The sequence below is a fragment of the Crinia signifera genome, chromosome 11, assembly GCF_055691185.1.
Source record: "Crinia signifera chromosome 11, ASM5569118v1, whole genome shotgun sequence".
Classification (NCBI taxonomy): domain Eukaryota; kingdom Metazoa; phylum Chordata; class Amphibia; order Anura; family Myobatrachidae; genus Crinia; species Crinia signifera.
The window spans coordinates 101,256,648-101,328,736 of NC_139227.1; the positions used below are offsets into that span (position 1 = coordinate 101,256,648).

The 72,089-nt window shown below is 47.0% G+C and overlaps 3 protein-coding genes across 5 annotated transcripts; 2 read left to right on the forward strand and 1 right to left on the reverse strand.

Annotated features, from left to right (window-relative positions):
- Positions 1-9,653: 9,653 nt before the first annotated feature.
- LOC146045251 (uncharacterized) lies at positions 9,654-48,605 on the reverse strand. 3 transcript variants are annotated; one of them, XM_083163983.1, is made up of 8 exons: positions 47,825-48,603; positions 34,402-34,761; positions 32,541-32,870; positions 30,614-30,712; positions 26,466-26,909; positions 23,116-23,490; positions 19,055-19,346; positions 9,654-12,815 (listed from the first exon to the last, which is right to left on the reverse strand). In XM_083163983.1, the coding sequence occupies exons 1-8, from the start codon at positions 47,916-47,918 to the stop codon at positions 12,809-12,811; spliced, it is 2,001 nt and encodes a 666-aa protein (XP_083020109.1). In that variant the 5' UTR covers positions 47,919-48,603; the 3' UTR covers positions 9,654-12,808. The 3 variants fall into 3 exon arrangements, with proteins under 3 accessions (XP_083020109.1, XP_083020111.1, XP_083020110.1); XM_083163985.1 differs by lacking the exon at positions 19,055-19,346 and having other exon boundaries at positions 47,825-48,605; XM_083163984.1 differs by lacking the exon at positions 30,614-30,712.
- Positions 48,606-54,127: 5,522 nt separating this feature from the next.
- NDUFB7 (NADH:ubiquinone oxidoreductase subunit B7) lies at positions 54,128-58,347 on the forward strand. Its single transcript, XM_083163987.1, has 3 exons — positions 54,128-54,335; positions 57,569-57,737; positions 58,214-58,347. The coding sequence occupies exons 1-3, from the start codon at positions 54,236-54,238 to the stop codon at positions 58,290-58,292; spliced, it is 348 nt and encodes a 115-aa protein (XP_083020113.1). The 5' UTR covers positions 54,128-54,235; the 3' UTR covers positions 58,293-58,347.
- Positions 58,348-65,989: 7,642 nt separating this feature from the next.
- Positions 65,990-71,367, forward strand: SVIP (small VCP interacting protein). The gene is made up of 4 exons (XM_083165238.1): positions 65,990-66,158; positions 67,909-67,959; positions 68,952-69,071; positions 70,975-71,367. Exons 1-4 carry the CDS (start codon positions 66,096-66,098, stop codon positions 70,987-70,989), a joined length of 249 nt encoding a protein of 82 aa, XP_083021364.1. The 5' UTR covers positions 65,990-66,095; the 3' UTR covers positions 70,990-71,367.
- The last annotated feature ends 722 nt before the right edge of the window (positions 71,368-72,089 follow it).

Sequence of the window (72,089 nt, forward strand, 5' to 3'; positions counted from 1 at the left end):
GCACTGTCTGTGGGCTCACTGGGCTGGTTCTCTGTCACATACCTCCCAACATGACCCTCTCCAGGAGGGACACAATGCTCTGTTTCTAGACTTCCCCTTAATGTATGATTGCCATCACCTGTTTTAAACAGGTTAATTTCTCAGAAAGGTGTTCAGCACAGATGAAGGCAATCACACATTAAGAGGAAAGTCCAGGAACAGAGCGTTATAGACACAGACACCCACTTTGAGTGACAGATGTAGCCAAATATATAGGAGATTCTAAGCGGCACCTATGTAGATATTGTAGAAGTTGTAGTGATGGAGAGAATTTAGATTGCTGCTTAGGACAGGATGTGTCGACCTTTTGACCTGGATGTAATCCATAAGACAGGTATAAATATAGGAAGTGAGCCACTCTTCAGTATACTGCCTGAGGAAGGGACACTTGGTCCCGATACGCATTGCAGCAGCCTGGAGTGTATCACTATGGCCCTTATTCTGATTGACGCGGACTTTACCGCATACTTTCGGATCGCGTCTTTACGGCGTCTGCGCATGCGTGGAGAACGCTACGCGCATGTGCCACGCCTTGACTCGGTACCAGTTCGGCCAAATCCCGTCCAAAACTGTTCACCGCTATCAGTCGGGAAATATGGGCGTATTATGGGCGTCATGCGGAATGTCACATGGGCGTAGTTTAAAAGTGGGCAAAACGGGGCGGAAACATGGGCGGACACGGGGGAGTACACTTATGTTGGGGGGCGTACATTCGGATACCACTCCGAATGCACGCGATCAAAAGGGGAAGAAATGTGCGGTGTCCACAAGTGTACTATTGCTTTGCGGACACCACTCGTTCATGCGGTAGGCGAACGTACGCCTAATGACTACAAGCATTAACACCTGAACCCAATAGAATCTACTCCTTTACTCATTACTCAGTAATAGGCCGCTTGTCAGTGCTTTAATTGAAACCATTGCTGCTTCAAGGAAACCGTACTAATCCCCCACATATGCTGTACTTGTCACACACTTTAAAACTGCTAACAATGGACATGACTGAATATTAATACTAGCAATACAGAAGATATATAATAGTGGGTTGTTTGGCGTAAATACTCCGCTTACGTGCGGTAGCACCGCTTGGCTCCCGGTCGGATGCGGTATTTCCGAGCATACTCTGTAATACTCTGTAATACCGTGCAGAATCTGAGTGTTTCTCCCGCACACGCATGGTTTGTATGTCGTCCGTAAACACGCCCTGTTCTTAAAGAGTGAGTCCGTCCGAATGCGGAGGACACGTGGGCGTTTCTACGGACGATGGCCGCATGCGGCAAATCACCGTGGCGTGCGGACCGCTCCGTAAGAATGCGGGAATATCCGCACCGATCAGAATAAGGGCCTATATAAGGAGTCTGACCAGACCTGGATCTTTTGGGGCACCTGAGACCTATGGTTTTTCCGGAGAACAAGTAGATCGTGAGAATTAACATCATCTATTCTACAGGCGCAGAAAAATCCAGTTTCTGGTAAACCTCCAATTTTAATGTTTCTCATATAGCAACAGGGTTGCTTTGTGTATATATATACAGTTTTATGGTTGTGTGAAATTTTTTATGTATTAATAAAATTTTGTGACAATATCACACTATATTATATATCTTATCTTTCATATACCTCCATCATATCAAAAATTGGAGAGCCCCCTGGGAGGCGAAGAAACTCCACACAAGGAGAGTATTATTTTCTTTTATTCACTTATCACCTTATTTTCACCTCACGGTGTCTTTTGGAACAGGTCCAGCGCAAAAAATCACTTACCTTTTATATTTTAATGTAGTGTAGCATATAGTGGCGTGTAGTGCAACGTGTAGGGGCTTGTGGTTTAGTGATGTAGTGCAGCATATAGGGGCATATAGCATAGTAATGTAGTGTAATGATGATCTGCAATGTATGTATTTGGGGAACACATGGGGCATGTGGGGAAGACGCAGCTGGGGGGGGGGGCATGTGATGGATGCTTAGGACATTTGGGGTACACAGAAGGCAATATCCTCCAGTAGTATCCCCTTTTGTTGTATGTTTTAGAATGTGATCTCTGACTTCCACTTTAGCTCCACCTACATTTTCTACAGCTCCGCCTACCTATGCGCCATTTTGTCAGTCCCGGACCCCACAATTTGTGATTGTAGCCCTGCATACACTGCTGCATCGGGAGAGGGGTTTGACCTCAGACTCAGGTCTGATGCGTACGGGACCGCACATCAGACCCAAGGGGACATCAAAGGCATCTGCTTTGGGACAACTTCTGTGCCTGATCCGTCGGCCCAAATCACTTTAGCGTATGGGGGTCTTTACATTCTAGGGAGACAGACTGGAGTGACACAGAAGGGGTAGTAGTGAGCATAAGCAGAAGGTTAGGATGAGAAATGGTTAGATTTAATGAAGTAGTGGGGTCTTAAGAGCTTGTTAAAAGTTTTGCAATTCTGCAACCACTTCCCTTTAACACGTGTGTGTGTGTGTGTGTGTGTGTGTGTGTGTGTGTGTGTGTGTGTGTGTGTGTGTGTGTGTGTGTGCGCGCTGGTTTAGGGGCAGGTATACTGTATATGTTATTGATTTTTTTTTTTTAATTTTTTACTGTCAGTAAGTTTACTGACTCTTGGCAACCATGAGCAGGAGCCATTGGACTCTTTGCTTCTTCTGGACATGTTGTAGACCAGCGTATGACTTTCCCCTTAAATTGGGAATCCTCATATCCTGCTACAGTCTGACTGTGTCCATCAGCTTTCCTGCTATCCCTGGGTACATTGCGCTGAGACTTTAGCGCTACAGCAACTGGACGGCCGTATGTACCTACCGGAGGCTTGTTGGGGGCTGCACCCACACTTGGTGACCCGCAGCATTTCTGTACTGTAGGTTGGTGCTAACCATCATCTCCTACATGGAGACCAATCTTCTGAGAACCCCGTAACATGCGATGGTATTTTCCTAATGACAAGCGATGTGTTGTGTATGACGTTTGAGCATTGTGCCGGTTGGCTTTGTTCTCTGTAGTATTACAGGTCTTAATGAGTGTTATTGCTATTATTGTAAACACACAAGTTGTTTTTCCTGCGTTTTCTGCCTCTTCTTGGCTTTTTGAAGCTCTTATTAGACTTACATGAGATGTGCAGGCCTGTCTCCGCTGGGTAAAAGGCGTCACGATGTACAGAGGATCCATTATCTATAACAGTAATTTTATGCATTTCAGGAGAATTCGTATTTTGCATTTGAATTCAGTTCCATCCGTTCCATTTACCCTTTGAATAATGGCAAATAATCAGATACAGTTACTATAGTAATATGTGCATCCTGTTTGGCAGCCTATTCTCCTGAGAACTAGACGTTACCAGTAACTTCTCTGCACTTCACATCTCATCCCATAATCTCTCTGCTCCGAACAACACGGAAAATCAGGTTTTTTTTTTGTAATTTGAAGGCACTTTTCTTGCAGTTTATCTTGTTGCTATGGTTGTGCATCATCTTCTTCTCTTTCTGCAGGCTCATCCTCTAGGAGAAAGGTTTGAGAAGGCTTTATGCATGACCGGAACTTGGTCTTCTACTGCCGAAACTTTTCGAGCAAATGGGGTGGACATAACTAATTTATGGAATATATAGGGCTGCAGGCATTAATACGCACCCCCCCCCCCCCCTGTATCTGTCTTACATAGAGTTCAATAAGAAATACATTGAACGTGTATTACGTTCCCCCAATGTAGAAGCCGCTTTACTTCCTGGACCACCAATTCCCTCATGGCTTAACATTTCCCTCATGGTCCACTGATTTCCTCATATCCCAACGATTCCCTTTTTGTCCACCAAATACCTCATTACTTCTGCTGGGAGGACCGTTACTCTTACAGGTATTCCATAAATGCTAATTTCCAGGAGGAAGAGTGTGGGCAACAGTGCCACCTGCCGGAAATAGGAAATTGGTAGAAGAGGAGAAACGTTTCTGGCACTCCATCTGTGAAGAAATAAATAAGAAATCCTAGAATAATTTTGGGTGACACCAAAATGTCGTGACTGGTGGCGCACTGTAACGTAATGTGCAGCACCCAGCTCCTGTCCACCTGTAAGATACGGCAGTGCACAAAGAGTGGTCTCTGGGGGCAGCCCGCATCACTGTATATCCCCCCCCAGGGGGGCCAAATAGGGGGTTCGCACACCACCTACCCACAAGGCCATACCGCTTGTTCATCTGCACCAGGTATCTTGGAAAGTAGGGCCGCCACTAGCCTATGGTCATTATATTGCTGTAGGATGGACCCTTCATCAACCAGACATAGCCCAGAGGGAATTGCAAGGTACCGGAAGTTGTGGTCTCCCTTTTGGTTCAGTGAAAGAGCCCCAGAGCATTGCGCTTCCTCCTCCATGTCTGGCAGTTGGTATCGCAGGGGTTTAGTTACTAAGCAGCCACTGCTTCACAGAGTGTTTAAGCACAACATGTAAAAGGGTGTATTGGCTTATACACACCGAGAAGAGGCATCATTTGCAAGCCATCGCTTAGTAACTAAATTCCACACACTGAGGAACAGTCCTTTCACATATGCTGCCATAGAATACGAGAACCCTGGTAGAACAGAGATTTTACATTTTGATTCATTGATGCATAGGACCTCTGTCCAGTCCTCAGTAGCCAATGGCAGTGCCTCATGGCCCAGGAATGGTTATGGTTGATAGGTCTACAGTGTATAGATATATATTCAATGGGTCTACTCCAAAAGGTCAAGAAGAGTCAAAAGGTCGACTGGGTCAAAAGGTCAACATGAAAAAGTTAGGCACATAACAAGGTCGACATGAGTTTTTCATAATTTTATTTTTTTACCTATTTTTACCTATTCTTTTAATCACCCATATTTTTGTTATCTGGACGGGTCCAAGAGCCCAGTGCTGGTTGCTGAAATACGTGACCCTATTCATTTTGTCCCCTACCAGCACCGGCTCAAAGAGCTCAGGGTTGATTATGCTCGTGGTGGGACCCCAAACCATTTATTTATTTAATTTTCTTATTTGTACACAGAGAAGCATCGCACGGATCTGACTAACCCATACATAGCTTCAGGCTCGTCTGTATTTGGCAGCCAAATACGAATGACTTCGACATCGAAAAATAAGAATCCTGAGAACTCGACCGCTTAGTAAATTTGCTGTGTTCTCAGGCCTTATTTTTGGGTCGATCTCTTCCCATCCCGTTCATGCGGAGGATCGGCCATGACCAGCCATCCTAGTAAATTTCCCCCTATGAATACATAGACCAAAAAATTTAAACTTTAAATATTCCGTGCTGGATTGGGGGGCAGATGAGGACGACAGACGCTCTTATACTGGCTATTTAGTCAAATTAGCAGGCACTTCGATAAGTTGGTAGAACATTCTTGCCTATGCTCCCGGAACGGCCGAGAGGTTCCTGAAAATCTGGGAGCACTCCTAGTGAGTATCTCACTTTGCCTGCTAGCTCTCCGAAAAAATGGCTTACCTCACAAGCATTAAGTATAATTCTTAAGAAATGTGGACTGAAATGTGACAATTAATGATGTTTTGCTATTGTCATTGCTTGATGCTTTTATTTATTTTGTTATCGGAAGTTATGAGTGAGTATTTATAACTTGTAACAAGAGACATGTCTAAACGAGGAGGTGGGTTGACATTTAGTTAAATCATTAAACGCTGTAACCAGTCTCTTTACTGACTGTTATTGTTAGTGGCTCATCAGCCACAATAACATTTTTTACCTGAATCACCATACTTAAAGGTCAGGCTGATTAGACTGCAGGTTCAACTTGTTTACTTGGCTCTATAAAAGGTCTTCATGTGCTCAAGTCTGTCACTGTGTCATTGGAGTATCACAGTGCCGTAAGGTTGCACAGTACTTAGCCAAGGAGAGATTGATACCTTATCATATTTATAGCTGTTTATCTTCTATCACCTGTATCATATCTGGTTATGGTATAAAACATAGACTGACTCGTGATAGACAGTCATATGGTCAACCACTAATGGGCGACAGTCACAAGGTCGACAGGGTAAAAATGTCGACATGGTCTAAATCGCGACAGGTAAAAGATCAACATGGTTAAAAGGTTGACATGAGTTTTTAATGGTTTTAGAGCGCCTATGTCGACATAGGTATCGCGTCCCCTCGCATGGCGCGCTGCGCTCGCCATGCTTCGGGCACGGTGCCTCGCTGCGCTCGGGACATTATTTTATTCTCCATCCATGCCCTAGTGGATGGTAGGGCATGAAATACCGACTGTCGGCACATGTCGGCTGAAAATTTTGTAAAAAAAAATGCATGTCTACCTTTTTCACGTCGTCCTTTTCCACGTCGACCTTTAGACCCCGTAGACCTATTTTGTGTTGACCTTTAAACACTGTCGACCTTTTGACTGTCTACCTTTTGACCCTGTCAACCTTTTGACTGTCGACCATTAGTGGTCAACCATATGACTGTCTATCATGAGTCAGTCTATGATCAGTCTGGATCCCATCATATCCTTGCTCACATCTGCTACGCACCTACCAATGTTTAGGTACCTGTCAATAGATATAATATACATACAGATAGTGGTAGATGCTCAATTAGTTCAGTAACATTTCCCAGGTGCATGAGGGAGGGGTTAATACTGGGTAAGTAAAACAAGACATTTTTTCCCTCAGCACATTGAGTAATGTTAGTAACCAATCTTGAACACTACATGATAATAGAATTCCGAGATATTGGTTACATAAACCTGAGCAGGTGTATGACATGCCCTCAAGCCGCGTCAAGGCTTCTCTGTATATTGGGGGTCCCTAGCGCTATATCTAGGTGCAGGGTGCGGCACCCCAAAAACTATCATAAGCTGGGAAGCCCAGTGCGGCATGCCAGTGAGATACTAAGTGTTAATAATTAGTGATAAGAAGCCGAAGCTATATATAGAGAGATAAATGAAATGTAATTAAAATAGGAGAGAGATAGTGTTAGTGAGGGAAAAGTGTTAATAGAATGTAAGGGCATGCCGCACTAAAGCCACCCAGCCCATCCAGTCCAGGAGCACCGCACCCCACACCACTGTTACCCTAAATTGGGTCTACGATTAACCAGCAAGGAGCCACATCATAATGGCTCCTTACTTGGTATATCTGAACTAAGAGCTACCTACCTTGGAGCAACCCCAGACTACTCCATGTGGCATATCAGGACCCACATCTCCTCCTAATATGGGCTCCCTTCTGCCTCTAACAACATACATACAGATAGTGGTAGATGCTCAATTAGTTCAGTAACATTACCCAGGTGCATGAGGGAGGGGTTAATACTGGGTAAGTAAAACAAGATGGATGGGCTGGGTGGCTTTAGTGCGGCATGTCCTTACATTCTATTAACACTTTTCCCTCACTAACACTATCTCTCTCCTATTTTAATTACATTTCATTTATCTCTCTCTTTATATATAGCTTTGGCTTCTTATCACTAATTATTAACATTTAGTATATCACTGGCATGCCGCGCTGGGCTTCCCAGCTTATGATAGTTTTTGGGGTGCCGCACCCTGCTCCTAGATATAGCGCTAGGGACCCCCAATATACAGAGAAGCCTTGACGCGGCTTGGGGGCATATCATACACCTGCGCAGGTATATGTAACCAATATCTCTGAATTCTATTATCATGCAGTGTTCAAGATTGGTTACTAACATTACTCAATGTGCTGAGGGAAAAAATGTCTTGTTTTACTTACACAATAGATATAATATAGCCAGATAATAATGTTCTGAGATATAACATAGAGCAACTGACCCCAACATTCCAATACAGAGAATCCTAACAGGTGCTGCAATATACCCTAACCCTTTCCCCCTACCCTTCCCTTGCAGCAGCCTAACCATAACCCTCCCTGCCAGTGCCTAAATCTAACCCTAGCCCAACCTCCCGCCCCTCAGCCTAATCCTTACCCCCCATGTAAGTGCTTTCACCTAAACCAACATCACCAAAGCTTAACCCTAACTTTCTTTACACAGCCAAACCCCAAGTCCCCCCACTAGTGTATAAACCTACCCACCCATGCCCAGCCACACTCTAGCCCACCCGCATACTTACCAATCAGTATATTGGCTTTGGCATCCTTATCCTGTTCAAGGTTACGGCTCCGGTCTTCTGATGGCAGTCGGAATGATGTGTCGGTATATTGAACACCGGAATCCTGATCGCCCCAATATAAATATATAGTAAACTCACAATATAAATGTAATATAAATGAAATATTACTAAGTTACAATGTAATGCCAGTGCTTATCAATCTGACATTATGTTACACTATGTTAGGCCTTTGCTGCCATGCGGTGGTGTCATGTTGTACTGCAGCTTAGAGGACAGCTTTGTATTACAAATTGCAGACAGCACAAAGGGCATAATTCAGACATGTTCGCTAGGCTGCATGTAATTGGTAAACCTTGCCCCACCTTACAGCCCGACCCCCCCTTCGCACCCTGTGTCAAATCCCTTTGCTGGCCCACGCCTCGCATGCATCTGAATGGGAGAGATTTCATTCGATGGTCGCTGACCATCGAATGATTTTTCTCCCCTTTAGTAATAAACTTCACTCTAGACCGACTTTTATACCGGCCTTTATCTGCCGAATCCTTGATCCTAGCTTATGCATGCTGAGATTTAGGAGAACATCGTGGTGTAAAATGGAAATAGGAATCCACCTGGGCACTATTTAAAGAAACCTTTATGTGCTTTATATCGTCCCACTTTGGTGCGAGTATGGTGCGACATCTAAAGAAATAGAACACTATATGGTGGAACCGGGTATCGGTTAAAGAGATTCTTCTTATTACATGTATGTGTATTTTTTAAAATAATTTTCTATACACCATCGACCAGAGGAGTACCTAGATAATCATGGGCCCCATAGCAAACGTTTGTAAGGGCCCCCTATTTAGTAACTGATGGTGATAAATGTATGTAAAACATATACTTAGACAGCAAAGATGGGCCCCCTTCAGCTCTGGGCCCCATAGCAGCTGCACCCCTTGCACCTATGGTAGTTATGCACACTTTGTTGGAGGAACATTCTAAGATAAAGATATTCATCGACTTAGATGTACGGAGGACCGTTGAAATCTAAGACTCTGTGAGCGCTTATTTCCCTTTGTGATGTCATGTGACATCAGCAACCCGCCCCGAGCACCACCCCCATGCATGTGTTCTCAGGGGAACGCCTAGCGTATGTATGGGGGTGCCCATAAAATGCTGGGTGTCCCCCCTACCCTCTGTTTCGGGAGCGAACGACTCGGCGGGTGTGAAACTCGCCAAAGCCGTTCTCTCCGGAGGTTTGCACTGGTCCCAGGTTCCATCTCTCATACTACGAGATAAGTGACCCTTGCTGTCCTACACAAGAGCATAATGGTTCTCTTCTCATTTCAGGGGCAAAAACACGTATATACTAACAGATGATTTTCAATGTTCATTTTAAAATGTTAGTAACTATCGATTTAGATCAGTTTTAGGGGCCGATTTATTAACTTCTTTGTAATGTGAAGATGTTGTTTTCACACCCGTTTCACGTTATTTTAGTATCACCTCAATTCATTCAATGGCTTTGGGAGAAGATCGCATTTCCAAAACATAATGGGACATTTAGGGTCAAATAAAACAATATTTATTGTATTTCTAAAAATAATCTTTATATAAAATGACAAATATAAACAAATTTAAAAACTCTGGATATAAAAATTGGGCGCATTCACCAATATACTCACATTGAGTAATGCACTTTTATATGGTAGAGTTCCACTGTATATAAAATCAGAATACTGGTCGGCTGGTGGGTCACACAGGAAGGGGGGGATGGTTAGTAGTCAGTCGTGGACCTCCGCCAAAGTTTAATCAAGCACTTAGGATGTCCGTGGTGCCTTTCCCGAGGAGGCCAAACGCACCGAGGTGATGTGCCATAGCCACAAGTGCTACAGATGTCGGGGTGGACACAAGGGTGTAGACTGTGGCAGGTAATAGCAGCTGGTGAGAGTGAGAGATTACGATGGCTTAGAGTCCTGTGTGTGTGTTTTTTTATTCCATTGGTCGCTGGGACAGTTGCAAGGTGTCCGCTGTGCTGCAGTTGTTGGATGTAACAGTGGCTGTCAGAGGTAGCGGGATCCAAGACTGCGAGCCACGGACTGTGACCGAAATGACGATATCGGCTAAATGGATGAGGTGAGCCAGGGATCGTTGGCTTTGTTCAAGGTAACCGAAGGAGTCCTTAACGCGTTTCGTCATACATTTCTACCGTTTTTTTCTACAGTACAAATTTATTAATGCTTTCCTTAGGCTAAAGCTGGCCATACACCTAAAGATTGATTGTCCGATCTGGCTGGTTGGAACAATAATCTGGTAATATCTGAATTACAGTTTTTGGCAGTTTTCCAGCATTTCAAAGCAAATGGTCAACTGTCATTTGCTCTCATAAATTACCAGGATTTTTTCCAACCGGCCAGATTGGAAAATAAATCTTTAGTTGTATGGCCAGCTTTAAGGCTCTGGCCAGATAAATCCCATTCCATGAAGTTATATAATAATGTCAGCCTCAAAATACATCACTGTGTCATAGTTTCAATTACAATATCAGACTTTACCGTTGTTGCCAATGGTTCCCGACCTTAGTCCTCAAGTACCCCCAGCAGTTTACATTTCCCAGGTCACCCCGCAGGTGCACCCATTACTCACTGATCACTGACACATTTCATTGGTCACCCGAAAGGAGCACAGGTGCACTCATTACTCACTGACACATTTTATAAGATCCACAGGTGGAGCTAGTTACTTCACTTGTGATTCTGTGTGGAGACCTTGAAAATGTGAACTGTTGGAGGAACTTTAAAGCTGGCCATACATCAGAAAGATCAATCTTAAGATCGATTGCGCTCATGATTGTGTACAATTTCCCTTGGAATCCCCGGCAGTCCTTGGTGGTTTTTGGACACACAATCTACTCACAATCCATCATACAATCAGTCATACAATCCATCTGCTGCATGATTGTGCACACAAGATGTGCACACAATCTGCATACAATCCATCATACAATCAGTCATACAATCCATCTGCTGATTGATTGTATGATTGTGTACACAAGATGTGCACACAATCTGCATACAATCCATCTTACAATCAATTGAGATTGTATGATTGGGTACAATATCTTTCTGATATATGACCACCTTAAGACCAGGATTGGGAACCACTGCTTTATATACTGTCAGTATCCAAAGCAGATAATATATATACAATGTCTAGGTAGACATCATATGGTCAACATGTATTAGATCAACAGTCACAAACAGTTTACAGATGAAAAAAAAAATGGTTAATGCTGGGTACACACCAAAACAATTTGGATTGGATGCAAATTGTATGCAAATCGGATCGTACGATTTGCATACGATTTGCATACGATCTGATCCCTTCTGTATTCAGATGAATGGATCTTTTACAGATCCTACCTGCAGCAGGTAGGATCGGATTCGGATCCAATTCAGATCCAACTAAACGATTTTGACCAAATCTGCATCCAATCTGCATCCAATCAGTCTGAATTGGATCCAGATTGATGGGATTGTGCCAAAATCGTTTTGGTGTGTACCCTGCATTAGTTCCACAGGCTCAAAAGGTCAACACAATAATGGTCAACCAATGATATAACTATAACATTGCAGTACAAGCAGTAGCGAGTGGGTAGGCGGGGCTGCAGGGGCGCAGGATGTCTGCAGATTCCATGGGGTCTGGTAATCTTCATTAATTCTGCTAAAATGGTCCTCCCTGGAGACAGATGATAGAGATCCTACTGGTCCTCTAGCATCTGTCAGGGGAGCGCAGCGCGTACAATGCTACCCGGGAGTGACGGATTCCGGGAGCACTGGTGCACTGTGACCATGCAACCCCCTATCAGAGAGCATGTAAACCTATGGGACCGGCCAAGTAACCCCCTGGCAATGAGCAAGAAACCCCTGGCAATAAGCATGTAACCCCCTGGCAACGAGCAAGAAACCCCTGGCAATGAGCAAGAAATCCCTGGCAATGAGCATATAGCCCCTGGCAATGATCAAAAAACCACTGGCAACATGTGTCTAACCCCTGGCAATGAGCATGTTAACCCTGGTAACAACCATGTTGGAAAAAAAAAAAAAGATAATTAATGTATGCCGGCTCCTGCTCAGTGACAGGATCTGAGTGCTGCAGTGTAACATTATGTGCAGCACTTGGCTTCTGTCACTATGCAGGAGCCGGCACTGCAGCCACAGCACTCCCCAGGGGCAGCCTGCAGCTCCAGAACCCCTGTAGTGCCAAAAATGAGGGGTTCAGGCCACATGGCCCCACCTCTTTTGTGAAACCATGCCTCCTCGCATGAGGCCATACCCTCTTTCCTTGAAATGTCATTAGTGTATGTGATGCACATGATTACAGATGAGAGAACATTATAAGGAACACAAACGGTGGTCTGCCCGTCATTTCTGCTGACTCTAGATCGCATGCTGTGCCAATGTCCATCAACAGTCTTCTGTGGCACTGGGCAGAGTTGCGTTTGCAGGTGTCACCGATGTTGGAAATGCAGTGGATGCCCCTGGGCCATGGCTTAGGGCAATAGGCTCTGTGTCTGGGTATTAGACTGGTCACTTCTAAGCGATGTGCTTTCATATTAGGCTAGTAAGAAATTCATAGCTGGTATCTGCAGTCATCTCTTCCAGGAGGATCTATGTGTGGTCTTCACAATATGGAATACTGTCTCGATTCAGATTTGTTTTTCCTTATTCCCTTAAAAAAAAAAGAGAAGTATAATAGGTGAAATAAATAAAATGCTAAAAATATTTTTTGATCATTCTGATGTGTTATATATAATACTCATCAACAGAAACAAATGATCAGTCATGAAATGCGTCACATTACTCCTGCTGTACAAAGTCCTGGCTTTACCACTGTTAAAGTTGAATTGCATACACGCCATTTTAGGATAGTATGGCCGCCATTTTGGTTCGCAGAGTTGCGCAAATAAAGTATAATACCCGAGTCTGTGTAACGAAGTGGACCATAAGCGCAGCCATACTAATACACATAGATTCATAATATCATACTTACACCAAATAAAATATAGTTAATTTAAAGGTTTAGTGCACTACACATAGTTTAACCGACAATACACAATTATTTCTGTTTAATGTTTAGTATCGTTATGTTCCGTGTCTCATGCGCAGTACTCCGGTCAGAGCGAAAACTTTGCAAGTCCTATTGCCCGATAATTACGGACAAAATCCATATTCCATGTACTTTTTCTGTTAGAACTGTGTAAGACAAAGAATCAAGCTATAACCGGTTCTTGTTGTTGATTTACGACCCAGACGACGATGCCAACAAACAAAGGACACCGAAGTACACTCCCCCTGCACCAATCCAAACTAAGTGCAGTACTTTGCTCCAATCCCTGAGGACTTGACTTTTGAACCCTTGACCAATGGAAATGGCCTTTGACCCCCCTTTGTTTGGACACTATAAAGATAGCTATCCCTGAGCTGGCTCGGTCACTTCGGCACTGCATCTCTCCCTTCATCCTGACCGGGCTAAGTTCAAATTTGAACATAGCGAGCTCCGACCGGACTGCGCTGCGCTATTCGATATGACGGTAACATTTGTATTCCTGTGTGTGTAGTGTGGCTGATTATATTCTGTATCTGTTTCTGTTCCCCTAGTAGTTTAAAGTGTACTTAGTATTGTTAATTCAACTGTATCACGTGTTATACTGTGTTCCTTCTTTCTGTAACCCCCTGCTGTCCGCTAGGGACTAAATACATTATTTGGAGAATCTATCTCCTTACTTTGAGTTATAACCTTGTCTTGACTCTTATTCGCATCTAGCGATAAAAGTGTATTACGGACATTGTCCTTAAAGGTATTCGCAGTTTTGGGTACAAAGTACTGTGAAAGGATACTCTATTACAAGGTATTAGTTTACGGACATAGAACGTAAACTGCGCACTTCACTTATTAAGCATCTGGTCATATAAATATCGGTATTGATAATTGGGAGCTCGTCCGCGCGTTACATCCTTTAAAACACGGTACCAAGCTCAGTACTTGAGCCTATACCATCAAAAGGGTGGAAAGTGATCATTTAACCATTGCTGGAATGGCCAAGTCGGCGGGGGTACAGAGTTTGAAAGGTGCTAGCGTATGAACCCGAGGTATAATAAGTGAAGTCCAAAGATAAATTACGTGTTGTGTTTAAAGCATATAAGGTGTTTGTATTAAGTAAGCTGTACTTCTGCCTGCCACAAGTAGTTTAACGGGGTATAGTGTCTTGAATTGCTTGTTTATTAATACGGTACATGTGCGCGTGCGATAAGGTTTCGCGCACGTGAAGGCAAAGGCCTGTGTTCATTATAGTACATAGAGGATTCTTTCTGTGTAAAGCTATAACCTTTTGTTGTCCGTTACTGCAGGGTCAGGGACTCCGCCACGTGGTGACAGGTTCTGGGCCTTTACAGTAACGTGAAGCGTCTGCAGTGTATTACGTAAGGTACGCACACACATGCCTACGTTAGGAAATTTTCGCATCTTTGTACGAAATTTACGGATTTAGTGCGGGTTTATTTTCGCATCTTTGTACGTAACTTTCGGATTTATTTCGGGATTTATTTTGCATTTCTGCGAAATTGCTGCGTTTAGCGGAACCCGATCGCGACCTTACAAATACACTGTAGAACACGTGGGTGGCCGATCCATCGGCGGCCTGTGAACAGGTTTTAACAAACACACGTGCATACGTGGCTGTTCGCGGGCACTGTACACGCAGCACACACAGGAGCCATAAGGTGGCTAGTATTAATCACAAGCTCTATTAAACGGTATATTAACATACTGGTGATAAAGCGGTAATTAATACAAGAGGGCATAGTATATTCGATTCAATTTTTCAAAAGCAAGCAATTCAAGCATTATTTTAATAGATTCCTATAGCCATTTAAGGGATTTATACTCGCATAAGTATCTGGTGAGAAACTGCCAACCAGGGAAAGTTTTCTGTACAGAAATATTTCAAGTTTAAGTGAAAGGCCCAGGTGTAAATAGCATCCAGTGTGAAAATCATTGGGTGAACTGGAGTATGACGATGCGACCCATAGCGCAGTCCAGATAGAAGGATAGTCTTTGTGTGTTGAAATAGGACATATAGGTGTGCATGACGACGTGCCCATAGGAACTGCCCCTTTCGTAGATCCGCCTATTTGGATCCACCGGAAGGGTACAAGAAGCAAAATCGGAACCCAGTGATCTGATTAGCTCCTTTAGAAATTCCAGTTTTGAGGATACAGGAAAAACAAGTTTTTTTGTGTTCTGCAAAATTCGGCCGCACCCTGCAAGTCGTGATAGTGATGCGTCACTAACCGTAAGCGAGTGGTGATTGAGTAACAACCTCGTAGATTGTGCTTCACGCTTAATTGCGGAAAAGCGTCACCCTACAGAGAAGGAGTGCTTTGGGTACTGCTCACTGATAAATTATCCACCGGCCCCCTTCTAGTGTGATCCTCTCATTCTCATAAATCAAATTTGAACAATGGAAAGCAGTAGCTCACACAGTTGGGTCGTGCTACATAGGGAAGAATTACGCCGACCCAAAGGATCGGCTGCATTCATAATGTGCAGGAAGCACGGTGAATGAGCAGTTGTTTACTTAAATAAATGGCAGAAGATGACCGAGGGCAGCCTGTTAGAATTTCCCAGTGTTGGTAGTTTCGATCCAGAAGTCTTATCAGCAGTTAGAGATAAGATATGTCTGCTCTTGTCACTCAAGGAGAGAGTTGAACAAAATGAATGTCTAAACTTGTGGCAGAAGGAAAGTAAAATTCAAAGGGAACATGGTTATTTGTCATATGCAAATGTAATCAGCCACAGGAATACAAATGTTGCTACCTCCCCATATGTACAAGAGGGAACAATTTCCGTCCAAAGTGAAACAAACAAAAACATGAAAATGAATAACCTGTATACTGTTTTTACCCCCTATAAGCAAGGTACAGATGGAGAGGAGGAATTCCTGGCACCAGCCATCCTTTGCGAAGCTAGCGGAAATGAGAGAAAGGCTGAGACAGTCAAAGCTGCTGCTGCCATCCTAGCCGAGGAGATGGCTGATGCCAGAAACACACCCGGAAACACAGGTAAGCACACACAACACAGCACAGAGATAGTTATTCCTGGAGTGGTGTCCAATGGTGCAGAGGGGATACAAACCTACCCTTTGCACACAGTGGAAACTACTTGTGGAAAGGAAGACAGATGAGGTAATGCCTGAAAGGGTTAGCGACATGTACAATACGTGGACACGATTGGAACGTCGTTCAATCATCTTAAATTTCCCTGATCCCAGAAGAAATCTGGCAACCTGTCAGAAATTTGTAAAGGATCTGGGAAATTCAGATGAGCCCACCAATAAGGATTGGCGGAACATGTTGAGAGCTTGCCTCCCTTCACACATAGATCTCCCGAAATTTATTCGAGATAGTGGTGTGGAGGGTGATGAGACTTTGACTGAACAAAACATACCAGAACGAGAGACAACAAAGAAATCAAGGGTCTGGTGTGTGTGTGACCCTAGAATCACAACCACTGCCTACCAAAGGATGCCATATCTGTAAAATGTATATAGTGTAACCTCCCCTGTTTTTATTTTCATCCTAGACCTGTACATTATCCTTCTTCACCTTGAGTAAATTGTTAGATAAATGTGGTCCCTCGTTTATCCATAATCCAGGATTGGCCAAGCGCAGATGGTTTACTCCCCTTTTATGTTAAATTCAAAGATCCCAAATTGTTTTGTTAGGATTATGAATTTCTTTTGTGTTTTAGGAAATATTTTGTACTGTGACAGTTTTGTATTCACTGTCAAAGGGTGGACTGTTAAAGTCGAATTGCATACACACCATTTTAGGATAGTATGGCCGCCATTTTGGTTCGCAGAGTTGCGCAAATAAAGTATAATACCCGAGTCTGTATAACTAAGTGGACCATAAGCGCAGCCATACTAACACACATAAATTTATAATATCATACTTACACCAAATAAAATATAGTTAATTAAAGGTTTAGTGCACTACATATAGTTTAACAGACAATACACAATTATTTCTGTTTAATGTTTAGTATCGTTATGTTCCGTGTCTCATGCGCAGTACTCCGGTCAGAGCGAAAACTTTGCCAGACCAGCTGCTGTCTCTCCTGTTGGGCAGCCAGTCTCTGCCATATTTGGTGATACAATTACAATTCGTACAATTGTGCGATTGGACAATGATCACAAACACAGTTGAATACATCTATTATTCAGCAACGCATACGGTTCCATAAAAGTCAACCTACAGTTAGTTGGTGGTTGCCTGTCTGATGTAAAGCTGTGTACATACGGGGGCTATATTTGCTCAGCAATATATTGCTCAGGGTCTCCTTTCCATCGTCGCTGATGAAAGGGAACCTCTGCTGGGGGAGCCACAGAGGGAATCAGCTTGGTCCTGCGACCAGCGATCATAAGGGGGCGGGAGCGCGCACCCGGTGATTTATCGCCAGTGCACACTCCAATCGATAAATGCCCGTGCATACGCACCTTTAGGCTTTCTTGGTTCACTGGAAATCAGATGCATGAAGGCATGTGGAAGGGAAAATATATTATTCTTTGTCATAACTGTCACTTATATCACCTCCTACATAACTGGTTTCAGGGGGTGAATAGGTGACCCAGTAAGAATGGAAAGATAGAGGTCACCCAGTGAAGAATGGGCAGATAGAGTAGGTCACCCAGTGAAGAATGGGCAGATAGATTAGGTCACCCAATGAAGGATGCCCAGATAGAGTAGGTCACCCAGTGAAGAATGGGCAGATGGAGAAGGTCACCCAATGAAGGATGCCCAGATAGAGTAGGTCACCCAGTGAAGAATGGGCAGATGGAGGTCACCTAATGAAGGATGCCCAGATAAAGTAGGTCACCCAGTGAAGAATGGGCAGATGGAGAAGGTCACCCAATAAAGGATGCCCAGATAGAGTAGGACACCCAGTAAAGAATGCGCAGATCGAATAGGCCACCCAAGAAAGGACACCCAGATAAAGTAGGTCTCCCCATGAGGAATGGCCAAAAAGAGATCACCCAGTGAAGAATGGGCATATAGAGTGGGTCATTCAATGAAGGATGCCCAGATAGTGTAGGTCCCAGAGGAAAGAATAGGCAGATCAAGTAGGTCACCAAAGAAAGGGCACCCAGATAGAGTAGGTCACCCAATGAAGGACACACAGATAGAGTATGTCACCCTGTGAAGAATGGGCAGATAGAGATCACCCAATGAAGGATACCCAGATAGAGTAGGTCACCCAGTGAAGAATGGGCAGATATAGAAGGTCACTTAGTGAAGAATGGGCAGATAGAGTAGGTCACCCATGAAGAATGGGCAGATAGAGAAGGTCACCCAGAGAAGAATGGGCAGATAGAGAATGTCACCCAGAGAGGAATTGGCAGATAGAGAAGGTCACCCAGAGAAGAATGGGCACATAGAGAAGGTCACCCAGAGAAGAATGGGCACATAGAGAAGGTCACCCAGAGAAGAATGGGCTTCTTACCGCAGCGCTGTGTGAGGGATCCGTTACGGAGCCGCATCGCAAGGGACAGTTCTTATCACAAGAGCTGTCTCTTGCGTTAACAATGGCATATGTTAGAGCATATGTGATTATTAACAATGCGGTACCCGGCGAAGGGTGGCGTTAGAGGGCTACGGATGTTAGAACATCCTGCCCAGAGTAAGTCACCCATTGAAGCATACTCAGATTTTTATTTGGAAGATGTTATAGGCACACTACAAAGGTCAGCAGTCTGGGACAATTATACAAGCCTGACACGGAGACGTTTTATTGCTAGACACATCTCATGTCCCGCGGACTCCATATTGCCTGCATGGGCCCGTGGATAGTGGGCAAGCCAATTAATAAACACGTCACATTACTACATTTATTTATGCTCAATTACTTACCCAGATCTTTCCAATGTCCATTCAACACTTTTAGGTTGTGAACTCTGGTGATCAACTATACACTGGAATATTTTCCCAAAGTCCTCCGATCTAACAGTATAGGTGACAGAGCTGGTGACATTGAAGAGTCCTCGGTCATCTTTGGTGGCTGCCATAACTGTAGATGGTAAAACATCCGTCTTCTTCTTGTACCATTTAACTTGTAAGTGTTTTGGATGAAATGAATGAATTCTGCAGGACAGCTTCATCTGGTCCCCAGGACGGTAACAGAGGAGGTCGCATTGTATTGGATCTAACATAGGTTCAGCGGCAGAAAGCACAAAGCACAATGACCAATGAGAGAACATTACCGAGTAATGACATGATTATACATGTTTTTCAGGATCATCTTGGATTTATGCTGTGTAAAGGCCCCATAAACTAGTATGATTTGGGTCAATTTCATCCGATCCTGATGGATCAGGCCCAGGAATCTACCCAAATTGGATGTGTTTGACATCCCATCCGACCCGATGCAAGATCATGGGGTCGGACCCTGGAGATCGAACCGCTTGCACATAAAATCGATCGGATCGGACCAATCAGCGGCACATTGCAGGTGCTTTTTAGCACCTACGATGTAATGAGTCTGAGTCTGTAGGTGTGTGCCAGTGGTGGAGCACCACTGCAGGGGCGGGCAGCGGTGAGCAGCAGGGCGGGCAACAGCGGGTGCCAGGCAGTGGCAGGGCGGGTGACGGGGAGGGAAGCGGCAGCATTCTTCACTGGGTAACCTCTGTCCATTATTCACTGGGTCACCTACTGAAACCCGCAATGTGCCGCTGATGGGTCCGATCCGATAGATTTTATGTGCAAGAGGTTTGATCTCCAGGGTCCGACCCCATGACCTTTCATCGGGTCGGATGGGATGTGAAACACATCCAATTTGGATTTCTCGGCCTGATCCATCGGGATCGGATGAAATAAAAAATACTTTCAAAAGACTGTCTGGCACTGGGGGCATGACCCGCCTTCCCCCAGCCCCCGGTCTCCTCCTTACATTCCCTACCTGCACTGAAGAGATGCTGTGCGCAGGCACACGGCATATCACCAGCGATCAGCGCGCAGTGATCTGTGGCTCCCCCCAACTGCCCCGCCCGCGGGACATTGCAAGCCGTTGAAGGTGCAGCAGAACAGTCTCAAAATAGCGTGGCTGTCCCGCTGTAATCGGGACAGTTGGGAGGTTATCCATGCAGAATATTTACCCACATGCAAAGTGGGTGTGGCATAATGATATCTCAAGTCATGGCAAGGAGACCAACCCGCTTGGGCCGGGGCCTAGTGATGTGATTTGTAACATTATGCATTTCCCCACCCACTTAAAGCTAGGTAGTCTGAAAAACATTTAGTAATGACTTCACCTGGACACCAGCTAGGTGGTCTGGAACATGTGACCGTTAGTAATGACTACACATGTGCACCAGCTAAGTGGACTTAAATATATGTAACAGTTAGTAATGACTACACATGTGCACCAGCTAGGTGGTCTGGAAAATGTGACAGTATTGACTGCACCTGTATACCAGCTAGGTGGTCGGGAAAATGTGACCGTTAGTAATGACTACTAGATTGTAAGCTCCTCAGAGCAGGACCCTCTTCCATCCTGTTGTCATAGCCCTCTTCTCTTCACATTTCACGCACAGCTCTCCCTTACTCAAACACTCAGTAACCGTCTTTGTCCACATACTCAATTCCATCATTGGCCACGAGCCTCTAGAACAGGGACCGGCAACTGGCGGACCGCGGTCCATCTCCGGACCGCAGAAGTCAGATCTCCGGACCGCACAGTTATTGTGTAAATGCCAGGGGAAGTGAGACATGACGTCTCCTTCCCCTGACGAGCGAGCGTGCTATCACGTGGGCGGGGGCTGAAGACGCGCCCAGCGTGATCAGGGGGAGACGCTGCGCGCGCCAAGCCCCCCCCCCCCTCCCTCCCGCCCGTCCGCCGAGTGAAGGAGCTGACGCCACGCCGCACTCCATGTCTGAGCAGGGGCTGTCAAGCAAGGGCTGTCGCAGCGATCCCCATCCACTGCTGGAGAGAGGTGCAGGCAGCGGAGCCGGGAGGCACTTTTAAGTGCATCTGCGGGTTGCGGCCTGCCCGTCCACTTTTAAAGTACAGTATGCAGGGTTTGCATTTTTTAAAAGGTGAGCAGAATGTGCCTTCATTGTCACTGTATTGCCAGCATTGTCCCTGTGTTCAATACAGGGTCAATGCTGCCAATACAGGGTCAATGCTGCCAATACAGGGACAATGCTGCCAATACAGGGACAATGCTGCCAATACAGGGACAATGCTGGCAATACAGTGTATTGCCAGCATTGTCCCTGTATTGGCAGCATTGTCCCCGTATTGGCAGCATTGTCCCTGTATTGCCAGCATTGTGCCTGTATTGGCAGCATTGTCCCCGTATTGGCAGCATTGTCCCCGTATTGCCAGCATTGTCCCCGTATTGCCAGCATTGTCCCCGTATTGGCAGCATTGTCCCCGTATTGCCAGCATTGTCCCCGTATTGGCAGCATTGTCCTTGTATTGTCAGCATTGTCCTTGTATTTTCAGCATTGTGCCTGTATTGCCTGCATTGTGCCTGTATTGCCTGCATTGTGCCCATATTGCCTGCATTGTGCCCGTATTGGCAGCATTGTGCCCGTATTGGCAGCATTTTCCTTGTATTGCCAGCATTGTGCCCGTATTGCCAGCCTTGTGCCCGTTTTGGCAGCATTGTGCCCGTATTGGCAGCATTGTGCCCGTATTGCCAGCCTTGTCCCCGTATTGCCAGCCTTGTCCCCGTATTGTGCCCATATTGCCAGCATTGTGCCCGTATTGGCAGCATTGTCATTGTATTGCCAGCCTTTTCCCCGTATTGCCAGCATTGTGCCCGTATTGCCAGCATTGTGCCCATATTGCCATTGTATTGCCAGCATTGTCATTGTATTGCCAGCATTGTGCCCGTATTGCCAGCCTTGTCCCCGTATTGCCAGCATTGTGCCCGTATTGCCAGCATTGTGCCCATATTGCCAGCATTGTGCCCGTATTGGCAGCATTGTCATTGTATTGGCAGCATTGTCATTGTATTGGCAGCATTGTGCCCGTATTGGCAGCATTGTGCCCGTATTGGCAGCATTTTTTGGACCTCGACCAAAATCATTTCAAACTTCCGGACTCCATCAAAAATTACTTGCCTACCCCTGCTCTAGAAGTACATTGATCAAGTCCTCACTACTAATATTTAAGCTGTAATGTGTATTGAACTGTGGCGCTCTTTAACTGTACTTGTTATTTATTAAATGTAATGCTAAGTTTAGTCTCCCTGTACTATTGCATTGTACGGCGCTGCAAAACACTTGTGGCGCCCTATAAATAAAATTATAATAATAGGAATAATAATAATACACATGTGTACCAGCTAGGTGACCTGGGGAATGTGACAGTTAGTAATGACTGCATCTGTGCACCAGCTAGGTGGTCTGGGAAATGTGACAGTTAGAAATGACTACACCTGTGCACCAGCTAGGTAGTCTGTGAAATGTGATAGTAATGACTGCACCTGTGCACAAGCTAGGTAGTCTGTGAAATGTGATAGTAATGACTGCACCTGTGCACAAGCTAGGTAGTCTGTGAAATGTGATAGTAATGACTGCACCTGTGCACCAGCTAGCTGGTCTAGAAAATGTGACAGTTAGTAATGACTACACCTGTGCACCAGCTAGGTGGCCTGGAAACGTGATGTTAGTAGATCTCGAGGACCGGTTTGGCCAGCCACTGTCTTGGCCAGTGGTAGCCAACTCCAGTCCTCGAGAGCTATTAACAGTTAACGTTTTTTAGATCACCTGGCTGGGGCACAGGTGCACTCATTACTAACTGACACATTATAAATGATCCACAGGTGGAGCTATTACTTCACTTATGATTCTGTGAGGAGACCTGGAAACCGTTAATTGTTGGTAGCTCTCGAGGACTGGAGTTGGCTACCCCTGGTCTAAGCTATGCGTTACTGAAACTACAGAGAGCTAATATCAGCCCTTACCGGTAATGTACATATCCATATCGGACTGTACAGTATGATTTGTTGCTGGATGTTTCACTCTGCAGATGTACTTCACCCCATGATCTTCTTTCACATCTATAATAAATTCCACCGTCGATTTCAAGCTGTAAGAAAACGCTGTGTCCGACTCCTGCCATCTCTCACTTTTTACATCATATCTGGATTCATATTTTTTGTCCGAAGTGTCCTCTGACTGATATAACACAACCGGAGCCTTGTGCCTCAGCAAATCCTCTTTCACCCAGGTAATGTGAACCTTTTCTGGGTAAAAATTGGCCATGTGGCAGGAAAGAGTCACGCAATCCCCGTGCCGCTGATACTGGGGGGCGATGATGCTGGATAATGTGGGAGGAGCTAGACAACAAAGCACAATATATTGTAATTCCAGGAACACACATGTTATAATACACATAACTAAACTTTGCGAGTTACACAAAGGATGCTCAGAACTTGTCCACATTCTGAATTTGGTACAACCCCTCTTATATATGAGATTATACTCCCGATGTACTTATTATTATCAAATAGTGCTTCCCTTGCAGACTGCAATTGGTTTTGCTGGAGGAAGGCCGCATCCCTGCAATACATAAGTCCATGATATGACTATTTACTGTAGTAAAATAATTATTATGACACCACAAGGAGTGCAGAGTGCATAGGGAGGTCTTGCGGTGGGGATGACCGGCAGTGGGATGATAGCGGTCAGAATACCAACACCGTCTAGAATACCTTACATTCTACAAGATAATTGATGTAATCTGATTGTTGCCCATAGCAACATTCCATCTGCAATAGAACACTTAGTAAATAAACCACTTTGAATCAACTCCCATTGAAGAAGTTTACTTGCCGGAGATGCGAAATCATCCAGCAGGTCTGCTGACGTCTGATTAATGCCTGGCGGGCCAGCACCCCGCCTGGGGACTCATCTTACCTCTGATAAGGTGCTGGTCTGCCACCGGGATCAAGGACCCCTCGAGGGGACAGCCAGCTACCGAATCTTCTGGGATGAAGCTTTGTTTATGATGTTTTATTGAAAATAACTGAATGTAATATTTTACCATCGAACATTTAACATTTCCAAGACTCAACAACCATCCGCTGGACAATGACGGCTTATGAAACTATTATTTCATAAGCGCTATACCTAATTAATGACTAGTGACTAACAAATAATTCTAATATGTATAAGACAGTTAAAGGAGATAGCACCTATTTTTCTCAGCACTTTATTGGCTCACAGCCATGAAACATATCCTATGTATTAAAAGACTTGGGGCGGTATTCAATTCGGGATTGAGCTTCAGAACGTTGCGACAGTCGGAATCCCGGGCCGTTTTCGCTCCGCCCGACAGATACTCGACAGGCAGAATTTAATGTTCCGCCTGTTGAGTGTCGAAAAGTGGGCGTGTTGGTGAAAAAAGCCGCGGATTGTTGAAAAACGGCAGTGAATTCGACAATCAGCCGCCGTTTCCGACAAAACAGATCTGACTTGTTTTAAAGCCATGTCTGTTTTGTCGGATTCCGCCTTCGCTGCTGTCAGAAACGGCGGCAATGAATAGGGGGCGGCCGCTATTTTCCCTGGTGGAAATAGCGATCAAGATTGAATACCCCTCTTGAATTACCCCCCATAAAGGTGAGGAGCAGTTTAAGTGCTTAATGCTGACAGACACTAGATGGCCCTGGCAGAGCATTACAAGATTCCGGTTATGTCATTCTGTGATATGGATGGGCTGGTGACTATTGGGTAAATAAGTCACCATATACATACAAATACCTTTAGGAAGTTATGCAAAATTTTTGACACAGGTAAATGAAAGTTGAAGTGTAATTCTTATATGATCCCCCCCCCCCCCCCCCAAAAAAAAAAAATCAACATCGGTACTTACAGATGGAGCCGTCAATAGAGACTGGGACGCGCGTGCATCTCACTCGCACGCGCGTCCCAGTATCACGGCGGCTGGCCAGCATCTCCCTGCCCGTCCCCTCTTCAGGAGAGGGGGGGTCGGGGCAGCGAGAGGGACCGGTGGCGACGGCGGTAGCCGGCCGCTGGCGGTGGATGGCGGTAGAATCGCCATCCCCTGCAAGAATGAGCCCGGCTCCATCTGTATGTAGTAGACGGGCGCCCACTAAGCAATTTGCTTAGTGGGGTATTCTGCGTAGGAAAATCGCATTGCATCGCATGGGCCATTTTAAGGGCCGTGCGATGCAATGCGATTTTCCTATGTCATTTATTCACTGCTATCTTAGCCCCGGGGGATCGCATCGCACCTCCCGCAAAATTACATGCGATTACATAGGGTATACGATGCCATTACATTAGCTATACAATATCATTGTGTGACATACAATGAGGTTTTAGGCACGCCCCCCCCCCCCCCCCCCCACTATCCACGCCACCCGAAGTGTGGCAAGCGCAGCGAGCCCCGCGTCCTCCGACCTTTTCATACCCCCACTATCCACATCCGTGTGGAGTTGATTTTATATAGTGTGGCGAGCGCAGAGAGGGGATGAGTAGTACATGTAAAGTAATCCACTGGGCTCGCTGCGCTCGCCACGCTTCAGGCTCGCTATATAAAATCAACTCCACGCCGACGTGGATAGTGGGGGTATGAAAAGGTCGGAGAACGCGTTCCTCCACTGCTCGCCACGCTTCGGGGTGCCGTGGATAGTGGGGGAGTGCCTAAAACCTCTTTGTATGTCATACAATGATATTATTGTATAGCTAATGTAATGGCATCGTACACCCTATAAAATCGCATGCGATTTTGTGGGAGGTGCGATGCAATGCGATCCCCCGGGGCTAACAGAACAGTGAATAAATTACATATGAAAATCGCATTACATCAAATCCCATGGCCCTTAAATTGGCCCATGCGATGCGATGCAGTTTTCCTAAGTTACCGTACGTATGCAAATTGGGCAGCCGGCTACTACATAAGTATCTCAACATTTCCTATTATGCACCAATTTACAAAGGTGCGCTTAAGTATACTGTTCCGATGCATATGTTATAACAGCTATGGCTACATGTGACCGTCTCTGAATTCCGGAGGGACGGGACTTTTGTCTGCCCGTATTTTTTAAAGCATCTGCAAAGCAAAACTAGGCTGGTTTTGACTAGTGAATATTTGCTGCTTTAAAAAAATACAATAATCTCGCCCAGTGGCTGCACCTGGCTTCATACAGTGGCCGATTTTACCTGGGGGGCTACAGCCTGCATAGATAAGAACTGCCACTGGTCTCGCCCCTCCGGCAACTCAGTGGCTGTTATATGTGGCCCCTGTTGTTGTGATGAAGGAGAATACTGCCAGAAATCTCCGTCTTACCTCCGACCACCTTCAGTTGTACCTGGCTAGATTTAGGCTCTTTCAGAGATGCGTGTGTCACTTCTAACATCACAAGTGCGTTGTCATCTTTTCCATAGATGGGAGTGATACGTACAGAACAGTCACAGCTGTAATACGATAACTTTCCCCGTTTTTTTGATGACATACGATGTTCCACAGTCAACTGCAATGGGTTATTATCCGTGCAAACATTTTTCAGCAGAGGAAAATTCGCACCCCCAGCATTGGGACTCGCTCTTCCTGAGTTTTTGGAACTCCAGGCATATATCTCCTTCTTGACTTCATCGGGCACTCTCTGGAGAAATATCTTTATGCCGAGAGCCTTTGGTCTGAAACCTGATATATTACAGGACAGCGTTGTGTTCTGCAGATGGCTCACTTTAATAATGCCACCTTTAGCGATTTCTGAGACCTCTGGTATTTCTGCCAATGTCAGAAAAAAAGTTTATTAAAATTTTTCAAAGATATTTTTATTTATAATCCATATACAGACATTCCTCACTTAACGACCAGGTTCCGTTCCTACGACCCGGTCGTTAAGTGAATTGGTTGTTAAACGAGCATATATAAAACCCCTTAAGACTTCTGAGACGTGGGTCGCTAAACAGTCAGGGCAGGTCGTAACTGCGAGAGGGTAGGCGGGCAGGTCGTAAAACAGAGCAGGCAGGGTCGTAAGTCTGAGGAGTCACAGCACGGACGGTAAACGAAGGCCCGGGTCGTAAGTCCGGGTGGTCGGTAAACAGGTAGGTCGTTAAGTGAGGAATGTCTGTATATTATACTGTATATATATCTATCTATCTCTCTATATATATATATGTATATATATATATATATATATATATATATATATATGACAGAGACAGAGGGCCTTATTCTAGTTCACTCTGAGAGGCAAATTCCTTCTCAGATGTACAAAACCATGTGCACTGCAGGGGGGCAGATGTAACAGGTGCAGATAGAATTCGATTTGGGTGATTTATTTTGTTTCTGTGCAGGGAAAATTCTGACTGCTTTATTTTTTCACTGCAATATAGAGCTCACTTTGAAGAAAAAAACCCCACCCAAATCTAATTCTCTCTGCACATGTTACATCTGCCCCACCTGCAGTGCACATGGTTTTGTCCATTTGAGATGGAATTTGCCTCTAAGAGTGAGCTAGAATAAGGCCCAGGGTGTTGTGGAATTTACCAGAAAACAGTATATAAATCCAGGTGAAATAAGAAGGAAGAACAAGCATAGCATTGATGATAGGTCTGTGTATATAAATATGTAACATGGAGGTCATCAGCAGGACTAAACATTTATTAAAACGGCAATCATTTAAAGGAAAACCATCCATTATAAATGATTGACGCTTTAAAAAAAAATAATGTCCAAGTTGCCATATGTCTTTATTTGATGCATTCTCTCAGTAAATGGTGTTTAGGAAGCTTTGGTACTTGTGTACAATCACGGCTCCCACGATGTCTATCGCATAGTAAAAAATCGCATCGCATGCGATTTTTAACAGAAATGCATCCAAATGCATTGAAATTGGTATCAAACATGTTCAATGGCCCCCAAATGTAATTTTTCAGGCTGTACCACCCCCACTATCAACGCGAACCCGAAGCGAGCCCGCGAGGGGTGGCGGTACGCGACCTACGACCTTTTCATACCCCCACTATCCACGGCGGCGTGGAGTTGAGAATAGAAAGTGTGGCGAGCGCAGCGAGCCACCGAGCCCGAAGTGTGGCGAGCGGACACGGATACCTTCACAGGTATACGCGTCCCCTCGCGGGCTTCACAGGTGTCCGTGTCCGCTCGCCACGCTTCAGGCTCGGTGGCTCGCTACGCTCGCCACACTTTCTATTCTCAACCCCACGCCGACGTGGATAGTGGGGGTATGAAAAGGTCGTAGGACGCGTACCGCCGCCCCTCGCGGGCTCGCTGCGCTCGCCACGCTTCGGGTTCGCGTTGATAGTGGGGGTGGTACAGCCTGAAAAATTACATTTGGGGGCCATTGAACATGTTTGATACTAATTTCAATGCATTTGGATGCATTTCTGTTAAAAATCGCATGCGATCACAAAAAAAACCCCCTTAAAACGGCAAAAATCACATCCCATCGCATGCCATCGCATGCCACTACATATGGCATGCGATGGGAGCCGTGAAAGTACACAAGTACCGAAGCTTTAACCGCAGCTCATGAATGGTGCGTGAGAATATGTTACATTAATGGGGTGATTCTGATTTTCTATCTAAGCAGCACAAAATTTGCTGCTTAGCGAGCCTTCTAACTCTGCCCGTCGCGCTCCGAATATCCCTGCCGCTTTGCGAATGGATGTTTTGCATATACATCTGTGGCCGGAGACCCCGGCACACGTGTGTAATGGGGGCCACAGCACTGAAGGGGTTAACCCTCCGTGCTGCAGCACCATTTTGGACAAGGGCACTTGACATGTTTAAAATGTTTTAAACTGTATGAGCAGCACTGAGCTGGGACAGTTCCCCTGCTGCAGCGCTGCTGTGATTTGAAGCTGGGCACAAGGAACAAAGTATTTATGAAATGTATGTTCAGCACTGAGTTGGGACTGCACCATATATTTTGTATATTGTATTGAGTATTGAGGAATGCCTTCTAAACTTAAAATGCGCTTTTCTGGAGGAGGGGCCCAGCAGTCTCTGTGAAGAGGAAATTAGATGCTAAATTGTCCTGGAGAATGACCACTGCACAGCACGTAGCGGGCTGGGTGCATTGCATTGATCAACATAAGAACCTGTTCCTGTGGACAAGGTGTCGGTTATACCCCTTTCAGACATACGGCAAAATCCCGGGATTTTTCACGTGCACGCGCACAATCCCGGGACTATGGTATGTCTGAAAGGGTCTACCCGGGATTTTAGTCCTCTAAAATCCCGGGTCCTACGCACCTGCAATGGACCAGGGATTTTTAAAAACCCGGGTTTGAACCGGGACTAAAATCCCGGGTAGTATGTCTGAAAGGGGTATAACAGAGACTTTAGTGTTTCTTTATGTAAACGTGTCCAAGAGATAATCACATGATCTCCACCTCTCCTGGAAGTTAATTATTCCAAGGAAATTGGATTTGTACTTTTAGTATGTAATCTTGATGTTGTTATGCATTGGAAGTAAGATGGTCTGATTGATATGCGAATCCTAAGGTATAGGGGGAGGATCTGACCATGCCAGTGTGTTTTCTGCCTATATAAAGAGGGCCTGTGAGCCCTGGTATTGGTACATCTGCCTGACTTGAATGCTGTAACATCACCTGGATGCTGTCCCTCCTAGAGATAGGAGCAGAGAGCTCTTCAGATCTATGAGCAAATAAACATCTTTTGCCTCAAGACGACTGTTCTCATCTTGCGACCAACAGAATTACTGCACTAATTCCATTCTCCGGCTGTTCTAGGTAACAGGATCCAGCGTTTCCAAGTTCCGCTCTGCCGGCTACCGAAGCAGAGGTCTGGTCCGTGACCAGTGGGGATGTGTCAGCAGCGTGTAAACGCATACACCCCAGCAGGTAGTACTCAGGTGCCAGCGTTTGGGCCTGAGGAGGTAACCGTAGTTCCAGGTGCCACGTAGTAGGATTCTGGTGGTGGCAGCGATATCCCCGCCCACTGCGTAGTGGGTGGGGTCAGTAACAGGTGGTTACTGATGGTAACAGGGGATCCCCTATTGGCCAGGTCCGTTGAGACCAGGAACCGCCATTTGTGGACCTGAAGGGCGTAACCAGAGCGTAAGTGCAGGTATCCAAATAAAGTATATTTTCCAGGCGTATTTTACTGGCAATTTAATTACTGTATCCCACTAATTGCCGGTTATTACCGTCCGTATTAAAAATACGGCTGGTTAGTAAATTAGGAATCACCATTCTTTTGAATGGTGATTCCTATTCGTATTTTACGATGGCGTATACATTCGTATTTGTAAATACAAATGTGCCATCAATACAAATTGGTATATTTTTGGCATAGTAAACGCCAAAAATACGAATACGCCTAAAAAATGTGTATTTACTCTTACAAATACAATTTTTTTTAGGCGTATTTGCCTTAGTAAATTTCTTCCAGTGTTTCATTATGGTGAAGCATTCGCAGCAAACGACAGAAACAGCGCGTACCTTTCTTACACCATACATAAAGAATGTACGCTGCGGCAATCAGAAGGCACAGTATTGTTATACATGTCCCAAGTATAGAGTGGGTGATGAGATCGTTCTCTGCAAGAACATAAATGGAACAATGAATAACTTACATTAATCAGAAGGATACGTACAATGACACATGTGTTATTCAGGGATATTTAGGGGATGCAATTATATTACTGGCATCATGATGCCGGCTAATGGGATATCCCATCACCAGAATCCGGACTGCCATTAGGACATCTGTGCTGGAACTCTGACATGGATGAGGATGTCGACGCCGGTATCCCAAATGTAAGTATGCTGGGGCAGGTCAGAGTCAGACCAGGAAGGGGGGGGATTGGGGCTGGGCACTGGGGGGGGGGGGGTTATGGTTAAGCACTTAGAAGGGTGGTTAGGGTTAGGCTGCAGGGGGGGAATTAGGGTTAGGCTGCACGGTGTGGGGGTTAGGCACTAGTGTGGGTTAGATTCAGCCTGCAGCGTGGGGGAGAGTTTGGCAGCAGGGTATGGGGATGTGGTGAGGCACTAGCGGGGAGTTAGGGTCTGGCTGCCGGGGGGGGGGGGGGTTAGGGTTAGATTGCACAGTATGGGGGTTAGGGTTAGGCAATAGTGGGGGGGGGGGTTAGATTCAGGCTTCAGAGAGGAGGAGGGTTATCTTTAGGCTCTTATATGGGGGGGTTAGGGTTGGGCTGCAGGGGAGGGGGTTAGGGTTAGGCTGCACGGTATGGGGGTTAGACACTAGTGGGGGGGGGGGTTTAGATTCCGGCTGCAGGGTGAGGGAGAGTTATGTTTCTGTGAGGGCTTTAGGGTTAGGCGGCAGGGTAGGTGGATAGAGTTAGGCACCTGCAGGGGGGGAGAGGGTTAGGTTGCAAGCAGGGAGGGTAAGGGAGTAGGGGGAATCGGCATTCTCTGTATAGGGACACCGCGTCTGTCTTTTAAACCCAAATACTTCTCAGTATCATCTTTGTGCCCTTTCATGTAAATTATGTACTGCTCTGTGCTACCATATGCTGTTCTCCAACACATATATACTCCTCTGTGCTACCATATGCTGTTCTCAGACATTATATATATATATATATATATATATATATATATACACCTATATACCTTCGGCACAAACACAGGCAGTGGCACTCCCAGGGATTTTCAAAAAGCTTTTATAAGTGTACCGACATTTCGGGGTGCTGGGACCCCGTTTTCAAGGTGAAAAAACAATCCTGATTGTTTTTTCACCTTGAAAACGGGGTGCCAGCACCCCAAAACATCGGTACACTTATAAAAGCTTTTTGAAAATCCCTGGGAGTGCCACTGCCTGTGTTTGCGCCGAAGGTATTCTAAAGCTCCAGAGGGCACCCGGGTAGCTGCCATCCAAGCACACTGAGTGCCAGACTGACCACCATACACACACACACACATATATATATATATATATATATATATATATATATATATATGTTATATTGTTCTGTGACATATGTACTGCTCTGTACTAACATATTCTGTTCTGTCACATTTATATATACTGCTCTATGCTACTATATGTTGTTCTGTGACATGGAAAATGCTCTATGCTACCATATGCTGTTCTGTGACATGGAAACTGCTCTATTCTACCATATGCTGTTCTGTGACATGGAAACTGCTCTATGCTACCATGTGCTGTTCTGTGACATGGAAACTGGCCTATGCTACCATATGCTGTTCTGAGACTTACATTCTACTCTGTGATACTATATACCATCTGTAATGCGTAGACTGCTCTGTGATACCATATTGCCATGTCTGCTAACTACTGCCACCTGCTGCTTTTCGGGGCATGTCCTGATGGGGGTGACCATGCTATGCAGGCCTCTATGTCAATGGGCCATTGAATATGCTATATACAAAGTATGACCTGTACCTCGCACTGACAGTGTGACGTTCACAGCGAGCTGGGTGCTCAGCGATCGGTGGGTCACAGTACAGGAATAAATATCTCCGTCCTCATGTCTGCTCTGAGGTCTCACAGACAGCTTGTTACTGACATTGAAGGTTCCGTCTTGATTCTCCTTTTGGACAGTGATGCACGTATCGCCATCCAGCGCAGATTGCTTGGCGGAACCTTTACTGTACCTCACCCAGTGTACAAGCACCGATGCCGGGTAATAGTGTCTGACGAAGCAGGTAACAGACTTCTCAGTGCCCGGACTCATCTCCAGCTCAGAGTCACTCAGGACACACGATGGCTGAGCTGTGAACAAACAACATAAAGTGTAAATCATTATAATACATCACATACACTCAGGGCCATCTTAGCATACAGGCACAATGGACAGTGGCACGGGGCCCCACAAGTCTAGAGGCCTCCGAGCAGGGGTGGGAAGTGGTCACACTCATAGTGGTGAGGCAGCATGTTGGTTGATTGGTGGATGGAAGGAGCTATCAGCCAATAAGAGTGCACTATTCCCTACCTGCCCTCAGCCTGCAGACAGACTGTTACAATATAGATGATAGACAATATCTAGGTCAAAAGTCACTAGGTCGATCACTAATGTCGACAGTGACTGAGTCGACACCTAAGATACACATATGCCCCCACAGTGCCAGATACACATATGCCGCCACAGTGCCAGATACACATATGCCCCCACAGTGCCAGAATTTCCCATCAGAGTGCAACTCACCATTGTTGCTGTCTCCATCTGCTGCTGCTGTTGGGGGGGGGGGGGAGCGCAGTACACACCCCTCCTGCCCATACCCCAGTCCGGTGTCCCCCTGGCCTGCTGTCCTGTGTCTCCTCTGCCACTGCCGCCACTTCAGAGGGGAGAGGAGCACTCAGCGCAGGGCGCATATCTCCTTCCGCCTCGATGTGTCTATGAGTCTGTCCCTGGCTGATTTTGGTGTCATTCCACTGACTGGGACACCCTGTGCGGGCCGCACCGCCCGCACCCGCCTAGTGACGCCACTGGGTACAGCATGTGCTGTGCTGACAGCAACCTGCTGTCAGCACAGCACATGCTGTACGTGTGTGTGCTGCTGCTGCTACCCGGGAGGGAGGGGGTTGTTCAGACCACAGACCAGGCCCAGGTTGAGTGGCAGCAGGCATCAGTGGCAGGCTCCCCTCCGTGTGCGGCAGCAGGCAGTGCAGGGTGCTGCTCCATGCTGGCAGCAGGGGCGGGCTCCCCTCTGTGTGCGGAAGCGGGCATAGCGGTATTGAGTGGAGCGGTGGTGAGTGGCCTCAGGGGCAGGCTAACCTTCATGTGCAGCAGTGGGGAGTGCGGGATGGAGCGGCAGGGATGTAACTATTTGTCACCGGTCCATCAGTGAGTGTCAGCATGGGTGGACAGTGGCGCGCAGGCTCGCTGCAGCAGAGCCAGGATGTGGAGCGCAGCCTCAATGGCAAATGCTGCACTGATAGGCCAATCTGTTATTCTGTGATGGACGCTGATAGGCCAATCTGTGACTGACTCCACCCAGCATTATACACACAGTCACAGAGTGTCAGATCTGGCCAAATATTTAAGAGATATAAGAGATGTCATCTACAATCTCACCTGATAATCACCTGAAAATCAGTGTTTTACAGATCACAAAACAACTACATCCCCCTAATTAACTTATTAACTGTGACTGTGCGCTGAAATCATTTTATGACCTTGTACGCATAATTCTGTTCCCCACCCCCCACCCTTTGGGGCCAGCTGTAGACTACGCGGAATGCAGCGATTCCAGACAGGTGAACTACAATCATCCTCACAGAGATAGGGACCTGCGGCACTCACCTGACACTTGTACGTCACAGGTAGCCTCTGCTTTATGAGGTGTAGCGATAATGATGCATTTATATTGCCCTTCATCGCGGGTTTGCACGTGTGGTATGTGCAAGCTGGCATTGCCTTGTCTAAGGTCACTGTCCTCTATTGCGGATCCTTTCCTAAGTGGGTAATGCTGGAGCTTATCATAGCGATACACCGGTACATTAGTTCCATTCTCTGTGGTTAGAGTCCAGCGTACGCTGACCGTCATCAGATCCAGATCTTTAGGGGTATTGATATTTAGAAGACAGGGGATGGTGACATTTTGGCCCAGTAGCGCCCCAACAATACCCACTGGTGCCCCGTTCTTGGGATCTGGTAGAAATTCTAAAATGATGAGACAAGAAATAACAGATACTATAACTATTCCATTTATTGGTGGTCATTAATCTGACATTCTAAAATAACATTATATTTTCCATGTCATGTATGAAACACGCTTCCATACATTTTGGACCTGTGGACCCCAGGATGTCAATGGCAGTAAACGTGAAAAGGGGATTTTTGTAAGAACTTACCGTTCGAATCCCATTCTCTGAATCCATCCTGGTGACACAGCTCAACCATGGGATGTAGGAGGGTCCAAAGGAGCCAGACACCTATGCTAAAGCTTTCAGAGAGGCAGGCTCCTCCTTTCTGCATCCCAGCATTCCTCAGTTCAACTTCCAGAGCACACAAGGATACATCAACTTAGTACAACGCCTGAACATATTATATGCACAATAACGAAATAACCATTTTAACATGACAACACATGAAACGGCATTACTTACTGAGCATAAGGGAGGGATCGCTGTGTAACCAGGACCATATCAGAGAAAGTGATTCAAATGGTAAGTTCTTACAAAAATCCCCTTTTCTCTTTCATCCATCCTGGTGACACAGCTCAACCATGGGAAGTTCAGGAGCCGGTCCTTTGGGAGGGGCCGGTCTGCCCTTGCCCTCAGGCATGTGGCCCTGTCTGCCCTTGCCTTCGGGCATGAGGTCCTGTCTGCCCTTACTTTTGGGCATGAGGACGTGTTTGCACCTGCTGTTAGGCATGTCTTGAGGGCCGCCATGACGGCTGTCAATCGCAGTGAAAAATGTTTCAGATTGACCAAGATCCAGCCAGTGTCTGCCATCTCGGAGGTCCTGTCCACGTCTGATGTCCTGTTGGTGCCGGAATGGACTTTTGCTCTGCCCATTGAGAGAAACCTGAGCTTGAATTTCTAGGAGGCATCTGGAATCCGCCTTCTCCAGGGGGGCATTATATCAGGACTGCCATTTATGTCTTCTTTGGTCTGCGGTAACTCTAGTTACACAGAGGTGCTGCTGTTGTTATGTCCAGCTTGAAGTTCCTCTGTGTGGCCAGAGGTGCTGCTGTCATTGTTTGGTCTGCAGTGCCTCTGGTTTGCCACAGTCTCTTCCCTCTGATCCCATGACATGTCTTCCACACACTCTCCTTCTTCCTCTGAGTCTATGGGCCTTATTCTAGTTCACTCTTAGAGGCAAATTCCTTCTTAGCTGGACAAAACCATGTGCACTGCAGGGGGGCAGATGCAATAGGTGCAGATAGAATTAGATTTGGTGAGTTATTTTGTTTCTGTGCAGGGAAAATACTGCAATATAGATCTCACTTTGAAGAAAACCCCCGTCCAAATCTAATTCTCTCTGCACATGTTATATCTGCCCCACCTGCAGTGCACATGGTTTTGTCCAGCTAAGAAGGAATTTGCCTCTAAGAGTGAACTAGAATAAGGCCCTATATTAGGAAGAAGTGGAGTGGATAAAGGGTGTCTGGGAGAAACCTCAGACTCCTTATTAAACTGCTCCATAAAAGCAGTAATCTTGTGCACACTTTGAGCAGTGTCCTGCATTGCTTGTATAAATGCAGGGTCCCCCTGAGAGGGGAGAATAGAGCCAACAATGGCCAGGGAGGATGACAATGGCCTGGGAGAGCTAAAGCACATACAAAAATAATTTTTCGGAGGGCAGCGCTATACTGTAAAGGTAAATCTCCCTGTCTTCGATAATTGATCACCATAAAGGTCTGGAAGCAATAGAATATTTTTTGGAAAAAGGAGGAATGGAAAATTGAAAAAGGAATTTCTTGAGAGAGGCAATTTATTTTACTCACAAACAATTTTTTCTGGTTTAACGAGAGGTTTTATAATCAAGTCCAAGGCACCGCAATGGGTACCAAATTCGCACCAGCCTACGCAAATTTATTTATGGGCTGGTGGGAAGAGAACGCCATCTGGCAAGACAACACACATCGGAATAAGATTAAAGTATGGAGACACTATATCGACAATGTCTTTTTTGATATGGCATGGAAGCAAGGAGGACCTGCAGATTTTCTGTGAGTTTCTGAATCAAAACGACTTGAACATCAAATTGACCTTCGATATAAGTGTAACGGAACTGCATTTTTTGGATCTTTTCATCTACGTAAAAGAGGGAAAATTGCACACGAAAAATTACACCAAACCCACGGACAACAACACATATATCCCCACAACCAGTAACCATCACAAATTATGGTTACAAAATATGGTACTTGTTTCCTAGCACGGCGCCCGTCTCGTTGATTGTATGCCTTAAGGTTAAGGTACTTAAGGCATGCAATCAACGCAATGGACCCGATTTTCTGTCACTCACCAGTTAATTTGCCGGTGAAACAGAAAATCGCATTGATCGCATCCATCGCGGCCCATTATAATGGGCCGCGATGCGACCAACGCGATCAACGCGATTTTACCATAGAGAATAATGTTAAATTATTTCTAAAGTCAAAATCGGGGTTATCGCGTCGGTCGCGCGCCATTATAATGGCCCGCGATGCGATCAACGCGATTTTACATAGGGGACAATGGGAAATGGGCCAATATGGGCAATTTCTCATTGAATATGGTTATAAAGTATGGTTAATGCCCCCTCCATTATTAACGCCACCCCACTATTGACATCAACCCGAAACGTGACGAGCACAGCGAGCCCGCGAGGGGCGGCGGTACGCGTCCTCCGACCTTTTCATACCCCCACTATCCACGTCGGCGTGGAGTTGATTTTCTAAAGTGTGGCGAGCGCAGAAGTTATGCGCGTCCCCTCAAGGGGCTCGCCACGCTTCGGACTCGGTGTCTCGCTCCGCTCGCCACACTTTATAAAATCAACTCCACGCCGACGTGGATAGTGGGGGTATGAAAAGGTCGGAGGACGCGTACCGCTGCGCTCGCCACGCTTCGGGTTGGCGTCAATAGTGGGGTGGCGTTAACAATGGGGGGTCATTTCAAAACAGGGGGGTTTGCTATTAAAATGGGGGGTTTGGGGGCTTTTTACATTGAAATCAATGTAAAATCGGGTCTCAGGGACAATTTTACATTGATTCGACACGATTTTTCCAACCCGATCAATACAATCAAAATCGCGGGCGCCATGCTAGGAAACAAGTACCCAAAATATTCCAACGGAACAACTGCAACGAATACGGAGAAGCTGCTCAGAATTGGAGGTATTTGAAACCCAAGCGAATGAGATGAAAACATGGTTTATCGAAAAAGGCTACAAAGAAGAAAAAATTAATCAAACTAGGACCACTCTAAGGCCCTTATTCTGATCGGTGCGGCCGGAGCCGATTATGCGGGCAGGACCGTGCGTGCGAAACCACGCCTTCCATACGGATCGCCAACTCCGTCCGTATGCGGTAAGAAGCTGTCCGAACGGACCGCACGTGTATTTTTCACGGAATACGCCTCCTCCATCTAAGGGAACCTCCCCCATCATTCGATGGTCGCAGACCATCGAATGCAGGACCGTGTGCTCCACCAGCACCCGCAACCTCAGACTACACGGACATTTTTCCGTGCAAAAGCAGGGATCTGGGCGGGCAGCTGACATCCGGCGATGTCATATGTCCGCCCCCTACACGTGCGTCACGGCCGCATTACCATACGTACGCCCAGCGTTTCATGGGAACTCCCATGAAACGCGGGGCGTATGCATATGGTAATGCGCCCAAATAGCCCTTCACGCCCCTCTCCACCCCCTGTTCGGAGTGTTCACATATCATGCGGGATTTGGCCGTACGCCCCGCTCGCACATGCGCAGAGACGCCTCTGCACATGCGCAGACACAAAACATCGGCGGGCCGAACGCACGCGGATATATCCGCACCGATCAGAATAAGGGCCTAAGTGAGAAAGATAGGGAACCTATGTTACAATACAAAGAGAAAGAACCCTGTTCAAAATCCAAATTAGCTTTCGTGACCAAATATAACAACCAACATAAAGATCTTGAAAAGATCATTAAAAAACATTGGCACATCCTGACAAGAGATCCTTTATTAAAAGAACATCTAAAGGAAAAACCTAAGTTCATCTACCACAGGGCCAATAATTTAAGATCTAAGTTAGTGAAAAGCGCGAATCCGGAAGAAATAGAGTTAGTGAAAAGCGCGAATCCGGAAGAAAAAAAGAAGGGCAGGACGTATTCTAACCAAAGGCTTCCATCTGTGCGGGATTTGTCCCATGTGCAAGGTACATAAAGACACCCCCAAGAAAGTAGAAAAAATCACCACAACTTCCAACGGAAATTCGTTTAACATAGATTAATTCATAACATGCAATTCCAAGAACTGCATTTATGTTATTGAATGCAAATGTGGACTACAATATGTGGGGAAACCTTGCGTACTTTAAGAGAAAGATGCCCGAAATATCAAGAAAGGGATGGATAATCACATACTGTCGGAACATTTTAAGAATTTTCATAATTGTTTAAGTAAGGACATAAAACAAGTGGTAGGCATCAAAAAAGTAACGGGAAATTGATGATCTGTGTACACTATTTATTTAGGAAGGTCCACATCCTATATCAAATGAAAACATGGCGTGCGTTCCACTAGACATAGGAAAAATGCGTTCCACTGTAGTCTTTAATGATAAGTCAGTGATTTACTTATATGGCTGTGTTTTCCAGGCCGTTTTGTAGGACCCATATGTGTACAGAATCCCGGAAGTTAAATTACGGGGAAAACGTTGCGTCCCAAGGGACGCAAGGAAGGAGGTACTGGATACAAACATTCACCTCCGTGTTAAATGTGGCCGTGCGTTCCCTTATAGTAATGGACGTGCGTTCCACCATCCACAGCCGTCCCATCTCTAATCCATCTGTCCACCGCAGTTTTAAACATGGCCGTGCATTCCACCGCCGTAATGGCCGTGCGTTCCACGGGATAGAAAACATGTAAACGGAACGCTATTCTACATATACCCAGTACCCCCGAGTCTATAGCCATTGAATGGGGACCAGCCCGGAGTGACACACTTCCCCATTTCATACAGGATGTGCAGCAGGAATTTAAGTACTACATGACCATATTTGGATTTCCAGGTTAAATTTTATATGCTGGATTTATATAAAGTTTTTTATATTTGCATATTTGTTTTTAAAGCATTGTACTTTATAGATGTATGCTACACACATCTTTGAGCTCTGTTGATGTTTTTTAAAGGAATGAGTTGATTACTGTTTATGTAGAACACGCCCTTCAATCAGGTAATCTGTACCTGAGGGTATATAAACCCTTAGAGGAGTACAAGTGGCACCACCTTGAAAAAGACTGTCGAAACGCGTTGGTGGGGTGCCACTATTTTCTGATGGTTGTTTGTCATGAGTTGCCCTGTACGCCAGCAAACCGTGAGTGAGCTTCCCGGGTTTCCATCTGGCCAATTTTGGTTCTCTTGGCTGTGAATTACATCTGGCCCTGTTTTTTTTATGTCATTTTATAATAAAAATTAAAAAAAAATTTACTAAATGGAGCTGGATTGAGAGACGTTTATGTAAAGAAACCTTTATGCGAGTATCACCATCTCTTTACATGTAAGCGACAAGTAAGCATTCCTGATCAGATTGACACAGAGGGATTCCCTAAAAAGAAACCTTTATATATGGGGTATTAACCCGTTTCATGTAAGCAGAGTGTAAGCATTCTGAATATCCCATTGATGCACGAGGTGTTCCCATAAAAAAGATCTACTAACTTCACGCTTGCGACATAGAAGAAAGCATCCAGTCGTTGTGGTTCCGTGGGATTCCCATATTTACATAGACTGTGTGTTTTTTAGGACTACTATACCATATTTGTTTTCCATTTTATTTGCCTGTGACCGTATGAAATAACTTTGGGAAAGAAGCAGTCCGAGATCTACACCTGGTAAAATATATCCCATTTGTGTAATTTGGAATTAGTACCCACAGTAGAGCGCTGACCTCTGAAAAATTATTTTTGTATGTGCTTTTGTTTTGACCAGGTCGATAACTCCTGGTAAAGGAGGTTAGCTGCATTTTAAATTGCGCACTAGAAATCCAACCCATTGGCCTGGGAGAGCTAAACAACTCATCCCTCTGTCTGTTTAAAGCCTGTACTAAGGCAGACACAGACCTTCCCAGAGCAGCTGCCCATGCAGGCTCAGGTTGCTCAGCCCTCTGGGCTTGTGCCCACTGGGCATAGATTCACATGTAGGGCATTTATCCCCATGGTCCATCTTTTCAGGAGTTAATTTAAGCCCGCAAAATTTGCAGTTAATTAACATAGCAGACGCTCCTTCCCCAAGCACAGCAGCATTCCACCTTTCTGTCATGATTTTATCACAATGCTCTAAGGGGCCGATTTATCAAACCATATTTGCGGCTAAATCCCCGAAAACACCTGTTTTCGGGGTTTAGCCGTAAATATTAAGTATCTCCTAAATGTATCAAAGGGGGACCGCAGCAGGGATCTGAGATCCCTGCTGCGATCCCCCCTGCACCGCCGCCGGCCGCATCCCCCATAGGTTTCTATGGGGGATGCGAAGCTGCCCGATGTATTAACATCGGGCAGCCCGGCTTCACATCCCTGGGCTATCGCCATTCTGGGATGGCGATAGCCCATTGTAGCCTATGGCTATGTGATCGCACTGCCGAGCGGGGCAGTGCGGTCACAGGGGTCGGCGGGGGTCAGCGCATAACCGCGCATGCGCAGATCCCCCAGCTTCCGGGTCAGGGCTTCGCAGGGACGGGCTCCTTTCGGAGCCCTGTCACTGCGCCCTTCTAATAATACATTCAGGTGGTGTACTTCAACACCGCAATGTGATGTCCAGCGATGCCACTGCGCCAGCATCGCAATATGTTGATAAATGCGCCCCTATGTCAGGCATTTTTTAATATATATCAGTGTTCTTATCTGTCTGTCGCTGTGTCTGACCCTCTGTGGTCACCGAGAAAAGTGTTGCCTCAGAAGAAACTGTCAGTCTGTCTGCAAGAATAAATCTCCTTCCAGCTCCGCACACTGGGGCAGATGTATCAACCAGTGTTAAGTGCAAAAATGCACTTAACGCTGGTTAACTGGGGGGGGATTACGTTTATCCTAATGTATTACTAGCGCACCTAACGTGCGCTAGTGACAGCCCGCCGAGTTACGCTCGGCGGGGCTGTCCCCTGAAATTCCCCCCCCAGGGATTAATGGCCGGGGCAATGTATTAACAGCCTTCAAGGCGTTAAATCGCCCCGGCCGCTTCGCCAGCTCAGGGCTAGCATTGTCCTATCCCCCACTGTGGGGACAACGCTAGCCCTGCTTCTGGCTCGGGCTGCGCAGGAGATCTTGCGGTTTTTGCGAGATCTCGTGCATGCCCATTAGAGCCGGACCCGGGGGAGAATCGCACTGAGCATGCGCAGGACGCCGGGGGAGCCGATAAGGAGAGCCGTTAACGCTGGGCATAACGGCTCTCCTTATCGGCTGGGGGGGGTTAATACATTAGCAAATAACGGGTGCCTGCTTCTCCTCGTTATGCAGGAGAAGCGGGACCCGTTATTTCAGAAGTGCAAAGGGGGGTTAGTACATCTGCCCCATTGTGGGATGAAAGGGCACCAGGGCTGAGTGAAGGAAGAGACCAAAGTCCCTGCTACAGTGGGGTGGGAGGCTTTTTTGGCGCCTTTTACCCCTGTAAGCTGCTCCTACTGAGTGTTTCTTCTGGTTTCCTGTGTCTCCCCTCCAATGGGGACCACTTGGAATCACCCAGCTGCGCTGAGCTCCTGTAACAGGCTGCAATCTCCTGAGAGTTCAGCTTGCAAACCCATTCAAGATGGTGGCCGCCATTGTTGAGTGTCCGTCACTCATGATCCCCCCAATGCAGGGAGCTGGCTCCGGAGTCCCTCAGGGCCCAGGAAACCTCACTGTGATGAGGTTAAAGCGCTGTGCTGAGAGACCGGACAGTGTCTCTCAGCACACAGGGAGCTGACAGGATGTGCTTCTGTCAGCCTCTGCTGCGCTGTCAGTGTGAGGAAACTTCCCCTGGAAGCCTCACTGTGACCTGCACTAACTACCGTGAAATATTAATAAAAAAACAAACACCCTAGCTACCCTAACAACTTGGCTGCTTCAGCCAGAGCCGGCCTTAGGCATAGGCAAACTGGGCAATTGCCTAGGGCATTTGGAATGCCTAAGGGCATCAGCAGCTTCTGCTGATTAAAATGATATACAGCATGCCTATATTCTTTGTGTGAGTGAGGCTGTATCTGCATATGAAATAGTGTATTCATGGAAATCACTGTAACATAGCATTCCGTATGCAGGTACAGCCACAGTCGCACATAGAATATAGGCATGCCGCATATCATTTTAATCATTTGAAGCTCCTTGTGTGTGCTGGTCATAACAATGCAAATAAGACAAATTTTCATCAAAAAAGGCACCCAACGTTAGCAGAACTGGCCAGGAGAGTCAAGATGTATGAGGAAACATCTGTATCCAAGCAGAGGCAGAGGTCACAGTGTTAGCGGCTGTGCGAGTGCTGTCTGCGGGTGGGTTGGTTGTGCAATAGTGTTCGGCATATGTGTAAGGGGCATTATGTGTGTCATGTATAAATGCATTATTAATGTGCAACATATGTGTAACAGGCATTATGTGTGTCATGTGTATAAGGACATTAATAATGTGCAACATATGTGTAAGGGGCATAATGTGTGTCATGTGTATAAGGGCATTAATAATGTGCGACATATGTGTAAGGGCCATTAAGTGTGTCATGTGTATAAGGGCATTAATAATGTGCGACATATGTGTAAGGGCCATTAAGTGTGTCATGTGTATAAGGGCATTAATAATGTGCGACATATGTGTAACAGGCATTATGTGTGCCATGTGTATAAGGGCATTAATAATATGCAACAAATGTGTAAGGGGCATTATGTGTGTCATTATGTGTATGAAGGGCATTAATAAAGGTTGGCATAATGTGTAAGGGGCATTATGGTTATAAGGACATTAATAATGTGTGTCATTTGTAAGGGGCATTACTGTGTGGTATTATCAGGGGTGCCGAGAGAAAGGGGTACAAATTACCCAGGCCAAAGTCTGATGGAAGGGCCCAGTGGGGGCCCCGGACCCCTCCCCTTAATACCCCATTCATACCAGAAATGCAGGGACAAACCCGGGAATTCAGTTCCCGGGACAAGCAGGGACATTCCCGGGTTTGGACCCATTCACACCAGAAATGTCCCTGTATTTTCTGGTGTGAGAAGGGGGCGGGAAGGAGGCCGGCAGGAGGTGAGGAGGAGGCGGGCAGTCGGCGGGCAGGCGGCGGAGGTGGGGAGAATACTCACCCCGGTTGCTGGTCCTCCGTGCAGGCCAGGGATCCACACAGGCGGCGGCGCAAATGACAGGACAGGCTGCGGATGAAGATGACGCAGCTCTCCGGCGTCCTCACTGCCGCTGGAGAGCTGCGTCATCATCATCCACCGGCTGTCCCGTCATTTGCGCCCGCCGCCTGCGTGGATTCCCGTCCAGACAGCACACCGAGGACACGGCAACCCGGGTAAGTATACCCTGTACCTTTCACACCAGCCAGGTCCCCGGGTTGAACCCAGGAACAACCCTGGTACCTAGCTGGGTTGAAATTTGCCCGAGATTTTGTCCCGGGAACCTTTCACACCAGTGCTAGTACCGGGTTGTTCCCGGACTCAACCCGGGAATTTAGGCTGATGTGAATGGGGTATTAGTGACAGCAGCAGCTGCAGCTCTTCTCCTCTGCCCAGCACACACTGCTTTGTGCTGGGTTGTAGTGTGGCCATGGAGGTGCTTAAAATACAATATTTTCTCAGGATTTTTTTCTAAGGGAATAATAATGTGAGCAGGGCCGGTGCTAGGGTGTCCGGCGCCCTCCTGCAAACCATACATTTTGCGCCCTTTCACATTGCCATTGCAACAAGCTGCAGCCCGATTGTGGGAGTGTATGCAACATGCGATCCTACGGAGGATCTCGGGTGCATGTACATGTATGCATACACCATCTCAGTGCTGTGTCCGCAAAATGTTGCAGGCACTAAAGGTGCCCACACAAGCTGCGAGAATCGCATACGTTATGGGCTAGATCACATTGCATCGCACGGCATACATGCAATGTGTGTGCGATGCGATCCGAAAGCAGTACAAAAAGTATAAGCAGCACTCGTGACTGAGGGGAAAAGGAGGGGAGAGAAGGAGGAGATGGAAGAAGAGGGGAGGAGATAGAGGGGGCGGAGTGTTGAGGACTGGCAGCGGCACTGGCACAGCACACTGAGAAGAGGGAAGGAAGGGGAGGTGGTGCTGCTGCCTGTTTGTCATTTGATTGACAGCTGACAGGCGCAGGGAGCAATGGGTAGGGGGCAGGTCCGGACATGACATGTCATCCAGGCATTCACAGACAGCGCTACATGCCTCAGCGCAAGTGTCCGTGAGGAAGAGAGGGCAGGTCGCAGGAGAAGGACAGTGTGTGCGCGGTGCAGGGAGCTGCTCAGCCTCTCCATACTGCCGCCCACTGTCAGACAGGCACTGTGGGCGGCGTGCAGGAGGCAGTGACAATGAGGGCTGGGGCAGCTTTAGCAGAGGAGGGAGGGAGACAGCGCCTTTTCAGCATGGCGCCTCCCTGCTTTGCAGGAGCTGCTGAGTGGGTAGCGCCGGCCCTGAATGTGAGGAGTAATGTATATAAGGTAAAGTGGTACTACTGTGTGATGTAACGTGAATAAGGGACACCATCCCATGATACAATGTGAATAAAGTTGCACTACTGTGTGGCATAATTTGAATTGGGGGTACTATTGTGTGGCCATGCCCATTCCCAGCAAGAACACCCCCTGTTTGGGCTGCTCACTGAATGTGTGCACTGTTTCTATTTAAAATATTGCGGGTAGGGGCACCAAAATGATGACTGCTATGATGAGGGTTGATGGTGCTGGGAAAGGGGAGCAGGGTCAGAGGCGGAACTAGTGGCGGTGCTAGGGGGCACCAGCCAAAATCTTGCCTAGGGCGTCATTTAGGCTAGGGCCAGCTCTGGCTTCAGCAGCGTAGTACACATGCACAAAGCCATCCTGTGATAAAATCCACCGTCTTTTTTATCGCTGGATGCATGCAAGGTGATTGACAGGAAGACGGCATATGTGAGTGGTAACCAGGTGTTTTCTAGGAGTGTCAGGGAATACACAGGTGTGCGAGGGAAAGTCATGTGACGTCAGCTCCACCCCCGATCAGCCTGTTTCTATCGCAGCCGCTGAGTAAAGTCCTGGGCTATGCACAGACTGCACACACTGGGGAATCATTCCATGGTGAGCGGCTGTTATCTGGGATTGTCAGGTAATACGCAGGCGTGGCCAGGTGTGTGAGGGGAAGTCATGTGATGTCAGCTCCGCCCCCGATCAGTCTGATTCTATCACAGCCGCTGAGTAAGTCCTGGTCTACACACAGACTGCACACACACTGGGGAATCATTACATGGTGAGCGGCTGCTATCTGGGAGTGTCAGGGATAATGCAGTCATGGCCAGGTGTATGAGGGGAAGTCATGTGACATCAGCTCCGCCCCCGATCAGCCTGATTCTATGGCAGCTGCTGAGTAAGTCCTGGGCTACGCACAGACTGCACACACTGGGGAATCATTCCATGGTGAGTGGCTGTTATCTGGGATTGTCAGGTAATACGCAGGCGTGGCCAGGTGTGTGAGGGGAAGTCATGTGATGTCAGCTCCGCCCCCGATCAGTCTGATTCTATCACAGCCGCTGAGTAAGTCCTGGTCTACACACAGACTGCACACACACTGGGGAATCATTACATGGTGAGCGGCTGCTATCTGGGAGTGTCAGGGATAATGCAGTCATGGCCAGGTGTATGAGGGGAAGTCATGTGACATCAGCTCCGCCCCCGATCAGCCTGATTCTATGGCAGCTGCTGAGTAAGTCCTGGGCTATGCACAGACTGCACACACTGGGGAACCATTATATGGTGAGTTTATTGCAAATTAATTTGCAGCTAATCACAGTCTTGCACAGGGTGGGATTCCACTCTGGCTGGGTGGTGTACACCTGATCGCAGGTCTCTGCAAATGAACAGTGCAGCAATTAGGTCTGAATAATGCCCATCGTTTTGTTGTTAACATTTCTTTTTTAAATGAAACCATTCGGGGTAACAAATAACAGTTGAAGGAGAAGGTTTCTCACCTGTTGCACAGTAATAACCATTTGATTGGGTATGGATCATAGGATAGACATGAACTAGGTCGACAAGCATTAGGTTGACACAACTAGGTCGACAAGCATGAAGGTCAACATGCAGGAATGTCGACATGAGTGAAGGTCGACATGGGTTAGGACGACACAAGCATTAGGTCAACATGGTGACGGTCGACATTCAAAAGGTCGACATGGGGTTTTATTTTGTCCCTACTTTCAACACAGTCGACTTGGCCACTGAAATGTATCACCACGTACCCTTGCACGGCTCGCTGCGCTCGGCACACTATTTTATTCTCCCACCATGCCCTAGTGCAGGAATGCCCAACCACGGTCCCCAAGGCACACTAACAGTGCAGGTTTTACTGATATCCAGGCTTCAGCACAGATGGTTTAATCAGAATCACTCAGATACTAATTAAGTCACCTGTGCTCAAGCCTGGATATCTACAAAACCTGCACTGTTGGTGTGCCTTGAGGACTGTGCTTGGGAATGCCTGCCCTAGTGGATGGTAGGGCATGAAATACCACCTGTCGGCGCATGTCGGCATAAAAGAAAAAGTGAAAATCCCCATTATGACCTTTGACTGCTGACCTTCCCCGTGTTGAACTAATGCTTGTGTTGACCTAATGACCCTGTCGACCTAACCCACGTCGAAATTCATGCATGTCAACCTAGTGGTGTCGACCTAATGCTTGTAGACCTAGTGACCGTATCCCATTTGATTATCCTTAGCCGCTGACACAGGAAAGATAGTTCCATCCAATCAGCTCCTAACTGTCATGTTATGGGCTGTGCTTGAAAACTGACAGTAGCTGGATGGTTGTTACTATATCTCCATACATTTATCTCTCTCCAAGAACCCCAAGGCCCCGAGGCAGAGATACAGTACCTGTTCCTGTTCCTGGGTAGCAGATTAGGATCGGCAGCAACATGATCCGAAATTTCCAGACGACTTCCATTCTAGATTTTGTGCTGGATCCCATCCTGACTACAGAACAGTCACTAGGTTCTCCTTCATCGTGCAATGCAGACTTTGAGCCTCAGTGCCCCACCTAGTATTTGGAATGGCCTCTGCTCCCGTCATCGCTTCCTGAGCACAATTACTTTTACTTTCTGTTTGAGTGATAGTTTTACACTTAAAGTGAAAGCGGCTAATACTGTCATCTGTGACCTGTAATTCAGCGTTCTACACTGCATAAGAGACGTCCACCCAGAGGCGAACCTATATATTCATGGGCCCCATAGTAAAAGTTTGTAAGGGCCCCCTATTTAGCAACTGATGGTGATAAATATATGTAAAACATATTACTAGACAGCAAAGATGGGCCCCTTTCAGCTCTGGGCCCCATAGCAGCTGCAGCCCTTGCACCTATGGTAGTTACGCCCTTGCGTCCACCTTTAGCCAGTACATGATGATGGGCGTGTTTATCCAATCCACCCCATATACAGTGTAACAACGGTTCCATAGTATATTGATAAAAAACTCATCTGTTTGGCAGGTATGATCCTGATGCTGGTGCCAGGGTAATTACATCTATGTTCCGCTGCTGCCAATCTTACAGCAGGGCACGGTTCTAAGGGCATTATCGCCACCTGTAGCTGTATCTGTCATGGTGGTACCCAGTCACTATTCTTACCCATCCGTCGGCACTGCGTATATCATTGGAGCGCCGTGTTTCAGAGACCTGGGCATGTAAATGGGGTGTGGTATAGCTCACAATGTATAGGTTCACATTAGGCCCACAGCAGAAAATGCACAAAATGTCGACGTGGAAATGGTCGACTGGTTAAAAGATCAACATGAGTTTTCACTTTTCCCGTGCATGTCGACCTGTTGGTGCTGGTGCAATGCTCACAGAGTTTGGCACATGTGCAGTAGACGCTGGCGTGGTGTACTGCAGACGCGGCGGCGAATGAGGGGAGAACTTTTTGTTGCTGAACCCTTACAGGTAATATATACCGCTAGCATACCTCCGGACTGTACAGATTTTCACGGGACTGTCCCAGAGGGGGGCAGTTGGTAATCCCGTCTGCTACTCTGGGAATAGAAGCAGTGTGCATGCGCACAGTGTCTAATCACTGCAGAGAGGGGGTGGGGGAGGGGGGGGGGGGTTACCGGTCACACAAAGTTGACAGTCAAAAGGTTGACCAATATTGGTTGACAGTGAACTTGAAAAATGTTGACACGCATTAGGTTGACGTGGCCCAAAGGTCAACACATGGAAAAGGTTGACATGAGTTTTTTAAATGTTTTACTATTTCGACATACAGTAAGTCAACATTAACACATGTAGAAGTCTGCCGCATCCCCTCGCCGCGCTCAGAACACTATTATATTCTTCCTATATGCACACTGGGATGGTAAAGTATGAACAAGCCATGTCAACCTTTTGACTGTGTCGATCTAATGCATGTCAACTAGGGTGGCCAAACCCGGGATCGGCGGGATCCCGGAATTTGGTCCCCAAAATGCTGGGATTTCAATTCCGGGATTGGCGCAGTCTAATGCCGGGCAGCGTCTGAGCGGGTGCTCAGCAGCTGCCCGGCTTCTCCCGTCCCGTGTAGTGCGGCTCTGCGCACCGTGATGACATCAGAGTTCACGCTGCGCAGTCTGCACAGGCTGCCTCTATCCTGTGACCGGCCAGATCACCCACCCAGCAGTGGACCACGCCAACAGCAGACCAGCCCGCTCACCCATCAGCCCGGCTTGCCCACCCGCCCGGCTTCACCTCCTGGCTCCCGTCCACACCACGCATATGTAAGTAAATATGCGGGCGGACGAAGCAAGTTTTTTTGATTAGGGAAGACAATCCCGGGAATCCTGGGATTGGGCATTTTTTAATCCTGAAATTTAAAAAATGCCCCGGGATTGGTATCCCTAATGTCAACCTTTTTTCCATGTCAACCTTTTGACCGTGTCGACCTAATGTATGTCAACATGTTTAATGTGTCGACCTTTTCACTGTTGACTAATAGAGGGTGTCCTTTTGACTGTAATCAGTAGTGACAGGCCAGTTCGCCAGCATCGGTCACATATAGATGGCAAGGATTGAAAAATGCTTAATCCCGGGATTCCCGGGATTGGCTTCCCTATTTAAAAAAAATCCGGGTGGTGTGGCAGTACTCAGGAGGCGATGAGCAGTGGAGATGGAGCTGAGAGGTGTGGCCGGAAGTCAATGCGGCCGTGTCCGGGAGCGGCGGTGCAGCTTTTTGGCCTGCGAAGCGTGACTACTGACATTATGTGACACTGCGCAGAGACGCGCCAGAGTCAGGAGAAGCCGGGCAGCATCTGAGTAGGTGCTCAGCCTCAGCCTCAGATGCTGCCCGGCATTAGACTGCGCATGCCGGGATTGAAATCCTGGCGATGCATGCACACAGCGTTTATTCCGCGCTGCTTAGCAGCCGACAGGGGGGACTCCCAACCGCCCCCCCTCACCGCGGGACACTGCCGGCCGCGGGAGGGACAGCGGGACAGGCCCTGATAATCGGGACTGTCCCGCTGAAATCGGGACTGTTGGGAGGTATGCTTACTGCCATAATATACTCTATAGCAGCACAACGTTTACTGCACATACAGACCTCATTACAGGGACTCCATATCCCTGACATAGCACAAATTGTTTGGCAGCGCTGTACATTATTTTTTCATTATCTACAACGTAAAGGGGTTGTCACACCCTTTATGTATAGCAGTGCCACGACCAGGGGCGTAACTAACTATTTAGCGCCCCCCCCCCCCCCGCCACACGTTTATTCGGCGCCCCCACCTTACCTGCCCCCCCTTCTTACCCGCGGTCTGCGTCTCGCCCGGCTCTCTGTCGGGACCTTCCTGACGTCACGGTCCCGGCCGGCTCCTGCTGCTACAATGAAAACGGACTCTTAGAAAATGGCTGCTCCCATACTGCAGACAGAAAACTGTCTGCAGTATGGGGGCAGCCATTTTCTAATTGTCAGTTTTCATTGCAGCAGGAGCCGGCCGGGACCGTGACGTCATGAAGGTCCCGACAGAGAGCCGGGCGAGACGCAGACCGCCGGTAACTATAGCCCCGCAGCCCCCCCGGCGGCGCCCCCAATTTCTCTGCGCCCCCCCGCCACCGTGGGGGCTGCGGAGCTATAGTTACGCCACTGGCCATGACACACTATAGCATCACGGATAAGCACGGTGTTAGACTACAATCCTGTTACCTGCCTGCCACCTGCTTAAACTTCCCCGTGACAATGAGCATTAATAATATTTCCCCCTTGGCAACGAGCATTAATAATATTCCCCCCTTGGCAACGAGCATTAATAATATTCCCCCCCTTGGCAATGAGCATTAAATAAATCCCCCCTTGGCAACAAGCATTAATTAAGCTCCACCTTGGCAATAGGCATTTGTTCTCCCCCTTGGCAATAGGCATTTACACTCCCCAGTGGCATCGAGCATGAAGGCCCTGGCATCGAGCATGAAGGCCCTGGCATCAAGCATGAAACCACTATCAATTAACATGTAGGTAAGCAGCACTTATATGGCATAATATCTAATAGGCATTACGGTATATGTAATGGGCATCACAGTGTGTGGCATAATGTGTAATGGGCATTAAGGTGTTTGGGATAACATGTAATGGGCATTACGGTGTTTGACATAACATGTAAAGGGCATTACAGTGTGGAATAATGTGTAATGGGCCTTATGGTGTTTGGTATAACGTGTAATGGGCATTACGGCATGGGGTATAATATGTAATTGTTGTGACGTGCAATAGGCGTGCACTGTCCCTATTTAGGGAAAGGAAATATAGCCCTGGCATGGCGTGTAAGGTGCATTATGGCATGTGGTATAATATGTAATGGGTGTGTGACGTGTAATAGGCATTACCGTGTAAATTTTGGTGCGCAATGTCCATGTTATCCCTTTTTTTTTAAATTGTCAAGTCCTGGCATAACGTGTAATGGGCATTGTGGTGTGGCATAATGAGCATTACGGTGTGGCATAACCTTGTGATGGGCATCGTGGTGTGTAGCATTACATGTAATGGACATCGCGGTGTGTGGCATAACGTGTAAGTGGCATTACGGTGTGTAAAATCAAGAACAGAATTGAAGCAAAGGTTAAAAAAAACCCATAAGATGGGTCAAGGGGCGGAGCTGGGGGCGGGTCAATGGGTGTGTCAAGGGGCGGGCCACTGTCCGGGAATCTCTCAACACAAAGGTGGTAACCCTAGGTAAGCAAATATGGCCGGGAGGCTTTCCGGGAGGGTTGCCCCACTTTCCAGGGGGCCGGGAGGGGGACTCCATTTCCAGGTAGGTAACCCTGCTTCATTCAGTCGTGCACACCTGAGTCTTGAAGTAATAGTTCTACAGAGTCTAGATCAGGGGTGTCAAACTCAAATTCATTGGGGGCCGCATCAGCAGTTTGGTCACCCTCAAAGGGCCGGTTGTATCTGTAGGACTATGTGTCCACTCTTTATTATCATAAATTATTGTCACTGCATTCAATTATTGTATACTCAGCAGTAGCATTTCCCTCCTGCTATTGCTGTGAACTGCAGTGCATTAGGGCACACGCTGCCTGCACAGGGGGGCAGCACTCAGTCTTAGGGCATATGTCCTGCTTATTATCATGGGACACAGCAATTAATGATGGGCTGCAATGTGCCAGTGCACACACACACACACATAGGCAGAGAGTTTGACACTTACACTCTCTGATGCGTCCACTCCAGTCTGAGATGCTCCACCACCAAGGACACAGCTGCGCTCTCACACAGGCGCATTTCCCCCTCCCTCCTGTGAGTAGCGCTCTTCGCACTATCTATCCAGGAGTGGGGGGCAGCGTGCTCCCGGTCACTGTGCAGTGCACACTCAGCAGTAAGTGACCTGGAGCGCACAGCAGCAGCAGCAGCACCATTCACCACAACGGACCTGCTCTTTCCTCTCTCTGGCTCCTATACAGCAGGTGGGAGCGGAGGAGGGGTTGACGACCGGCGGCACTGCGCTAGAGGGCAGACGTTCTCTGGCTTGTAGGCTGCCGCGCATGCGCTGAAGAGGCGGCTTTCTTGTTTAAAAAAAAAAATTGAGAATAAAAGGTGAAGGCTGGCGGCGGCTGCGCGGGCCACATGAAGAGGTCTGGCGGGCCGGATTTGGCCCGCGGGCCTTGTGTTTGACACCCCTGGTCTAGATAGACATTTAATAGGTCGATACCAAAAGGTCAACCATTTCAAATAGTCAACATGCAAAGTCAACTTTGAACCCCTAGTTATAGTGTACAATGTTGACCTTGTGCATGTCGACCTTTTCTTTATGTTGACATATTGACTATCTAGATAACCTATCATCTAGATACCCAGAAGAAGATGGCCAACAGGCTACAATATGGCGGCCCGCTCTATGGCCCTTATTCTGGTTGGTGCGGCCAGAGCCGCACACGGGGCTCCGGCCGCACAAACCAATCCCCGCCCACCCTACGGATCGCCACGGCCGTCCGTACACGGACGGCTGGCGATCCGCATAAAAATGGTGGAGGCTACGCCTCCACCATGGTGGGAGCTGCCCCCTGCATTCGATGGTCGTCGACCATCGAAGGCAGGTCCGCACGCCGCGGCAGCTCCCGCAAGCTGAGACCACACGGACAATCGTCCGTGTGGTAGCTTGTATGGGGGCTGAAAGCTGACATCCGGCGACGTCAGCTTTCCGCCCCCATGAGTTGCGTCATGGCCTCATTACCATGCATACGCCCCGCGTTTGCATGGGAACGCCCATGAAACGCGGGGCGTACACATAGGGAAATGAGGGCATGATGCCTCTCACGCCCCTATACGCCCCCTTTGCGGCGGACGAAATACGTCTGCGGCGAAGGGGGCTGCACATGCGCAGATTCACCTCTGCGCATGTGCAGAGTAAAAACATCGGCGGTACGGCCGCACGCGGGCCGTACCGATCCGATTAGAATAAGGGCCTATAGGCGGCTACTAAACAGCAATCACTTTGGTTGTGCATGGAGTCCGTCACAGCATGTGTGGCGGTACAGCCTCTTCTTTCTCCAGCCGCTGGTATACGTCCTGTCTGCCCTCCTTGCAGTAATCGATGGTCGGTCAGCATGAAATCTGCTAGGGAAACGCTTATAGGTATATGTGTCTGCAAGTATTACGCTATGGGACGTAACGGCCGCCATGATTTCGGAGACTAGGACGCGTACACCCATAGGGCACAGTCCTCTAGAAAATGGCACCTGTATAAGTGCCGGATGTCGTGTGCACTGGTGTCATACAGACTGTCAGCAGCGGAGGTGACCCCTGGTGGCGGCGGCGGAGGAAGATGGGAGCTCATTTGGCTCGGAGATACCTGGGGGATGGCTCCGAGCCCGACCCGAAGACGTTACCGGCCAGCCCGGAGGGCCCTCAGTTCCAGGAGCGGGGTACATGGAGCATATGAGTCCTCACCCTGATATGTGCACTGTAGCTGGGTGGGGGGCGTATGAATGCCTGCTAGCTCTCCAAGGGGAGTAGACTACAAGTGCCAGCATGGCAGACCTCTGCAGTATTCCACAGCTGCCAGGTTATTAGCATAACCAGGACAGGCTGACAGGGCATGCTGGGGCTTGTAGTACCACAGCAGCTGCAGGTTAGCTCAGCCTAACGTAGGAAAGACTGAGCATGCTGGGGCCTGTAGTACCACATCAGCTCACTGTAACATATGTAGTTGGCTAGCAGGGTGTGCTTGGACGTGTAGTACCACAGTAGGTGGGAGGGAGCACAGGCAGTGGCACTCCCGAGAATTTTCCGGGTTTGACAGTCTGCGCACTGGAGCGTAACCCGGAAAATTCTCAGGAGTGCCACAGAAGGGGTTAAAGATTTGCTCTCCTCGTCTGTACATGCAGAGATGACTTATACGACCTTTGTCCATTGCACATACACACTGGGCTAAACAATAACCAATATCGCTCAGAAGGGCCAAAGTGACCGATATCGCCATTATAGAACCCAGTGTGTATGGCTCTTCACATATAGAAGAGGCTGGCAAGGCATGATCTAGGATCACACCAGTTTTCCTTATATTACACATAATGGATAATTCTGTCTTTTATATTGTTCTAATATATAATGTTATATAATGTACAGGTTGAGTATCCGTTATCCAAATTATTCCAAAAACCATAGTCTCCAAAATTGTATTTTTTTACTGAAAAAATACTACTTCCATCTGTAACTAGCACTACTGGGGTAATAACCTATAACTGGCACTAAATATGTGGAAGGACATGACTGCTTGGCATTCAAATTCAGTGCCTGAAATAGTATACAAACTTTGTTTCTTGTTTTAAAACCTTGTTTCATGCACAAATAATATATATTTGTGTGTATTTAATGTGTTTGTACAACATAAACGCAAGGTACATCAAGATTCCTCATTGAAATATAAAAATATTCCAAAATACGGAATAATCCGTTTTCCAAAATTCTTATATTTCAGGTTCATTCCATGGGTGGAATTAGGCAGTATTAGAGGAATGTATGATTCCTGCCCATATTCTGCTATTTATACAATTTGCACCATTACTGCACACGCAAATTCCTTAGCGAGGTCACCTGGGTCATATGTGCAGAAGTAATACAGGTTGAGTATCCCGTATCTCCAAAATGCTCGGGACCGGAAGAATTTTGGATAACGGATTATTCTATATTTCAGAATATTTTTAAATTTCAATGGTGTATCTTGCATTTATGTTGCACAAACACATGAAATACACACAAATATATTTTATTTGTGCATAAAACAAGGTTTCAAAGCATGGCAATTATTTTTGTACTATCTCAGATACTGAAATTTAAATGCCAAGCAATCATTGTCTTCCTCATATTTAGTGCCAGTTACATATCATGTCCTCAGTAGTGCCAGTTACATAGTCCCCAGTTTTGCTTTTAGCAAAAAGAAAAAAAAAATAAACTTTTTGGAATGTATGGTTTTTGGAATAATTTAGATAAGGGATACTCAACCTGTATATCTACTTTCCAACACATGAGGTTCCGGTGTAAATAGAGCGGTTAGCATTAGACTCAGTTTATGAAGGTGGTGGTAAGGGATCGTCCCCCAGTCTCCTGCGCTGGTGGTGGTACCTGTGATGTCACCGGAATTCCTATTCACAGGAGGAACCCGTAGTTCATAGCGTTTCTATGGCTTCCAGCATCTGCTCTGGCATGACATAGTTGCTAGCGCTGTCCATGGAGAGACCTCCTGCCTGATGCTTCTAGTAGGTCAGGGTAAAACAGCCATACCTGCAGCAGTTCCTGTTCCTCTTGCGGGTGTCTACCATATAATATCACCCCAGTGTATTGTACCGTTGTGTAACTGTGGTGTGAGCAGCTTTGTTACTTGGTATACAGAGAGTCATGTTTTATTGACTCTTGTATACTAATTGCAGACTCAGTAGCTGCTAAATGTACTGTAGCGTTCATTATAGCACCCTGCACCTTGCAGTTTCTCTATGCCGTGGTGCTTCTAGCACAGTGTGGTCTGTATTTCAGCAGATAGATATAGACCAAACTGTGCTAGAAGAACCACAGCAGAAAGTGACACCCCAGGCAGGAAAGGTGCAGGATGCTAGAATGAACACTAAAATATAAATGACAAATACCTCCCTGATCTATCATGGATCTCTGTCCAGCGGATGCTTCCTTGCATTCTGTGTACTGTGATCATGTGTGCCGCCTGTAACACGAGGAGCCGGCGACTTGTCCAAGGTCACAGCTGTACCTGGCAATGTAATAATATAAGGTACTTGTTTCCTAGAACGGCGCCCACTAAGCAATTTGCTTAGTGGGCTATTCTGCGTAGGGAAATCGCATCGCATGGGCCATTCTAGTGCCATGCGATTTTTCCTATGTAATTTATTCACTGCTCTCTCAGCCCCTGGCCATCGCATCTGCCGCAAAATCGCATGCGATTTTATAGGGTGTGCGATGCCATGACATTAGGTATACAATATGATTGTATGTCCCAAAAATAGGTGTAACGGACCCCCCCCCCACTATCCACACCAGCTAGAAGTGTGGCGAGCGGCGGTGGAACGCGTCCTCCGACTTCTTCATTACCCCACTATCCACGTCGGCGTGGTGTTGAATTTATATAGTGTGGCGAGCCCGAAGCGTAGCGAGCGGATGCGGAATACATGTAAAGTAATCCGCGTCCGCTCAGTGGCTCGCTGCGTGGATAGTGGGGGAATGAAAAGGTCAGAGGACGTGTTACGCTGCGCACGCCGTGCTTCAGGCTGGCTTGGATAGTGGGTGGGGGGGGATGCGTGAAATCTTTTTTTGGGACATACAATCATATTATTGTATAGCTTATGTCATGGCATTGCACACCCTATAAAATCGCATGCGATTTTGCGGGACACGCGATGCGATATAGTGGGGTACAATGAACATTAAAAAAATGACATTAAAACCTTGCATGCTGCTATAATGGCCAATGCGATTGCCCTACGGTACCGTACGTAGGAAAAGTGGGCGCCGTGCTAGGAAACAAGTACCTAATATAATAATGACGCCCAGCTGCGGTCTCCTTCTGCAGGTCCGCATACTGGTATTTCTCGCCTGTAGAAGTGTAGCCTCGCCGTGTGGGGAACATAACTGTGGCTGTCCTATCTTTCAGTGATGGTGGCCACTCAGGAACAGATGGACCTGGCTCTGATTCCAGTGAGGCAGAGGGATTACTGCGCCCATCACCTGATTAAATTCATGAAGTGTAAGAGGGACATGTGGCCGAATATCTTCGCCTGCAAACATGAGCGCCACGCGTGGGACTACTGCGAGCATGAAGAGTGAGTATGGCCCTGTGGTGTCCATCACAGCCAGCCTGTTAGGTCCACCACTGTAGGTCAACAGGGCTTAGGTCGAAGGGGTTGGAAGCATTAGGTCGATAAAGTAAAGGTCGACATAAGTTTTTCCCTTTTTTTTTGTCCCGAATGTCGACATAGTTGACATCTACACCGTCAGAGTGTACCGCGTCCCCCCGCACGGCTCACTATATTATATTCTCCCACCAAGCCGTAGTGGATGGTAGGGTATGTAATACCGCCTGTCTGCTCAAAAGAAACGTGGAAAAACTCGACCTTTTGACTGACCGGTTGACCTTATGCTTGTGTCAACCTTCCAACCCTGTTGACCTTAGCCATATCAACCTATTTCATGTGTCAACCTAGGCCCTGTCGGCAATATCCTCCCAGGGGTGAGGGCATCGGTTACAGCACATGCAGAACATCTCACCTCACTGCGTCTCTTTCCTTGTATCCCCCAGTTACGTGCTGCGCATGAAGCAATATGAGCGGGAGCGCCGTCTAATGAAGAGGAAGATGCAGGAGACGGAGGCCGCATAGTAGCCCCAGCCGTGTACTTCATTATATACTCTATCAAATAAATATTTCTCTGTGATCAGACTTTATTATTATCTCTATCAGTACATGGGATTATGGGTCTGTCACATACTGATGCAACCAACCCTCTATAGCTGGATTATGCTTCAGTGACGTTACTGGTCCACTGCTCTATAACAGGCTGTGTCGTGGCTTATTGCACCAATCCCAGCTTCCTGTGTGTGTGTGTGTGTATGACAGGCTGTGTCGTGGCTTATTGCACCAATCCCAGCTTCCTGTGTGTGTGTGTGTGTATGACAGGCTTTGTCGTGGCTTATTGCACCAATCCCAGCTTCCTGTGTGTGTGTGTGTGTGTGTGTGTGTGTGACAAGCTTTGTCATGGCTTGTTGCACCAATCGCAGCTTTGTGTGTGTGTGTGTGTGTGTATATGACAGGCTTTGTTGTGGCTTATTGCACCAATCCCAGCTTTGTGTGTGTGTGTGACAAGCTTTGTTGTGGCTTATTGCACCAATCCCAGCTTCCTGTGTGTGTGTGTGACAGGCTTTGTCATGGCTTGTTGCACCAATCGCAGCTTCCTGTGTGGTGAAATAAGCCACGACAAAGCCTATCTCACACACACACACAGGAAGCTGCGATTGGTGCAACAAGCCACAACAAAGCCTGTTACACACACAGCTGGGATTGGTGCAACAAGCCACAACAAAGCCATTCACACACACACAGGAAGCTGCGATTGTGTGTGATGAGCTTTGTCGTGGCTTATTTCACCAGCTTATTTCACCAATCTCAGCTTCCTGTGTGTGTGTGTGTGACAGGCTTTTTTTGTCGCTTGTGACAATCGCAGATTCCTGTGTGTGTGTGTGACAGGCTTTGTCGTGGCTTGTTGCACCAATCACAGCTTCCTGTGTGTGTGTGTGAGACAGGCTTTGTCGTGGCTTGTTGCACCAATCACAGCTTCCTGTGTGTGTGTGTGTGTGTGTGTGACAGGCTTTGTTGTGGCTTGTGGCAATCGCAGATTCCTGTGTGTGTGAAGGTTTTTCATTTTTTTCAGACTCTAAAGTTTTCCATATAAATAAAGAACTAATACAGGATCTAAACAAGTTGCGGCTGTGCCATGCCGGTGCTGCTGTGGACCTCACTGTGGTAGTGTACACCACCACATCTTGTCCAGCTCTGAATCTGGTGCAATATGTATTTGTCTGTGAATTTTGAGGCAACAGATGTGACCTAGCCCGCCAGCGTGAGATGCCTTGTGTTAGTGAGCCGCCAGGTCCTGTGCTACTGTTCGCATCTGTAATTTTAGTTTTTTTTTGCCAAAAATGCAACTTAAGGCCCGTACACTCGGTGCGATTTTAACAATAATCGCCGGGGATATGGTTGCTAAGTTACCATATCCTCGTGTGTACAGGTCACTGGAAGTGTGCTCCAGCGGCTTTCCTTGGCAGTGTCTCATTTTCATCAGTGACCATCTCTGGTCACTGATGAGAACTGGACACTGAGCAATATATTACTCTGTGTGTATGGAGCTTTAGTCATAAAGTAATGCATCCAGGACGCATGAGGAGACCGCGCTGATTAATGTGATAAGACGTTTGTATACTGTGTGTGTGCTGAGTCTGTATGCAGAAAAAAAGCTTTGACTGCTGCATTGTAGCACTTGGAGTATAGACTCAGTTGCACACATCAGCACAGTCTATATGTGTGTCCTAATTGCATTGCAACTAAGATGTATTTTCTGCAAAAGTGTCTCCTAGAAGAGTCTTGGCACCCCGGCGTTATGAGAGGGGCTGTAGCAAAGATGAATGAGGACACATCTGTACCAGTACCCACCCTACAGGGGCATCTACAGCACATGGCTGCTGGCAGAATTATTCTTTACAATCATTAAATTCAGGTGTAACTCTTGATCTGATCTACAACGGAAGCTGTGTTCAAGGCACACCAACGGTCCACGTGTTTAATGTATATGCATGCTTGGCCACAGGTGAACTTAGTCAATTTGTTTAGCTATATGCGCTGAACCATGGATATACTTAAAACCTGGCCTGGACTGTTAGGGTGCCTTGAAGACTAAGTTTGGGAACCTTTATTATAGTAATAATATATTATCAGATAAACATCCTGCTGCCCAGAGCGCTGTGGAGGGGAAAGCAATTGGGGACACATACTCAATAGGAAAGGGCATAACATTGCGCGGTCCGGGATCCGTCACCTGTACAGAAGCACATGTCCTGCATCCTCATGCCTTTATAGAGTGCCTCAGTCTTATAAATATCCTAATATTACTCGGTAGAGCCGGCTTTGTTCCAGTCTGTCATGTTACAGTACAGTATATACCATGCACACAAACAACGCATTTATTGTAAGTTTGTATAAAGGGTTTATTTGAGGACGTCTTACATTTTAGCATAACCCCTGCAGGTGGTACATGTGATGTGGGGTTAGTGTTCTGTCACAGTGGAAAGTTTAGAAATACTCCGCAGGGACATCCGTGGTGTTGGATATATGAGTGTGTGTGAGGGCGGTTATACTGTAGTTTTGGGAATACATTACATCAAGGGTTGCCAAACCTATCCTCAAGATCTACCAATGGTGCATGTTTTCCAGGCAACCTGTGGATCTATAGTAGGAATGAATGCAGCAGGTTTTAAATATGTGACAGTTATACCCCTTTTACACCAAAAACTCTGGTCCGACCCTGGTCTTTAAACGCTGGAGTTTCCAGGGTCTGACCTTGCTTTATACCCCATTTACACAGAACTTCGACCTGGGTCTGCACCATTTATACTGAACCTGGGTCAGCACTGCCTTTCCTTGTGGATGTCATAAAAAATGCTTGCTTGTTGCCAAGGGGGGCGAAATTGCTTGTTGTTAGGAGGCAACACACACATATATATATATATATATATATATATATATATATATATACTACTTAAATAAAAATTCTGAAGGGGTCGAGGGGGGAAGCTGTCCCCGGGTGCTGGGAGAAGGGGGGTTTCTGCAGCTGCTGAGGGGAGGTGGGGGTACCTGTCAGCCTGAGAGGATGATGTGCGCCGCCGCCGCTGCTTCTGAATCAGGCCCAATATCATACAACTGCGGTCGATGATGGTCGGAGCCGGAGGGGATGATGTGCACCGCCGCCGCTGCTACTGAATCCGGCTCAATAGCATACAACTGCGGGCTGCGGGGGATGATGGTCGGAGCCAGAGGGGATGATGTGCTGTACCTTCCCCCGCAGCCGCGAAGTTCCTGCGGCGAATGGACAGTCAGTGGCGGGGGTCCCTCCGGCGCATGGGAACTAGTACTAGTTCCTATGCGCTGGAGGGTCCCCCGATGCTGACTGTCTATTCACCGCAGGAACTTCGCGGCTGCGGGGGGAGGTACAGCAGCAGCGGCGCACATCATCCCCTCCGGCTCCGACCATCATCCCCTGCAGCCCGCAGTTGTATGCTATTGGGCCTGATTCAGCAGCGGCAGCGCACATCATCCCCTCCGGCTCCGACCTCAGGCTGACAGGTACCCCCACCTTCCCTCAGCAGGCGCAGACACCCCCCTTCTCCCAGCACCTGGGGACAGCTTCCCCAGTGTTGCACGCTGTGGACCCGCTGCGGGTGCCTGCACCCGCAGCGGGACCATTTACACGGGTTCTATCCGGGTTCTACCCAGGTCAGGACCTGCGTAGAGGACCCGTGTAAATGGACACGGATATACCCCATTTACACCGCCGATGATCCGGGTCTGACCCGCTGCTGACCTGGATTTTTTCGGCGGTGTAAAAGGGGTATTAGTAATGACTACAGCTGTGCACCAGCTAGGTAACCTGGAAAACGTGGACCGTTGGTAGCTCTCGAGGACCAGTTTGGCCACCCCTGCATTACATGTACAAAGACTGGGGACGGTCACCTAAAGGTGCAAACTGAAAGCCGTACCAAGAGCTGGTGTTAGCGTTTCTGCAGATATTATTCATCTCTATAGAAAGATCTAACAAAGGGAAGGATGAGAGCGTAATCTGTAGCTAATCTGTGATGTCCTCGCTCCTCAGATTATAAGAACAAAGGTACGTAGGGCCTGATTCAGAGCTGATTGCTGTTGTGTGAATTCACAAGCCAATCGATTAGTGTACATCATAACACGCATGCGCTAGGCCAAGCAGCGACAACAATCAGCGATTAATCTATTCGCGATCCCCTTCGCAATTTTTACGATGATCATGAACTCGGAGTTTGTGGGCGGTAACTGGCCATTTTCTGGGAACGGCAGAAGAAAACACAGGCGTGTTAGCGGAGGGTCTGTGATGTCAGCGCCGGCCACGATCAGCCGCACAGTTGTGGAAGGGTCCGAGTTACACACACACACGCAGACTGGAAATCATTTGATGACGTGTGAGTTGCCCATGGATGAGCAACAGGATAGTCTTTCACAGACTTGCGCGGGACGGGTCTTCCTCTGTCTGGGTCACGACTATATGACCGCACTCTGCTGCAAAATTTGAATGAGGCCCATAGTAATTCAAAGCGCTGTTGACAATATTTGGAGAAACAAAAGAACCACACATATAACAAATATCCCAGAATTCTCCCCCTTACGACAATAGGAGGCAGCCTCACACTGAATAGGTCACCAAGATGCAAATATTTGGGTATGGATCATAGGATAGACAGCAACTAGGTCGACATGACTGAAGGTTGACATTCAGGAAGGTCGACACAAGCATTAGGTCGACTTGGGGAAGGTCGACAGTCAAAAGGTTGATATGGGGTTTATCAATTTTTTTTGGCCCAAATGTAGACACAGTCAACATGGACACTGAAACCTAGCACCGCGTCCCTGCGCATGGCTCACTGCGCTCGGCACACTGTTTTATTCTCCCACCTCACCCTAGTGCACATGTCTTCAACCTGTGGCCCTCCAGATGTTGTGGAACTACATTTCCCAGCATGCCCTGACAGTTTTGGCATGCTCTTATAGGAAAAAATGTGGCAATGCATGCTGGAACATGTAGGTTCACAACATCTGGAGGGCCACAGGTTGAAGACCCATGCCTAGTGGAAGGTAGGGCATGAAAAACTGCCTGTCGGCTAAAAATAAGTGATAAACCCCATGTCGACCTTTTGACTGTTGTCCTAACCCAGGTCGACAAGCCCTTGTCGACCTTCATGCATGTGGACCTAATGATTTTAGACCTAGTGACTGTATCCCAAATATTTATGATTGACGTATTCCACAGGCTTCTGTCCCATAATCTCTGACTGTTTCCTTACCGCAGGAAACGAAAGGCCTGTACACATGGGGCGATTTGGGGCTTCTTTCTAAGCAATCTGACTAGATGGCTCCATGTGTACATGGTGACCGCGCATCACCATCACCCGTTGGGATACACTGCATGCACTGTCTATCCTGGTTTGATTGCAATGTCTTGTCTATTATCTGCACGGAACGCTCAGCACACATCGCGGTGGGCATTGCGGGTGTACCGCGATGTGTGCTGAGCGATACGTGCTTAAGTCCGTCGCTCAGCACGGAGGCAGCAGTCGCCACGTGTGTACGGGGCTTTCGTTCTGGTTCATTTGGCTGTTCAGTGGGATATATTATAATATATTACTTGGTTCCCTTCTGATTACACTGACAGCTTGCGTTTAATCCAGCGTTCCTCTCCCTGCATTGTTATCCGACTCGTGAATAATTCTAGATGGATTTTCATAAGGAAACAGACTGAATTATACATGAATAGTCGAACAACGTATGCATTGGACAGACGCACTATTTGGGCCTGCCTGCATTGTACGTTTCCTGAATATTAATCCGATATCACCACAAGGTCACCGCATTATATTATTATATAATGAGTATTTGTTGCATGATGCGCACTTATATCAGCATTGGGCCCAGCAGCCTCCTTGTACATCTGTCATACTAGATGATAACATTATAGAAGCCTATGTACATCACAGTAATCTCTTCTTGTCAGTCCTAAGAACACTACAACCCCCATCATGGCAAGATGACTGAATTTGATCATCAGACATATTTTTGCAGTATCCTCCCTTAATAAAAAATAACTTCTAAAGCCCAGAGAAAAATAACAGATATAGGGCTAGATTCTCTAAGCTTCAAAAGTGATAAAATGGAGAGTGATAAACAGCCAGCCAATCAGCTCCTACCTGCCATGTCACGGACTGTGTTTGAAAAATGTCAGGCAGGAGCTGATTGGTTGGCTGTTTATCACTCTCTATTTTATCACTTTTGAAGCTTAGAGAATCTGGCCCATATGTTCTTACGAGCAGGGCCCTCTGCCCTCGTGCTTTTTCTTGTCAGGCTATTTTTTACTCCATTCTCCTCTCCTTTCATCAGCACCTAACCCTATGAGGTAAATTTACTTCTAAAAATTAAAAGAGGCGATGTTGCTCCGAGCAACCAATCCGATATGTTTATCAATTCAGGACAAGTACCATGTACTTGTCCTGAATTGCCTTGAATGGCGTTTTCTTGTTTAAGCTCATTTATGTTTTCTGTTAGGCGCTGCTGAACCCTTGTGGCACCATATAAATAATAATAATAATAATGATGCCAGAATTGCTCCTAACATACAGAAATTAGACAACTGTATTGGGCAGTTAGTGATTATTGAAAGACAAGGTCCTATTCAGAGAGTATTCTCCAGTATAATCTAGGTATTGCCATCTACAAGGCCGAAGTCCTGTTATGACTGGGGCTATTTACTAACGTGCGGTGGTAACGCTGATTTTGCATAGTCAGGTACAGCTGTGATTGAAAGTATTGCAGCCGCGCTGTGAGACTGGCGAATGTTATGACTGGCTTAACCAGCTCTCTCCCCTATTGGGCGATGCCTTGCCGCTGGTTAGAATACCGCTTTTCGTCATAGGCCTTTTTGTGATGGGCTTTGCTTTGGGTGACAGTCGGGACCTCGACAGTCATTTACCCGATGTCGGGATCCCGACTGTTAAAACACCGACAGACGGGTTCCCGACGGCCACCGGCTATTCTCCCTCGTGGGAGAATAGGTGGCGAGCATAGCGAGCAACCGTGCCCGCAGCCTGTTAGCGCAGTGAGCCCGCAAGGGGCTTTGTCGTGCTCGCCATGCTGTCTGAGTCCGACAGTCGGGATCCCGTAACCCTATACCACACCCTTTGCTTTTAAGTCCAGAATAGTGGCATTGCTAATCGACACATGTACTATAAAACGTGCCCATAGCAACCAATTAGATTCTGTGTGTCGATTCCTAAGATGCAATAGATAAAAGACAAAATCTGATTGGTTGCTATGGGCAACATCATCTCTTCATTTTTTTAATCTTTAGTAAATGTTTCCCTTTATGCAGAAGTAGGTAGGACCAAAAAGCTCAGCATGTTTTTATTATGCCTCCAATACAATTCTGTTCATTGTTTATATGGAATAAACAGTGCCTGAGGTAGAATTACTGGGGATTCTGGGACTTGTAGTTCCACAGCATCTGGTTTTTACAAGCTGCATACTCAAAATAGTCCCTGTGAGGCACAGATAGTGAACACAGCTAGAGCATGTGGTTACCAATAAGAAGTCACCTCTCATGTCTGCAGGACAGGGGACCTTTTTTGGTGGCCAAATGCATTCAGAACAACGCTCTGCCGGCTACGAAAAAATGGCGGCCGCTAGGGTAAACTGGAGACATTATGTAATCCCAGAATTCTGCGCTCTAGCGGTGTAAGTGTGTTGTGATTGTGTGTCAGGCCGCTCCCCGGGCACCAGCAACACTAGGTACCCTGCCCTGCTGCCCCGACCCCAGCAGCGAGGAGGAGATTGCAAGAGATGGGACTGTGCCTGCCATGTCTAGGGGGGGCTGCTGAGGATGTGGTGGAGACCCCTGATCCTGTGAGTAGGAAACCCCTCTTAGGGTGGTTGTCAGGGAGGGTGTGGAGCTGTTGCACACAGGTGGGTGTCACCTGTGCTGCTAGTAGGGGGTGGGGTGCTGTGTGCGCCCTGATGTGCCCATGGGGGCTCAGAGCTGTCAGTCACCAATTATATTCCCTACACATTATTATTGGTGGTTTCTTATATAGTAGGTACTAACAGGCTGATATAGAGGGAGGAGGGCCCTGCTCGTAAACTTACAATTCTTTAGGGATGTTTATTATTATTATCATCATTATGTACTATTTGGAGAAGCAGTGCTATATAAATAAAATTATTGTTATTACTCTTTAGAGGTTCATGTGTCTTTGGCCCGGTACACGCTATCATGATCTGACAGCGGACCCACCGTTGCCCCCTGTTTTTGGAAATGCCGGCCATCCCCAACCCTCCCCGCAAACGCCTTTGCTTGTCCACCAGGCAGAGGCGATCGCAGTTTTGCTATGCAATCGCAGGACCAGTTCTGCACACACACAGGACGGGTTCTGTGTGAGCGCAGTTTCCCACCCATCGGAAACTGCGCTGTGGATCACGGACGCGATCCAAACTGAGTCAGGCCCAGTTTACCCAACTTTACAAAGAACATAAACATTGCATTGATAGTAGATGCTTTATGGAAGCTTTCTATATTATGATAGGGGATGCAGTTGATTTGCCGGCGGTCGGGATCCCGGCGGTCGGAATCCCGACACTGGAATCCCGACCGCCGAAATCCCGAAACTTTCTCCCTCCGTGGGTGTCCACGACACCCATAGAGGGAGAATAAAATAGCGTGCCGAGCGTAGCGAGGCACCGGGCCCGCTGCGTGGCGAGCGCAGCGAGCCCGCAAGGGGGGGCGATCCATGTCCCCCCCTTGTCGGGATTTCGGCGGTCGGGATTCCAGTGTCGGGATTCCGACCGCCGGGATCCCGACCGCCGGGAAATCGTATCGGATCCTATGATAGACGGCCTGATTCAGGGTGGATCGCTATGCACATGCATAGCATACGCATTGCGCAGGAGCGAGGGAAAATAGCCACATGATACGCGTATGGATTGTAGACGGCGATGCCCGACGCTTCCCCGGCAGCACAGCGACTTCGGAGGGGCCGGGCCCGCCCCGCCTCCTTTGGTGACGGCGGTGGCCGGGCCCGCCCCCTTTGATGACGGCGGTGGCCGGGCCCGCCCCCTTTGATGATGGTGGTGGCCGGGCCCGTCCCCTTTGATGACGTTGCGGCCCTCTTGTGACTTCGGCGGCCCGGGACTGCCCCCAGCTGTGACGTCGGCGGGCCCGGTCCACCCCCAGGCGCCCTGCCCGCTCTAAATGCTAGAGTGAACACTATGGGAGTAAGTAAATTGTGTCAGTAAAAATGTAGGCGTGTCCAGGTAGGGCCTGTGACGTCAGCAACGGCCTCCCCCGATCAGCCTGTATCTGTGTCAGAGTTGTGGAATAATCAGACATTTGCGCAGACTGGGGAAATCATTCGATGGGTCGTGATTTGCGTATAGATTTGGAGGCCTGAATCAGGCCCATTGTGAATAGAAAAGTTGCATTGTGGCTAAAGGATATTATTATTATTTGCTTCCATTGTATTTGCCATGTGTGCTATAACACAGCAGGACTCCCATACACCTGAGCAGGGGCCCCAGGGCTGGCTGTGCTGGCATTATCTCTGTGTATATCTCTGTGTTTCATTGGGCTTTGATGTTTTATCATTTGTCATTCCCGCAGGATCTGAAGAGGAGACAACTCGCTGAAGCCGCAGAGAAAAGACAGATGGAAGTATGTTATTTATTTGGCCATATAAAATATCATCGTGTGTATATATATATATATATATATATATATATATATATATATATATATATATATATATATATATATATATATATATATATATATATATATACATATACATATACATATTATGTCCGTGACTGACTTTTATTTGCAAACAGGTAAAAAAAAAAAAAAAAAAAAAAAGATTTTGATGGTCGCCGTCCATTCGCTCGTGTTCGTTTGCCCCTGCGTTAGCCCGCTCGGCAAAAGACCACTGCTTAGTGAATGAACCTGAATCAGGCCCTATATGTAATGTGTGCATGCCAGTAGTATGTATATAATGGGTGATTCCTAGTATTCTGCTTGTACCATCTGACTGGTTTAATTGCAAGGGAAATATATATAGCTTCTAATAACAAGTCTAACAGACCCAGATGTGTTAAAAGCTCATGCAAGTGAATGAATTGCTCCATAGTAACAAATAGATTTTTGTCTGTAGTAATATTAAAACCCATACAGGTTGGCACTTTGTGAGTGACATGTACTATCATGCATACCTTTATTGACAGGACAATCTGATACTCTGAAATTCATCACTGCATGCTGCCATATATTTGTGACAAGCCATCCCACACCCCATGCTACTGACACCAGTTAATAAACCACCCTGTTACATAGAGCCTATGTTACAGAAGGCATTTCATCCAATATAGTGCAACTGTCTTCCCTCCCAGTATGCACAGCTAGCACCTCCCTCTCTATGATTGGTGGTACAGCTTCCATTCAGCAAAGTACAAGAATGTAAAATACATGCATTGGTATGCTGGGGCTTGTAGTCCAGCAACAGCTAGGAAACCATAGGATGCCTGAATCCAGTGTGTATGGGCTGCATTGATACACAATATGAATGTTACTATACACCTTTGGGCTGCTGTTCTTTGCCATGTTGCGTGTGTGTTTAATCCTCATATAAAAGGATTTGTTATCTGTGATAGGCTGCTGCTCGGGGAATAAAGAATCCAAATTCTGTGGACCAAAAGAAAAAGAAGAAGGAAGAGGTTGAGAAAATGATGTCTGACCCATCGCCCCCTGGTGGTGGTGGAGGAGGACTACGGGTAGGTGGTACAACGCTGTATTGTATAACAAGGACTGACACTAATTTTATCACTGCAGCTAATACATGGTAAATAGACAGTCAGGTCTGTCTGCAGATCAGCGGGGCTGGTTTATATTGTGTATGATATTATGTAATACAGTGTAGAGATAATAGTTGTGGTTTATAATAATATAATATTGTGGCTCCCACGCCATCTAGGGAGAAGGGGCCCAATTTTGTAGCTAGATTGGACAATTCGCCCCTATTCTGGGGGCTTATCCTTCTATAATGACAACACACCTAATACTGAGTGTTCTATGTGCGGCCATCTTTATATCCCGCAGTACACCTTCAGAAGAAGGATCCCAGGTGCCTTGGTATATTTTATTGTCGTCTTTCGGGTATTAGAGGACACCCCAGAGAGAGTCTTTTATATATATATATATATAATCTCAGCTCTATGGTCAGAAACAGACCATCATGCACTTCCATCTGCAGTCACAAGATGGCGCTAGATATTAATCTGGCCAAGGTTACTGTACGAAGAACTAGAAAGTTGTGAGACATTCGGTAAGACGAATGACCTGTTACATGCCTCCCATCTGCCAGATATGGTTGTAGCTTTCGATATAACAGCTCGTGTTCTTCAGGGATGCAGCAATTGCCTTTGTGCGTGTGCTGTTCACCCGCGCCCACGCAGCCGATTCTGTTCACAGTTACAGGAGTATTCCTCAGACATTTCACATCACAGATTGTTCTGATCATCTGGTATAACCCTGCTCCCTGCACCCTCAGCTGTGAAGCAAGGAGCCTTGAGCAGAGAGCTGTACATTTCCACCGACTAGCTGAAGTACTGCTGGATATACACAAGGGGCAGTGTTGAGACTATCTCTGCATCATTTTCAGTAATGTCAATAAACAGTCTATCACTAAGACCAGGGGCGGATTAAGGCTTTTGGGGGCCCTGGGCAACAAATGTGTGGGGGCCCCTGCCATTAAATTTTTTTGTTGATATTTATAAAAAAAAAAAAAAAAAAGATGTTTTTCAAACATTGCAACCATCGTGACATGCTTTTTTAAACAGAAGGGACAGCCCAGGTACACAGGGGTTGCTTGGGGGGGGGGGGGGGGGGGTCATTTACACTTCCCCAGCGGCTGCTATTGTCTGCAGCAGCTGGGATAGGGATACTGTTGGGCTGACCGATCAGCAATGATCGGCAGCAGGGCAAATGCTGGGAGAGAGCACGGGGAGGTAGAGGGACCTTCCGGGACCTCTGAGTGTGTGCTGCCTGTCCCTGGGGGCCCCCACAGACTGCTTTTTAGGTAACTGCTCCGATTTTATAAAGCAGTCTATGGGGGCCCCTAATGTGTGGGGGGCCCTGGGAGGACCACCCCTGTCACCACTTGGATAATCCGGCCCTGACTAAGACAGCAAGGGTGCAGATTTTGTCAAAGGATTTGGACTATTTATGCCATATCTGCAGGGTTATCCTACGTGATCTAGACAGCTGTCTATCACTAACTGCCACCTCCAGGCTGCCTGACAAATGGTAATGCTTCTCTGTCTTACATCACTGCAGTATGCAAATAATAAAGTCTGGATGAGAGAATGCACTGTATCTAGGACTGTCAGCCTATTGTGTACACATTACAGATGCACACAAACATTTAGTCATTTTGACTGCAAATGTGAATGGCATACTTTGCTTTGCCATTTCAGCTTTTTGTCCTCGCCCTTTATCATTGTTCTGTGGAATGTGATTTCCTTTTTTTTGTCAGCTGAGCATTAGCTTGAGTACTAGAGGTGGCATGCAGGTGCCAGGTTACAGTCATGCCCAGAAGAGCATTCACCTGTGTAACCGCTGGACAGTAACGTGTTTGAATGTTCTCTAAGGCGCCTGACAGCTGTGTTTCCTCCCCAGTGGCAGGTTGGCTAATGACACTCGGCGCAGAAGAGAGTTACTGATGACAGATACTGACCATGGAGACCTTCCAATGTCTGGCTTTTGCTGTTTGCATTTGTGGATCCAGAAGAACGTTGGTGCAGCCATGATTTCTTCAGATTATCGCTTTGCAGACAGTTGCGGCCAGCTGCGGTTTGTAACATACTGGATAGCTTGTGCTAACAAGAACCTCCGATATTCATAAACAGGATAATTCTATTTATTAAATATGTTCGTGACTTGCAGTGATACTGTCAGTGTGTCAGTGCACAAATGCTCAGTGTTCCAGGTTGTTATGAGGGAATATTAACCTACTGTGTATATATATATATAATTATGTTCTGATCTGAATAAATGTTATTATATAACCTTTATCGGACATACACTGAGTGACTGAGGGGCAGATGTATTAAGCCTGGTGAAGAGATAAACTGGAGATAAAGTGAAAGGAGATAACGCACCAGCCAATCAGCTGTGTTTGAAATATGACAGTTGGGAGTTGATTGGCTGGAATGTTATCTCCTTCCACTTTATCTCCAGTTTATCTCTTCACCAGGCTTAATACATCTGCCCCTGAATTCTTTCTGGGGAGCAGGTGACGGGACGGGGGATCATGTCATGCGCCAGCCCTGAGCAGGCAAATGTACACCCGCGATGACTCGCCCATGAAATGCCGGAGGACCACCCTGCCTGTCAGTCGTTACTATCAGTGGGCATGTGCGTAAGCCCCACCATCAGAAGAGGAACCGAATTAGGACCTGTGTGTGCAACTCTGAATCGTACTGACAGTCAGTGTGCGCCTTCATTTCCACATGACACTTGTGGCATACACACTGATATACACTGGTTCAGTCTCCGGGTGATAGACGCCATCCACTGAGATAGGTGGGCGGGCATTATCCCCCTACCTTGTACAACTACCCAATCAGCGTTCCTGACTTCTAGCAGTACAGATAATAGCCATAGGCCGTTGTGTAATGTACCCTGATTGGGTGGTGTCCGCTTCCATTATGTGAGCCCTGCAGAAGTGGTAATAGAGCGGGACGTATGAACATGGCGCCAATATAGCTTGGTACATTAGATATGATGGCAGA

What these genes read in the sequence shown, in the direction of transcription:
- LOC146045251 (XM_083163983.1), bottom strand. Translation starts at nt 47,918, where the DNA reads ATGGGATCCAGCACAAAATCTAGAATGGAAGTCGTCTGGAAATTTCGG. An exon ending in CTACCCAGGAACAGGAACAG is followed by an intron (nt 34,762 to 47,824) that starts GTACTGTATCTC and finishes TCATCATTTTAG; the next exon opens with AATTTCTACCAGATCCCAAG. An exon ending in ACAACTGAAGGTGGTCGGAG is followed by an intron (nt 23,491 to 26,465) that starts GTAAGACGGAGA and finishes TTTGTTGTCTAG; the next exon opens with CTCCTCCCACATTATCCAGC.
- NDUFB7 (XM_083163987.1), top strand. Translation starts at nt 54,236, where the DNA reads ATGGGAGCTCATTTGGCTCGGAGATACCTGGGGGATGGCTCCGAGCCC. An exon ending in CCCTCAGTTCCAGGAGCGGG is followed by an intron (nt 54,336 to 57,568) that starts GTACATGGAGCA and finishes CCTATCTTTCAG; the next exon opens with TGATGGTGGCCACTCAGGAA. An exon ending in GACTACTGCGAGCATGAAGA is followed by an intron (nt 57,738 to 58,213) that starts GTGAGTATGGCC and finishes TGTATCCCCCAG; the next exon opens with TTACGTGCTGCGCATGAAGC.
- SVIP (XM_083165238.1), top strand. Translation starts at nt 66,096, where the DNA reads ATGGGACTGTGCCTGCCATGTCTAGGGGGGGCTGCTGAGGATGTGGTG. An exon ending in TGGTGGAGACCCCTGATCCT is followed by an intron (nt 66,159 to 67,908) that starts GTGAGTAGGAAA and finishes TCATTCCCGCAG; the next exon opens with GATCTGAAGAGGAGACAACT. An exon ending in CAGAGAAAAGACAGATGGAA is followed by an intron (nt 67,960 to 68,951) that starts GTATGTTATTTA and finishes TATCTGTGATAG; the next exon opens with GCTGCTGCTCGGGGAATAAA.